At 32.7% G+C, this 70622-nt stretch overlaps 9 protein-coding genes and 1 pseudogene across 13 annotated transcripts in view; 6 read left to right on the top strand and 4 right to left on the bottom strand.

The window, feature by feature from the left end:
* The window catches only part of LOC107614439 (inactive rhomboid protein), a 2576-nt gene extending 415 nt beyond the window's left edge, over nt 1-2161 (top strand). Inside the window, exons 1-6 of one of the 2 annotated variants that reach the window (XM_021108556.2) lie at nt 1-154; nt 428-637; nt 712-855; nt 1149-1268; nt 1348-1434; nt 1561-2161. The exon at nt 1-154 is cut by the window's left edge and continues 415 nt beyond it. In XM_021108556.2, coding sequence (XP_020964215.1) covers nt 1-154; nt 428-637; nt 712-855; nt 1149-1268; nt 1348-1434; nt 1561-1950 — 1105 coding nt within the window. In that variant the 3' untranslated portion in view covers nt 1951-2161. The remainder of the gene's footprint in view (nt 155-427; nt 638-711; nt 856-1148; nt 1269-1347; nt 1435-1560) is intronic. The other variant, XM_016316648.3, reaches the window with a different exon arrangement.
* Nucleotides 2162-15521: 13360 nt separating this feature from the next.
* LOC107614080 (uncharacterized) lies at nt 15522-18093 on the top strand. The gene is made up of 4 exons (XM_016316310.3): nt 15522-16406; nt 16760-17043; nt 17137-17364; nt 17447-18093. The coding sequence occupies exons 1-4, from the start codon at nt 15974-15976 to the stop codon at nt 17903-17905; spliced, it is 1404 nt and encodes a 467-aa protein (XP_016171796.1). The 5' UTR covers nt 15522-15973; the 3' UTR covers nt 17906-18093.
* A 4270-nt stretch (nt 18094-22363) lies between these two features.
* LOC107613533 (histone H3.2) lies at nt 22364-23053 on the top strand. Its single transcript, XM_016315573.3, has one exon. It carries the CDS (start codon nt 22472-22474, stop codon nt 22880-22882), a length of 411 nt encoding a protein of 136 aa, XP_016171059.1. The 5' UTR covers nt 22364-22471; the 3' UTR covers nt 22883-23053.
* On the bottom strand, nt 23027-26330 carry LOC107610268 (G2/mitotic-specific cyclin S13-7-like). 2 transcript variants are annotated; one of them, XM_016312338.3, is made up of 10 exons: nt 26271-26330; nt 25716-25842; nt 25578-25620; nt 25431-25490; nt 25199-25351; nt 24261-24386; nt 23937-24185; nt 23693-23854; nt 23429-23607; nt 23027-23340 (listed from the first exon to the last, which is right to left on the bottom strand). In XM_016312338.3, exons 1-10 carry the CDS (start codon nt 26290-26292, stop codon nt 23190-23192), a joined length of 1272 nt encoding a protein of 423 aa, XP_016167824.1. In that variant the 5' UTR covers nt 26293-26330; the 3' UTR covers nt 23027-23189. The 2 variants fall into 2 exon arrangements, with proteins under 2 accessions (XP_016167824.1, XP_020964217.1); XM_021108558.2 differs by lacking the exon at nt 25199-25351.
* A 14589-nt stretch (nt 26331-40919) lies between these two features.
* LOC107613871 (DNA double-strand break repair RAD50 ATPase) lies at nt 40920-43065 on the top strand. The gene is made up of 2 exons (XM_016316047.3): nt 40920-41269; nt 41433-43065. The coding sequence occupies exons 1-2, from the start codon at nt 41021-41023 to the stop codon at nt 42948-42950; spliced, it is 1767 nt and encodes a 588-aa protein (XP_016171533.1). The 5' UTR covers nt 40920-41020; the 3' UTR covers nt 42951-43065.
* Nucleotides 43066-44283: 1218 nt separating this feature from the next.
* LOC107613814 (UDP-Glycosyltransferase superfamily protein) lies at nt 44284-46382 on the top strand. Its single transcript, XM_088497573.1, has 2 exons — nt 44284-46057; nt 46154-46382. The coding sequence occupies exon 1, from the start codon at nt 44577-44579 to the stop codon at nt 46026-46028; it is 1452 nt and encodes a 483-aa protein (XP_088353699.1). The 5' UTR covers nt 44284-44576; the 3' UTR covers nt 46029-46057; nt 46154-46382.
* A 1396-nt stretch (nt 46383-47778) lies between these two features.
* LOC107612824 (pre-mRNA-splicing factor ATP-dependent RNA helicase DEAH7) lies at nt 47779-55384 on the top strand. 2 transcript variants are annotated; one of them, XM_088497570.1, is made up of 17 exons: nt 47808-47966; nt 48054-48119; nt 48210-48339; nt 48438-48659; nt 49323-49393; nt 49785-50115; nt 50390-50694; nt 50867-50964; nt 51302-51413; nt 51701-51878; nt 51967-52196; nt 52282-52458; nt 52604-52675; nt 52768-52944; nt 53113-53174; nt 53266-53418; nt 53503-55384. In XM_088497570.1, exons 2-17 carry the CDS (start codon nt 48114-48116, stop codon nt 55100-55102), a joined length of 3924 nt encoding a protein of 1307 aa, XP_088353696.1. In that variant the 5' UTR covers nt 47808-47966; nt 48054-48113; the 3' UTR covers nt 55103-55384. The 2 variants fall into 2 exon arrangements, with proteins under 2 accessions (XP_088353695.1, XP_088353696.1); XM_088497569.1 differs by having other exon boundaries at nt 47779-48119.
* Nucleotides 55385-55986: 602 nt separating this feature from the next.
* On the bottom strand, nt 55987-59289 carry EIL3 (ETHYLENE-INSENSITIVE3-like 3). Of its 2 annotated transcripts, none has more exons than XM_088497571.1 (3): nt 58873-59289; nt 56519-58283; nt 55987-56430 (listed from the first exon to the last, which is right to left on the bottom strand). In XM_088497571.1, exons 1-2 carry the CDS (start codon nt 58905-58907, stop codon nt 56549-56551), a joined length of 1770 nt encoding a protein of 589 aa, XP_088353697.1. In that variant the 5' UTR covers nt 58908-59289; the 3' UTR covers nt 55987-56430; nt 56519-56548. The 2 variants fall into 2 exon arrangements, with proteins under 2 accessions (XP_088353697.1, XP_088353698.1); XM_088497572.1 differs by having other exon boundaries at nt 56519-58278; nt 58873-59232.
* Nucleotides 59290-61476: 2187 nt separating this feature from the next.
* LOC107610269 (beta-glucosidase 12-like) lies at nt 61477-65701 on the bottom strand (annotated as a pseudogene).
* A 3693-nt stretch (nt 65702-69394) lies between these two features.
* The window catches only part of LOC107613200 (beta-glucosidase 12), an 11683-nt gene continuing 10455 nt past the window's right edge, over nt 69395-70622 (bottom strand). The window contains exons 11-13 of the mRNA XM_088497568.1: nt 70447-70549; nt 70239-70347; nt 69395-69793 (exon numbers count right to left, since the gene is read on the bottom strand). Coding sequence (XP_088353694.1) covers nt 69622-69793; nt 70239-70347; nt 70447-70549 — 384 coding nt within the window. The 3' untranslated portion in view covers nt 69395-69621. The remainder of the gene's footprint in view (nt 69794-70238; nt 70348-70446; nt 70550-70622) is intronic.

Genomic DNA, 70622 nt, shown 5'->3' with positions numbered 1-70622 from the left:
TAGAACCGTTGGGCTAACCGGAGAGGAAGCGCTTGCGTGGGAGCTCTTCACACCTGTTCAGAGGTTTCTGTTAGTTGCGGTTATTGCCGTTGCGGTTTCTGAGTCCAAGAAGAATAAGCAGATATGGAACCTTAAGAAGTCCGTTGAGCTTAGGGTAGTAGATTGATTCCTTTTCCTTTCACTTTCACTCTTCTCAATTTGATTAGTTTAATGCATATCATGATCTGAATAAGATATTATTAGAATTTTGTGTTTCCTTTTCATGATTATGTCTCCTTTTTAAGATTCGATTCGAAATTTCACTTTCTATGGTAGTAGGGACGCTTGGTTTGCATTTGATTCGAAACTTAAATAAACTATTCGTATGCTTGTTTTCTTGTTTTGAAATCATGATTTTGTTTTGTTTTTGTGGCTTTTTACTTACCAGGACCAGGTGCTATCAAGCATGCAGCAGAAGCTTGACGATCTTTGTGAGCAGTTAAACGGCACTAAAGAGCTCTCAACTGCTGCCTTCAACAAATTATCAAACAAGGATGGAGAATTGCAATCGAGTGAGGCGTTTGGCGCTGAGAAAATCAAGTTTGTTGATTGTGGTTGTTGGCATTGTGAACAACATTATGACCTTTTCAATGAATTGGTGACTATGAAGCTCTTCTGTTTACTCAACATTTTATGACACTGTTTTAATCATTCACTAATTCACTTTGTTAGCAGGGTGCATCTGTTACAAGAGACTCCATTGGAAATGAGTTTATCCAATGCAAGAATTCTTTTTCTAATGAAGAACAAGAGGAACGAAGAATGTCTGATTTGTCAGATTGGGCTTCAAGTGTCACCTCTTCTGCAGAGATTCAGGTAATAATATTGTCTTCACTGTAATCATATAGATAGAGACTCATATGTCTTCGACTCTTCCTATAAAGTCGATAATTGAGAACTATTAAATGATTTGACATGTTTGATTAAATTGCCATTTAACGTTTTTTCAACTATCTTCACACAAAGATAACCGCACCTGGGTTTCAAACAATCATATAAACTTCATTACTTCATAGTTGTTCTTGTCGAGCAATATATGCAATGACTTTTGAAGAACCTTTATCTGACATTATTCCTGATTAGTGTTCTCGTGTGCTATTTATATATAGTTAAACAACTTGGTTGTAGAACAAGATATTTATAATCTTAAGAGGGATTGTGAAGAGAAAGATGCAACAATTAAGGATCTAACCACCCTGATGAAATCCTCTGAGGCTGCTAATTACAAGGTGATAATACTCATTCACATTGCATTCAAATTCTTCTTTTATCTGGTTTACTAATCACTTGTGATACTGTTTAAAACAGAGGGCTGCTGAACTAGAAGACATCATACGTAGGAAGAATTCGACGATCTCAAAATTAAAGAAGGATTTGGTGGTTCTAGAACAAAAGGTAAGAAGCTTATACAAGATATTGTCATTTTGAGATGATAATGAATAAGGACACACATAATTTTTCTAAGAAGTGGCAACACATAAGAATTAAGACATAACTGGTTTTTTCCACTATTGAGTGTAGGTTATGCAGCTTACCAGAGAACGTCGAGCCTCCTTCACTGCCGGTGAATCCAACGGTAGCAGTGTGCTGCCTCAAATGAGGGACAATCTCATCTATGATATGGATAGCACTAGCAGTCCTTCATCTTCCGATTCAGATAGTATTCCAATCAACAATGCAAGAGATACTCCACATTATTTGCCTTCAGCAAAGAATCAGAAATCTGCCCCTGCAAAAGTATCTAGATCTCGATCCGTGAGTCCTCTTAAAGAAGTTTCAAGTAACAGGAAATTCAATGCAGCTTCCTCTTCGAGCCAAAAGCAACTGTCAGTTCGTGGGGACTTGAAAAAGAGTAGAAGAAGGTCTCTTGGTGGGGCTAAGAATGCATCTGGACATAAGAGATGGATGTAAGATATTTGGTAAGTAATCATGTCCTTTTGTTCATTCCTGATACAACTTGGTGTTGATTCTCAAAGTTGATTTTTAAGGTAATGAGTAATGACCAAAGTGCAGGTGCCTTTTGTTTATTTCTTGTCGGTTGAATAATGTTCTGCAATTATCCAACCCAATGGAATGGTGTCTACAGAATGTAGTAAAGATATATATAGTAGGGTTATACTGATAATACTTGCATGTAAGTGTTGTACTTGCTTGCTGCACATCGGTAAATTACTCCCATAATTATATGGTTCCAAATAGTTTTAGATTCAACAATTCAGTCTCAAACAAATTTTTATTATTCTAAAAACTCTCAAGATGCATCGGCTTTTTGATAAGGAAAATTAATTTGTCTGATGATAATGATATTTTTTTAATTTAATTATCTTATAATAAAATTTGTTAAAAAATTTTATTTATTCAATATACATATTAAATTTTTTATTGAAAATAACAAATGACCAATTTATAATAATTATAAAGGATTTTAAAAATACGTTAAGGATGAATTTGAGTGTTTATTATTTACTGTTACTATATTATATACAACTAGGACAAGTTATACATTTATAAAAAATAAAAAATAAGATCTCTATGATGTGTATAAGTGTAAGATAATTCTCTTCTCTTAAGATAGCTTTTAGAGTTAAATGTTCAATTCTAATAGCATATCTAATTTAATATTTTTGGATTAGCTATGCACAAATATTCACACTCTGGGTCATCATTCCGGGAGTGTATTATAAGTTCAGAATCACGCACCTTTTTTTTTTTTTTCTTCTGGCTGGTTGTTTTGATAAAAATGAAATGATGTAGTGGAGGTCAAAGTTTATATGGTTATGGGGTGTTGGGGTAAGCTGCCATATTGGGCTACTGCCGTTATTCAGCGGGTAGAATTGGTTGGGTCATAACAGCAGTCAATGAGACTATGCTTTTCTCATTTTCTTAAAAGACTGCTGTTGTGGCAAGACTTTAGTCTTGCAATGAGTGTACTCGGATTTAAAATTTGATTGATACTAAGGTCCAGTTGAGTAAATAATTTAAATGATCTTTTTTAAAAAAAAGTTTAAAAGATAAGGACTTTTATTTAGAGTAACTTATAAATAAGTTATTTTATACTTGAATTTTTAGTTATAAAAGTACTTATTTTAAAATTGTAGCGTTTTGATAAATAACTAAAAAAATACAATTTTTTTTACATAATAAAATGGATATTAAAACAATGATGATAACAAATATTTTTTAATATTGAATATTAATTTTACATAACCTAATAAGATCGTTTAGGCAACTGATTTTTTATTTGCTTTCTTATTAGTTCCATTTTGTAGGCAATTGGTTCTTCCTATGTAATATCATTAGAAACTAGTTTTTCTACTTCACCTTCACCATAATGATATTTTTGTATGTAGTGAATAGTAATAAAATTTTAATTCACAAAAATTTTAATTTTAAAATCACACGTGAAATAAAATAAAATTAAAACTGAAGGAATATATATAAGAGGTGGTTCAAATGAAACATTGTTTTAAAATGGTGGTGGAGGGCCAATATTTTCCAACAGATGGAACATTGCTTAAAAATGATGGTGGAAGGCCAGTACTTATATCAGATGGAATCTTGCGTGAAAATGGTGATGGAGGGTCAGTATTAGCAAAAACAAGAAACATTTTTTCACAGAGCAAGAATAAAAGTAGATATTTTTTGTTTTGAAGTCAATTTTATTTTATGGAAGTGATAGAATGACTTGTCAAGAAGAAAAAATTATATATTTCTACTTCTTCAAAAAACTGTGAATTAACTTTTTGGAAAGTTAAAAGCTTTCTTTTAAAATGGTGCCAAACACGCATATAGAGACTTTTCATAATTTAAAAGTAAAAAAAAAAAAATTAGCTTCTGCTACTTCCCAGATGGGTTCTAAGTAGTGAATAAAACTCTTAATGTTATGTGTGTAGGTGTAGTATGGATGAATTTGTAATGATTGCTGAGGATAAGTTTTTCAGCGGCAATTAAACATTTGTAGCCTTTGTGTTGCACTCCATAATCATAATCAGGCTTGGAGTTGAACAATCTTTCATAAGGTGTAATGTTTAGCACTGGAGTTGGTAGAAAATTTATCAACCTGAGGACAGTCATGAAAGCATCCCAGAACCTTTTTGGCATAGACGCAGCTGCTAATAATGTCAACCCAGTCTCTACAATGTGTATGTGTTTGCGCTCAACAGCACTATTTTGTTGGTGTTCATATGGGCAAAAAAATCTCTACATAATACCTGTATCATATACAGACTTAGCCAAACTAACATATTCTTTAACGTTATCACTTTGCACACATTTAATCTTAGTTTCAAGTTGCAATTCAGCCATAGATCGAAAATTTTTAAATGCAGATCTGATCTGACACTTAGAGGACAGCAGATAAATTCAAGTAAAATGTGAGAAAGTATCAAAAAATGAACATAATATTTACAATTATTGATTGAAACAATACAATAAGAATCCAGATAATCAGATTAAGGAAAAGCAATATGACATGACTTAACTTGACTAACTACCGAAACTGATGGATGCCCAAGACGAGCATGCCATAACAAGTAGTTGTTATTTCTTGATACAAGTACTAAAGATAGTAAGGCAGCAGCAACATCATCTCTTGATTTTGGACAGAATTCAGAGAATTTGTACAATCCTTTATCAACTGTTCCTTGGAGTATGACCTCCTTAAAAACCTTGCATTTGACAACACAATGATCATTATGAAATTCAAAAAATACTCTATTATCTTTTGCAAACTGATAGACACTTAACAATTCTTTGAAATTTTTGGAACTAGCAGTAAATTGCTAAGCAAGAATTGTTTTCTATTTAGATCTGAAATGAAAATTGAAATTTCAATATGATTAATTGGCAAACTTGAACCATTGCCGATGGTTACTCTTTCTGAACTAGCGTATTCAGTCTTTTTTCCAAAGTTGTGAGCATCGGCTGTCATGTGGTGCGTGGCTCCTGAATCTGGAAACCAATCTGGATCTTGCAGCGTTGTTGGAGTAGCGAATTCAGCATCATTCTGAACCAAGGCATTTGTGTATGACAAATTTACGCTAGGGTTGTGCGAATGTGACGGAGCTTCAGCTCTTCCATTACCATAGCCATTATACCTGTACCAACAATTGAGAGCCGTGTGCCCAAGTTTGTTGCAAACTTGGCATTGCGATGATCTAGGACCACCTCTTCCGTAATTTTGAAATTGAGACTGCGCCATTCTTGCTCCCCTCATAAATTTTGTACCACCTCTGCCACGAAGGACACCTTTGCTTCCACGGAAACCACCTCTTGAGTGATAGAAGTTTGATTGTGAGCCAGGTGTGCTTGCACAAGATTATCTGATTTCTTGTACTTTTCTAACAACTCCTCATGTGCCATCAGCAAAACTTCTAATTTTTCTATGGACACAGGCTTGGATCTTGCCGTGATTGTTGTGATAAAAGAGGTATACTCCTTGAGCAAACTATTCAACGCAGCTTCAACATGATTAGCATCACTAATTGCAGCTCCAACACATACTAATGAACCAACTATTTTCTTGATTTCAAGCAAATAATCTGAAACAGATCCTTCCTTCTTCGTATTGACTAACTTGTTCTTTAATTGCTTAATTTTTGCTGTAATTTGAGATGCGAAGAATGTTTCTAACTTGCACAAGATTTTATGCGAAAAGACACAACTGATCATTCTCGCCGTTAACCGCTTGCTCATCGACGCTAATAACTAAGTCTTCAATAACGCATCCTGCTTCTTCCACTTCGAATACGCTGGATTGATCACATCGGCAGCTTTATCTCCGAAGAGATACTTCACTGGAATCGATTGTTCTGTGATATGGTCAAGCATCTCATATTCTTCGATCATGGATTTTACTTGATCCTTCCATGGTAGATAGTTATTCTCATCCAATTTCATAGCTATTGGATTAGAGAAGACTCGCGCTACTTGCGCCAAAGACATTGTTGCGGAAGCTATGGGAGAGAGAAAGCTCTGATACCATATAGGTATAAGACTAGAGAGAGAGAATAGAAAAAGAATAAAATTCTAGAAATGTGTTAAGAATGAATGTATTAACAAACTCAATTAGAATAACAAATTCATTAACAAACTATTAGTAATCCTAACAATAAGCTAACTTTCTTTATCTCTTTTAGGGACAGTTCAATTCATATTAAAAAAACTTGTGTTGTGTATGAAGGTGAAGGTGAAGAGCCTCCTCTAGCCTCCAAAGTCCTATCTATCACCATCCCTGTCATGTTTTTCAATGGTCAACAAATTAATTAGTCATCCTCTTCCTTGACCTTCCTATTTCCAATAAAACGGTACAAAAACCATAAAAATGTTTTGTTTTGAGCAGTTTTTACTACGGTAAATATTTATTTCTCCTGTATTTTTCAACCACAATTGAAACCATACCATCCATAACATGATTAGTTTCACACTCTAGTGATTTTACTTTACAAGTCAAAACGTAATGCAATGTATAAATTTAGAAGAAGCACAAATGTGGAATATAGGAAATGAGGGCTGCGCATTAATTGCGATCAGCAGACAGCAAACTATTCTCGTACCTACCTTGATCTAAAATATTAAAATATTCGAGTCAAGTCAGGTATGTACACGTTTTTGTCCTTCTAGCTGGCTGAGAGTCTGAGACCAAGGCTGAAGCTTTGGCCGGAAAACACAAACACTCATGCAATTTTCTAAAGAAAACTGAAATAAAATTTGGAGCCAAAGACAAAGTGACAAACATCCCCCAAAGATAGGTAAACTAAGCTCAACGACCACAAGCAGCTATACAATTATTTTCCTTTCCCATTTAAAAATAAAATGTAGTTAACAACAAGCAGAGGAATGAATTTTCAAAAGCTAATGTTTATAGGGGCCCACCCAATTTTCAGAATTGCTTTTTAAATTTTAAGGTCTTCGTCAAGTTCGTACATTTGGTTCTAGAATTGCAGCTCCAACTTTGAAGTTAATTAATTTTATTGCCTTTAATTTCTTCATTATTGTCCACGCTTTTTCTTTGAAAAGCTATCAGTGGAAGACTAAAAATGCAACATGATCATCATCAAAATATCTTACATTCTTACCATACCCCACCCAAAACATGACAATATAGCATCGCATAATTCTATTTATTCAGTTCATTCTAAAAAACCTATATTTCACAATTTGTCTCATCTAAATTGTTGCATGCCTTTTTCCCGTTTTACTTGACCTGTTATTATCCCAAAGCTATTTGATATATAAAATAAAGGTCTAGGATCACCAATGAACTCACAACCGATTTTTCCAGATAATGGTAGTTAAACTTAAATCTATACAACTTTATTAATATCAATTTAACCACGTGCAAAGTCCTCATTATGATAAATCATCTGTCTATTAGGTTGCATTTGTTTACATAGACAAAACATCGAAACAAAAATATAAAGACACAAAATCGTATTTGACAAAAGAGACATGAACAGAGACAATGTGTTTAGAGATATTGAATTAGTGTATTTTGTGTCCATCATAACAGGAATGACACAAAGACACTAATAAGAGACACAACTTATTTTTTATTTTTTTTTATTATTCTTGTTAATTTTTTATAATTATATTTTTGTCTCAAATTTTTTGAATGAAAATAAATGAAAATAAATTAGATTTTTATAATTTATTCTAGTTTATCACCAAACATAATATAAGAACACAAAATTTTGTATGTCTGTCCTTTATGTCTTATTCTCAATGTCTTATTTGATGCTGTTCTCAGAAACAAACACATCCTTAACAAATTAGTAAATGTTAACGTGTTACATTAACTTTTTCATATAGTAATATCTATTAGAAAAATACTCTGATTTACATTGAGTGATACGAGCAAACCCACCCATAATGGGCCGAATACAGCAATTGCAGAACCGACAACTCATGATGGGCCAAATGTACCAATTGCAGATCCAACAAGAAAAAGAATAAGAAAACCACCTATGTGTTATGAAGGGTGATATGAGGGTGCGTCACAGGGAATTCTTATAGTATGCTGAGGTGGAGAGTTAGTTACAACAATAGAGAGAATGCATGTGTATGAGGAGAGAGGAGTGTAATGGGAGAGGATATGCATATTTCATATGGAAGGTTGTTATAGGAGTCTTCCCTGAGTCAGGGTTGCTACTGTTGTTGATTAACTACAATTACATTCTCACTGTTTCATTGATTACTTGATATTTTTTCTGTATTGTTATATATCTTCACTTGCTGAATTTGTTCTGGTGTATATTGTCTTTTGGTTACCTATTAATTGGTGCTCTCGTTGAGAGAATCGGAGCCATAACGGAAGGAACACGTCTGAACCGATTAGAGGAGCTCACTTTGTCGAACAAGCAAGAGGTCACCACCCTTAGCCGCGGTCTCGTGGAAGCTAACGAGAGGATCGCCGATACGCAAGCTCAGCTCACGAACATGGACTCTTCCTTACGATCCATTGAAAAACTGCTTCGTGAGAATTTGAAATTGAAGCTTAAGGTGAATGATTATGGCTTCAATGGTGACGACACCATGGAAGGTGGTTCAGGGGCAGGGTCTGTGAGTGTGGGGGCTGAGCAACCGTGGCCCCGACTCAGAGTGAAAGTCGCCGATCTACCAATGTTCGACGGTGAGGGGTGGAGGATTGGGTGTTTCGGGTCCGCCAATACTCAGAGACTTTTGAGATACCCATGGAACAACGAATCAGGGTATTGTCATTTCACTTGGTAGGGAATGCTTATGCTTGGTACTGGTGGGGGATCAACAACAACATGGCGTATACATGCGAAGCGTTTCTGGAGGCGATGGTCCTCAGATTTGGAAAGAACCTCTATTATGATCCCCGAACCGCAATTAAAGAGTTGAAGCAGAGTGAATCGGTGGAAGAATATCAATGCCAATTTGAAGAATTGACCAACCGAGTCAATGGATTGAGTGAAGAATGGATAATCTCACTCTTCGTAGCCGGACTCAAAAAGCCATTGAAGTGTGAATTGCTCTTGGCCCAACCTACCTCTTATGTACAAGCTGTCTCCATCGTCAAACTGCATGAACAAAAAAATGCGGTAACTGCGGGCCTAGCTAGAAGCACTAGTAGTAAGCCCATTACTCAACAAGCCCCAACCCGATTTGCACCCAACCGCACTCTCAATCCCATTTACACTAATAAGAAAATTCAAACTAACCCCACCTCTACCAACCCCGCAAACCCTACGATTCTCCATTCCACCAACACTCCCACCAAGGCACCCCAGCCACCATTCAAGAAATTAACAAGTGCTGAGATTCGGGCTAGACGAGAAAAAGGATTGTGTTACTATTGTGATGACAACTATGCACCGGGACATCGTTGCAAGGCCTCATATCAATTGCTCATTGGGGAAGAGGAACTTCGGGAGTTGTTGCAAGGAACGACAGAGGGTAATGGAGAGGTACACGAGTCAGACACCGAAGAAGAGGAGGAAGAGGGTGAACAACAGAATCTGCAGATTAGCCTCAAAAGCTTTTGAGGGCGAATTTCACCCTGAGACCCTGCGTGTGAAGGGTACCTACGCCAACAAGCAGCTGCTGATTTTAATCGATGGAGGTAGCACCCATAATTTTATCAAGGGGTCCATAGCTAAGAAGCTCAATTTCTCTCACTCCTACACCTGCATTAAAGGTAATGGTTGGTAATGGTGAATCCATAAACTGTGCTGCAAAATGTCGAAACCTATCACTATTGGTGCAGGGATATAGATTCTCCGCGAACATATACGTCTTGAACCTTAAAGGAGCAGATGTTGTGTTGGGTGTACATTAGATGATGAGATTAGGCACCATCCGAATTAACCACATGGAGCTGTTTATGAAATTTAAGGAAATGGGGACATGGATCACATTCAGGGGTGAACGATTGCTGCGAGAGATCGAGCTTAATTTCAGGGAGCTACGGAAACTCAGCGGAAGTAGTAACATTGCTTCATTGTTTCAATTGGCAGTGATTCCATCGGTGGAAGAGCCCGTTCCGGAGGTAGAGGAAGTGGCTATCCAAACAGTTATTGAGAAATTCACTGATGTTTTTGAAGAACCAAAACAACTTCTCCCTCATAGAGCTATTGACCACCCCATCTACCTTACACTGGGTGCATCGCCAGTAAGCATTCGACCATATAAATATCCCCATTTTTCAGAAGGAGGAGATGGAGCGGTTAGTGTCAGAAATGTTACAAGCGGGGCTGATTAAGGATAGCCAGAGTGCATTCTCAAGTCCAGTATTGCTAGTAAAAAAAAAGCATGGTGGTTGGCGATTCTGTGTCGATTATAGAGCTCTGAACATGATAACAATTAAAAATAAATTCCCAATCCCTACTATTGATGAGATTCTCGATGAGTTGCATGGAGCTAGGTTTTTCTCCAAATTTGACCTCAAGAGTGGGTACCATCAAATCAGAATGCGTGAAGAAGACATAAGCAAAACAGAATTTCGTACTCATATGGGTCACTATGAGTTTGTAGTGATGCCTTTTGGGCTTACTAATGCACCTTCCACCTTCCAAGCAACAATGAACAGGATTTTCCAACCATACTTGAGGCGATTTATTGTTGTATTTTTTGAGGACATCCTGGTTTACAGCCCGTCCCGAGAGGAGCATCTGGATCATTTAGTTCAAGCTTTACAAATCTTGAAAGAGAACCAATTCTTCGCCAAGCATTCTAAGTGCACCTTTCTGCAACAACAAATTGAGTATTTGGGGGCATGTGATTTCGGGCGAAGGGGTTAAGGTGGATCCAGCCAAAATCGAAGCAATTGTAGTGTGGCCTGTTCCTAAGTCTCTAAAACAATTAAGAGGATTCTTAGTGCTGAAGGGGTATTACAGGAAATTCGTGGCACAGTATGCGTAGCGAGTGTTTCCATTGACAGAACTTCTCAAGAAGAATGCATTCCAATGGAATATCGCTGCTGATCAGGCTTTCCATCAATTGAAGCAGCTGATGGTTCATACCCCAGTGTTGGCTCTCCCTGATTTCACACAGCCCTTTATAGTGGAGACTGATACTTCGAGTACTAGCGTCGGGACAGTTTTATCCCAAGGGGGACACCCCATAGCCTACTTCAGCAAGAAATTGGGAGCTTGGTTATCTCAAGCATCTGCATATGTCCGAGAGCTATATGCAGTAACTCAAGCTGTGGTGAAATGGCAGCATTACTTATTAGGGCGGAAATTCTTAATCAGAACTGATCACCAAGGTTTGCGGGAGCTAATGACGCAGGTGATCCTTACCCCGGAACAACAACACTACCTCTCTAAATTGCTTGGATATGAATTTGAGATTGAGTACCGCCTTGGGAAGTTTAACAAGGTTGCGGATGCGCTATCCAGGCTAGGGGATGATGAGCATCACACACAGCTCCAAGCATTCACAGCAATGCAGTCCAATCTTTTGCCAACCCTGCTCCAGGCTAATAACGAGAGTGAGGAGATGCTTCAGTTGCAAGAGAAGCTACAGAGGGGTACATTACCTTCTGAATATGTATTCAAGGATGGGTTGATGACATACCGAGGTAAAATTTGGGATTCGAATGTTGCTAATATACGTGAGACGTTGTTGCACCAGTTCCATTCAGCCTTGACTGCAGGGCATGGGGGTATTTTGAAAACGTATAAAGGGTTGGGTGAGCTATTTTTTTTGGCCAGAGATGCGCCAAGATGTGGTTCGATTTGTCAATCATTGTGTGGAGTGTCAGTGTACAAAGTATGTCACTGCCAAGCCACAGGGACTCTTGCAACCGCTTCCGGTTCCGGCAAAGCCTTGGGAAGACATTAGTTTAGACTTCATCACCGAACTACCAAATTCCAATGGTTTTACTGCAGTGTTAGTAGTGGTGGATCGGTTCAGTAAAACAGCTCGGGTTGCGCCATTAAAGACGGGGTTCACTGCCAAATTGGTCGCTCAGAAATTCATCAATTTCGTGGTGAGGTATCATGGCTTCCCAGCCACTATTGTCTCAGACAGGGACCCTCTTTTTCTTAGTCGTTTTTGGAAAGAATTGTTTCAGCATTGTGGTACTAAGTTGCTCTATAGCACGGCTTATCATCCTCAGATGGATGGGCAAACCGAGGTTGTTAATAGGACCCTGGAGCAATATCTGCGTGTGTTTACACATGCTCATCCAACCAAGTGGTCTGCCTACCTCAATTGGGCAGAGTTCTGTTATAATAATTTTTTTCACTCCACCATTGAAATGTCACCACATGAGGCCTTGTATGGGTTTGCTCTCAGAACTATACCCGACTATACTAGTCGCTCTTCTTTGGTCCAAGACGTGGATGATCTATTGCGAGTTAGGGAGATTCTTGACATGGAACTCCGATTTCGCCTCCAACAAGCCCAAGAACACATGAAACGCCAAGCTGATTCTTATAGACGTGAAAAATCATTCAATGTTAGTGATTTAGTTCTCTTAAAGCTTCAACCATATCGGCAGGGGTCCGTAGTGACGCGAAGACATTTGAAACTTGGTAAGAAATATTTTGGACCATTTAAGGTGCTCCAAAGAGTGGGAACTGTCGCTTACAAACTGGAGTTACCAGTTGGAAGTGCCATTCATCCCGTTTTTCATGTTTCACTACTGAAGGAGTTTAAGGGTGAGTCCGTTATGGCAGGGGGCATCAACGAGCTTCCTCTTTCTCTGCCTTTTGAACCAGTGCCGGTAGCCATTATTGATAGTAGAACATTGCAGCTTGATTATGGGTCTCAGGATGTTCAAGTGTTGGTGGAATAGCAAGGAGCACTAAGAGAGGAAGCAACATGGGTGAGTTGGGCTGAGTTGGTGAGAATGTATCCTGGGGAAGACCTTGAGGACAAGGTCATTGTAATGGGGAGAGTGATTGATACGAGCAAACTCACTCATAATGGGCCGACTACAGCAATTGCAGAACCGACAACTCATGATGGACAAATGTACCAATTGCAGATCCAACAAGCAAAAGAATAAAAAACCACCTGTGTGGATGAAGGATTATAAAGGGTGATATGAGGGTGCGTCACAGGGGATTCTTATAGTATACTGAGGCGGAAAGTTAGTTACAACAATAGAGAGAATGCATGTGTATAAGGAGAGAGGAGTGTAATGGGGGAGGATAGGCATATTTCATATGAAAGGTTGCTATAGGAGTCTTCTCTGAGTCAGGGTTGCTGCTGTTATTGATTAACTACAATTACATTCTCACTGTTTCATTAATTACTTGATATTTTTTCTGTATTGTTATATATCTTCACTTACTGAATTTGTTCTGGTGTGTATTGTCTTTTGGTTACCTATTATTGAGTTTCTATTAATATCACTATATCAGTATACATGTTAAATTGATAATTTGATATATTATTATCTCGTTTATTATGAAATTAACGGAGAAAATTAAGTTACTATATTTGTTGAATCCCTAGTTCACTCTCAATCTCGACGGTTACTGCTCCATTGTCGTTGATTTTGGCATAAAACACAGAGCAGAAGTAAAATTTTTCTTACGACATAATATGTCTACAAAAGGAACACACAAATTAATGTTAATTTTTGCCAATGAATTATAACTCAAATGACACAGTCTCTCCATACTCAATTAAAAAATTATGGGTTCGAGTCTCCTATCTTTAGTAAAAAATTAATGTTAATTTTTCCAATATTCTAATATCTAGTATCTAATCTGTACAAATTTATTTAAATAATATCACATCAATAATTGTAATTTTAAATAAATTCCTCAACTATCATATGAGATGTTACTTCTAACAAACGTTTCATCTAAAGCGTATAAAAAGATCTGAATGTCAAACTTCTTATAAGTTGAATACAATTTAATTATAAATATACAAATGAGAACTTATTAAATCATTTTATTTTTATGAAGGCACTTTGTAATAGTTAATCTAAAAATATTATTCGTATATTAAAATTAGTCGTTACGTGTGTAGTTTAATTTATTTTTAATGTATATTTATATACTAATATATATTATACTAATAATTAATTTTAATAGCTAATTTTAATATATACGTAGCATAATAGTAGCTAATCTCATGTCTAGGTGTACAAACGTGTAAAAGAAAGAAGATTTAGCATTTCACATACATTTACTAGTAAAGAATGCCAATAAGACTAACTACTACTTCATTAAAAAAATTCCGTCTTATATATATACACGCTATTATTAACTAAAACTAACACTTTATGCCTACAGTGTAAATAATAAACCAAAATTGGTTTGTTGAATTAGTAAAGCATGGAGCACATTACACACTTTAATTAAGAAGTTAAAAACAAATAACTAAAACTCATTTGACTAAGAAAACAAACGCAGAAAAGATTACAACGCGTTTAGGTAAAAAAAAAACACACTCGTATAGTTTCGTTGCGGTTTTTAAACCTTCAACCTTTCTCAGTGTTCGAGATACTCTCATAATAAGAACCTATATTACTAATAACTAATGTAAAAGACAATTAATTAATTAAAATACAAATAAAGCCTAGGAATTTCTCACTCAGGTGGGGTGATATTAGAATCGAACTGGTCAAATTATTAGGTTACTAATTCATTAGTTTAATGTGATTACAGATTAAATCGATTAATTTGATCATAATTAAATAATTATATAAAATTTAATTTAATTTTTTTATTTTTATAATAAAAAATTTTTAGTTTTATTTTGTATTATATTAATTATTATTTTTAAATTTTAATAACTCATCAATTAGTTTATATTTATTATATTTTTTAAATATTTATAAAAAATAAAATAATAATCATAAAAATAAAAAATATATTATAATTAATAAAATATTTTTTAATTTATAAATATAATTTAATTTTATTTATGCAATATATTTAATAAAAAAATATTATGTATAGAAAATAATATTTTTTAGTTTAACGGAATTTTATCGAACCGAGTTAATTTTAACCGATTTTAGTCGAATTTAATTTATTTTTATCAGATTTGATTAAAATTTAATTGGATTAATTACTTTATCAGTTTAAACAATGATCCAACACGAATTGATAATTAAACAATGATCCAACACGAATTGATAATTAGATGACTGAATTTTTTATCTGACGGACCAGGTTAGGCCAAATTGATAACTATGTACAAAATCGTCGCTAATAACATAGCAATGTTTGCCAATGAGTAATAGCTCAAATGACATAAATTTTCCATACTCATCTAAGAGGTTGCGGGTTCGAGTCTTCATATCTTTGGTAAAAAAAAAAAAAAACATAGCAATGCTTCACTTAACATAAGTCTGTAATCGTCACAAATGATTGTAGGAATCTTATATTTAAAATGAAGTGTGAAGCAAAAAACAACTACTTTAACAACTTGCATTGATATTAATATTATACATGCACGAAAATACAAGGAATCTTTTCTCTTGCATTATTTCATTATTACACAAAATCTAAAACATATATAAAAATAACAATGCATAGAATATACGAACTTAAGAAGAAGCTGGTCTAAGTCTACATATAAAATTTTCATCATGGTCTCTTAGACTTGGATCTTATACTTTTCCACAAATTAGAAGGTTTATTTATATGTATTGCTTGTGGATAGTGGATACGTGTTGGACTAATTTATTTTTCTTCTTTTTATTTTTTCCAATCATTTTAATTAATATAAAACGAAAATAATCCAGAAACTAGTTTCCCATTTAACTCGATAGATTCTTTGACTTTCGCATTAAATGCTCCTCCTTCATGAATCTCCTTTTATAGTTGAACCGAAGCGGTTCCATACCTAAGCTTCTACTACTTATCTTTCTCCATTCCTCTGATCTTCACCAAAACTTGGTTATTACTTATTAGTGAAGTGATTAACCAACGAAATTAACAGTTTAATTAACACAAACGCAATTCAATTTCTGTTTGAGTGGTTAGTTAAAACTAACATGACCATGGACAAGGCATCAACAGCACAGAGCAGCTCCGATTCACCGACACGAGACCCGAAAGTATTGTCCATAGAGTGCATCAAGGGAAGCTCCAAAGCCGACGAGTGGACCGGCGACATGCTTCAAACCGGCGATATCGTCGAGGAGATCCGAATCGGAGGATCCGTGAATTCCTTGGTCCGGTTCAAGTCACCGTTCAAGAACGGAAAGAGTGGCGTCAATAAGATCCTTCAGGACTCGTACAAGAAGAAGGACACCTCCATAGTGGTTCGGGTCAGGCGAGGACCCGACGAATTCTCCGAGCTTCAGGCTTGCATCGTTCCAAGTGACTCTGCTTCTAAGAAGAACTTCGTCCTTCGCTCCATCGCCGATCCAAATTACGTCGTCGGGTTCGTGGATCGAACCGAAGCTGAATGCTTCGACCTTCAAGGTACCTTCTCTTTTCTTTTGACTTTTAGGTTAAGTTACGTAATTATGTTTTAATTTTGGTTCACTTTATTCAAGCAAGTAAATTACGCACTACCTTCCCCGCCATCGCCAATGTACTTCTACTTCTATATTTAATTAGGTCATTATTTAGTCAAGTTATTTTCATTGGAAAATAATATATTAGATTATAATTTAATCAAATTTTACCTAAAAAGTGATGCACCAAATTTTGTTGAATTCATCATTCATGCATTGCACGTGTTGCGCAGACCCCGTGACTTTGCTTTTGTTAAGTCAAAAGATGATTCAACATGTTTAACTATTTTGTATTGTTTTCAATTTGAACATTTAAAGCTTCAAGATCGACTAGGATGGTAAATGCACTTACGAGAACAAAGCTACAGGATGGGTTTGTTTCATTTCCATGGGAAAGGAGGATGCAAGAAATGCTATCAGTCCCAAATTCCAGCAACTTTCTTTCCATGTTACTCCTTCCAAAAGCTTCAGATAGAGTATCTTCTCGTTACAATGATGTCGATGACACCCTGGCCAGAGCAAATGCCTGGCTTAATGCAGCTCAAGCTTCTGGAGTCCCCATTGTCTTCATGAACATTCAAACTGAGTCCCTTCTTACTAAGGTAGCGGTTAATCGGTTACCATTCCCTCCAAAATTATGTTATACAATAATGTTACTTAGAATTCACTTTTTTTTTTCCTTTCTTGTGTGACAGATATCTGGAGAGACAGCTTCTTCCACTGTGAATGCAGGATCATTATCTGACTTATCTAACTTAGCAAATGCAAGCCTCTATGGCTTTGAGGATTACCACGGAATAGACATCGGCGTCGTTCGTGCCGTTCGCCTCTGGTATGCTCCAATCGGAGGAGAGTTCTCTATTGAGATAAAACTAAAAGAGGATGATTCAAAGCTTGGTTTTGCAATTAGTCGTACAGAAGAGGTTTCTATCTTAGCTTATTCTATAAATAATCTATAAGTATGGTTAAGGATTTAGCTAATAGTTTTTGTTTATAATGTTACAGGGATTTATATTTGTTTCATCGGTTACTAATCAAGAAAACGTGCCTGCAACAAGGTCAGTGCTAAGCAATCTCTATAAACTAGCAACAGATACTTGTAGATTGTTGATTATCTCAAGAGTTTCAAATCAAAAAGTGCTTCCGTGGATGGTCTCTTCAACCGGTGCCATTCGATGTTTCGACACAGTTTCGCTAAGCCAGAAGCTGTCCTTACACCGACACACCAGAGTTCCAATCCTCCTTCATGTCTTCCTTTGGGACCGAGCGTTGGCTTCTTCAAGCGGAGGGAGCAATCGATTCAGGGTCTTGTCTCCTCCAACACACCATCCTCTTCCATTGCCTCCAAATGAATCTGATTCAAGTGATATCACCCCTGTTGGTTCGCCCCGCCTCGCCAGAGACACAGCCGGGGAACTTTCTTTTAGATTTCATGACTTCTCCTTATCCAGTAACTGGGTATGAATATGATTAATGATGTACTACACACACACCCTTGAATTTTTGTTTGCTTTTGTATCCCTTTTAACCTTGCAAGACGAGTTTCTAACAAGGGCTTTAATTGTTGTTTGTTATTGCATAATGTACATACACATAAGATACATTGCTTTAGAATTCAGAGATTCAAGGACGTACTGGTTTCTTTTGTTTCATTTGCTTGTGTTATGTTGTTCACAAAATTTCAAGAAACGGTCAAACAAAATAATAACAACAAAGTCTTGTTCCATTAGGTATTAGGTAGGTGTTTTGTCGGTCTTTTTTTCATATGTCCAAATGACCTGAGACGTAATTCTACTATCTATTTTATAATAGGTACTATTTCAACTTCTTTTCTTATATATTCGTTCCTTATTTTATCCAATCCTGTATGACCACTTATCTATCTTGATATCTTCATCTATGCCACACTAATGATCGTGCTCTCTTTTGGATGACCAACATTCTGCACTATAAAACATAATCGATATGATAACAATGTGATATAATTTAGGGCAATTTACGTTTTTAAATTGTTTGACCTTCAATATTACGTAAATACATTGTTTTCAATTTCAATACGCAAATGTATTGTTTCACTATTTTATGTAAACCGCTACTGGCAGTAGCGGTTTACAGGTGTGCATAAACCGCTACAACCAGCCGCGGTTTACGTGTATGCGTGTGTGAGTGTAAACCGCTATAGGCAGCAGCGGTTTACGTGTAGTGTGCTGCCTATATAGTCAAATTATACAAAATTAAATAAAAATTAACTAAGTTCTATACAAAAGAACATGTATTAATAGAAATAATTAAAAATTTTATATGAATAATGAGTACTAAAAATTCCGTTACAAAAATATAACAATATGCATTAGAGAATATAAAAAAAATTCTAAAAAAACATATTACTATGAATAAACAAAATAAATGAAAAATTGATTAAAAAATCAAAACTTATAAAAACTGATAATTATTCTTGATTTTTTTATTACAAATAAAATTGAATGGCAAAATTAGCAAAAAAATAATATTTTTTTAAATTATTTTTCAATTTAATAATTGAACAGAACGTAAAAACTACACTTAGTTATTTCCAGTGAACAAGAGTTAAAACATAGAAGTCATGTTTGTCTTTAAAGAAAAAAAAAAACAGACAAACAAAAAATTCTGATATTTAACAAGAAAAGTCTAATTAAAAAGATGTTGCAGCGAGTACATAAAATCGACCATGATACATAAGCCTATATTAAAATCCACGATTATAAAACATAAGTTAAAATATAAATATAAAATATATATTAAAAATAAATTAAATAATATATATTTATATATAAATATATAATAATTAATTTTAGTAATTTATTTTAGTATATAAATAATATTTTTAATCAAACATATACAAAATAAAAAGATACGTGAGTACATAAAAATAGGGAGATATATAGGTGTATTATACACATAATATATTAAAACAATATTTTTTGTTCTTGTTTTTTGTGTAATTTACTCTCTAACTGAACTATATATGACCTCCATTAATTCTTAGAAGATAGTACAATTTACATTATTTTTTAAAAAATATATACATGTGACTTTTGTTTATTTAATTTTCAATGAAATTATTTGGTATAACATTTATATTTTAATTACAATATAAGGAGACGAAACTATATATATGTATTGAAAATTAATTTTAACTTTTTCAGTTAACATTTTTTGTTAAATTTTTTTTGTTTTATTTTGATTTCTTTTTCATCTATTTGGAAGTAGAATCTCAGACTGAGAAAGGGGACAATAATTCCTTTAAATTTTAATTTTTTTCATATAAATTATATATAAATTTTAATTTTATTTTTTAAATTTTTATTTTTATTTTATTTTATTATAAAATTAATTTTTGGTTATTCTTTAATATTTTGCCTAGTTTCGTCATTGTATCTATATATTATTTTATCATTTAATTGTTGACTGAAAAACTTTGGATTTTATCATCTAATTGTCTATTTTTTGTTTGAAATAGACACACTACATGTAAACCGCTATAGCCTATAGCGGTTTACACTCACACACGCACACACGTAAACCGTTGCTACCTGCAGCAGTTTATACTCACACACGCACACACGTAAACCGCTGCTGCCAGCAGCGGTTTACACTCACACACGCATACACGTAAACCACGGTTGGTTGTAGCGGTTTATGCACACTTGTAAACTGCTGCTGCCAGTAGCGGTTTACATAAAATAGTGAAACAATGCATTTGCGTATTGGAATTGGAAACAATGCATTTGCGTAATATTAGGGGTCAAACAATTTAAAAACGTAAATTGTCCTATAATTTATCTTTAAGTTTAAAAAATATTTTTTTGTCACGTACAAAATTTCAAAAAATGGTCACAATAGCTAATTTGCTTTATGCAAAGTATATTATACATACTTATTACATCCAAAGAATAATGACATTTCAGAACTTGATATGGAAAATCCATTCACTATTAAGATGAAACGGGTAAAGTTCTAAAAAGTATATAAGTGTTTTCTATATTTTAATCATATTAAGATGAAACGGGTAAAGTTCTTAAAAGTATATAAGTGTTTTCTATATTTTAATTATTTTATTTGTTTGCTTTAAGTTCTTCATAAATCAATGTTTTAATATTATTTTTTATTTAAAAAAAGGAGTAAATCTCAAAGTGGTTCCTGAACTTGCAATTGAGTTTTGAATTCGTCTCTAAACTTAAAATTATCCAAAATATGTCCCTGAACTTAACACTGATCGTCCCTGAAACACTTTCAGTCGATCGTTTACCACGCTTGCATTGAAACGACGTCATTTTGTATTTGTTAAAAAAAAAAAACTAATGGATCAAGTCAACAATGACACGACCTTAGAAATTCACCCAACCAGATGGGATCTTAGTTGCAATTCGGTATCACATCCCTCCGCTTCAGATGAACTTAGGCGCTGTTCCTTAGTTGATGGTGAGATGTTGTGATGACGTTTAAAGCTTGTCGGCCGCCGTTGCTGTCTCCTCTTTCTCTCTGACCTCACAATTTTACCGTTGTCCTGGGTCTCGTCATGTTTCTTTTGCATTGCCTTCCTCCCCTCTACTACATCAATCTCCGCCTGAAAGTTCTGCTGTGTTCTGTTTCTGTGACCTCCACAGCTCCTACCAAAGAGAGACGATGTTGTTCCGAGGAGCTTTTTTGCTGAATTTCGTCCATGGTGTCACTCGATCTGTTCGCCGTCTACGCTTTTCTCTTGTCTTCTCTGTGTCTCTTTCAGCCTCACTCTCTTTTGTGATTATTGCTGTTTGAGTTGATAATGTTTGCTATTTAGGAGGAAAAAAAAAAGCATAATGGTGAAAACGAGAGATGGTGATGACAGAAAAAAGTTCAAAAGTTGCAAAGACAGAGAAAGAGAGAGAAAGAGAGAAATGTAAGAGAAAAAAGAGGAGAGTCGATAGTAGAGTGAAGTGTGATTTCTTAATGTGGTGGTGATGACGATGTTGGGAGTGTTGCCTGTTGGAAAGAGGTGAAGGTGGTATGTGGTGGTGCTGTTGGTGAATGATGGTGTGAGTGATAAAGAAAGAAAGGAAACGACGACAGCGTAGTCCCCATTTAATCACGTCATCAATCTGTTGTCAGAAGTTATTTTAGGCTGCGTTTGTTTATTGTCTTTCAAATACATGGACACAGACACAAATACACAAAGAGACATATACATAAAGATATACAAATTTTTTATTGTGTTTGGTAATATTGGACAAGACACACCGTATAAACTAAATATCAATTTTACCCCTATATTATCACCAATGGAATAAGGACAAGAGTAAATTACTAAGTATAAAAGAGTAAATATTTGTGTCTCATCAATGTGTCTCTGTGTCTCATCTTTTTTGAAGGATACCAAATATATGTATTTTATGTATGTTTATGTGTCACCGTATCCTTCAAAAATCCGTATCTTAATAAACAATCGATAGACGTGTACCACTGTGTTTATGTATTAGTGTCTGTGTCCATCAAACAAACGCAGCATCAAGGACGACCACGTTAAATTCAGGAACAAAATTAAAGCAATTTTAATGAAGAGTGAAATTGAAACTCGATTAAAAATTCAGGACCATTTTGATATTTAAACTAAAAAAAAGTTAATAACTTTTCCGCCTAAAACATGGATTTAGTTGAGTCGCTCCGCCAAAAAAAAAGCTTGAGTACGAATCCTAATTTGGCTATTTTTTTTGGCTCCACGCCGATTAGAAAAAAAAACCCCTTAAAAGCACAAGGATTGTAATCCGAGGCTTTTGATTTAAAATGCACCGAGACCGTTGATTAAGATTTAATCTACGATCCAAAACGCTCCATTTGCAATCTTCGCTCCCCTTGGGGAAAAGTTCCCGCTAATTCACTGCTATATATTCTTTCAAGTTCTAAGGGATCGCTCGCATCAATTCAAATACCATCTAGTGTTGCTAGTTGCTACCTCTTCTTGTAAATCACTCTTCGCAAATTTCAACTTTCTTTGAGATCTCATTTGGAGGGGAAATGGCTCGTACGAAGCAGACAGCGCGCAAATCCACCGGTGGAAAGGCTCCGAGGAAGCAGCTGGCCACGAAAGCCGCCAGGAAGTCAGCTCCGGCCACTGGCGGAGTGAAGAAACCTCACCGTTTCAGGCCCGGGACGGTGGCTCTGAGGGAGATCAGGAAGTACCAGAAGAGCACGGAGCTCCTCATAAGGAAGCTCCCATTCCAGAGACTTGTACGGGAGATCGCACAGGATTTCAAGACCGACCTTCGTTTCCAGAGCAGCGCCGTCTCTGCTCTCCAAGAAGCGGCTGAGGCATATCTTGTTGGTCTCTTTGAAGACACTAACCTCTGCGCCATTCATGCCAAGAGAGTCACCATTATGCCCAAAGATATTCAACTTGCACGTAGAATCAGAGGCGAGAGGGCATAAACAACTTTACATTCTTAATTAACGTCTAATTAGTAAGTAATTTAGTATTTGCGTTTTATCCTTACCTATGCTGTGCTTGTCATTATGACTCCGGAAAAACTAATGTACTTGATATTTTAAAAAATATGCTCCCACTGTTCTCAGTTAGGATCTAAATTTAATATGATATCATGATTTGTTATTAAAAAAATCTAATTACAGTATTAATTTCTTAAGAAATCAAGTCTTTGAATCTGTCCTTCGGTACTCTTATCAAAATTCGAGGACTGAAATCCAAAATAATAAAAGCAACAACTTATTAAAAAATTCAAGTGAGATTATTGACTTGATGTTTGGGATCTAGCGGAGGTAAAAGTGCAACAGCTCCTCTCTCTGGACTTGAGAATTTTTGGATCACGGTATCCAATTTAGAATCCGCAGCACTTGACTGAAATCTGATTAACATCTTTGAACATTCCCTGTTAAAAGAGATGTCAAGTGTTTAATCATTCTTTCATTTAGATTAAGTTAAAGAGGTGTCTTTGAATTAACAAAACAGAGATTTACATGATCTGTTCTGCAACATAGCCAGTCCTGAGCTTTAGAATTTCAGTCCAGAATGGATTCCGATTGAGTGTGTAACGTGCAGCAAAGACTGTTGCTGCAGCTATCAATGAGGGGCAGTGCAGAACAATTTGATAGTGCATAAGACCAAGTTCAGCCAGGAAGAAAACCATGTTCTTCAGCTGCATTTTGTGTTTAAATATATCAAATTAAAGAAACCATGGAACTAAATTTGCATTGCAATAGTGCAATCTCAACATATGTTACCTCAACATCTGGCTGCTCAGGAACTCTGATGAATCGATCTAAAAACATGTAGGGTGTGGGAACTGTTAGATACCATTCTAACTTTTCAAGGATTGCATTTTCCATGTCCAATATCTGTTGGTTGGTGTAAGCATCATCTGTTAGTTTAGCAAAGACCTTAACCTGCAGCCGAAACAAACAAATTGAAACTTAAAAGTAATAGTAGAAAGGTTCAAAGTGTGTTGCTTGGTGGAAGCAATGTGACCTTAGGAGTTACTATCTCTTCATATTTGCAAGCTAGGAGCAATGAGCAAATGCCCACCAACTGTAATTCTGCTTTTGGTATAACTGTCAACGAGAGGTATCGATCGATTATGTTTATGGTAAGATAGATTGTCTCAGGCATTAGGTTAAATCTCCAGTGCACATCAATGAGCCAGTCCACGGTAATGGACCTCATCTTCTCATTGATTTCATTCTGTGAGTTCATGTAATCTGAAATTCGGCTCTCATCCTACATCATAAATTCTAGTAAGAAAAGGATATAGATACAGCAGTGCAAGGCTTAAGAGTTGAGAATGCTACATACTTCTGTTAGCTTATAGAATATGTATAAATCATCAAGGTACTCAGCCACTGCCAAGTCAATATTACCATTGTCTGCATCGATGTCAACATGCTGTCCATCAGGCTTAGACAAGACTTCTCTAGCAGCCTGGGAAAAATATAATTGAAATCTATGAAAAGCAGTAAGATTAAATGATCCTTGTGTACCGAAGATTTTATACAAATGATTAAATTGGTCTTTATAAGTTATGCAACATGTTAAATTGTTCTTTTATTACATAAATTGAATCTTTCATAGTATAAAATAAACAACAATTTAGTTTCCAAGTGTATATTTTGGACTAGGGGTGTTAATGCATTGGGTTTGGCTTAGCCTTGAGCTGACTTGATAATTTCAACTGGTCTTGTTTTTGGACCCTTACGTGATACTAAATCTGCAAATTCGTAAGATTTTTAGTCCAAGCTAAACTCTGGTCCAAATTGGATTCAGAGCAGGTCTAAAATACATAATAGATCATTAGTCCAGACTTAATAGAAAGGTCAGTATAGGAAAATGAAAAAAAAATGATCAGGCAGAGATGAGAGGCGAGATTTGCTAGTTAAGAGAAGCAGAGGCAAGATCTGCCACGTTGGACCAGTGGTGGTGAGAGAGTACTGCACGGTGTGGTAGCATGGTGAGAGGCGAGCAAGGGGTGGGTAGCCAGCAGTTAAGCAAGCAAGATTGGCAATGGTGGCGTGGGTGAGCAGCAAGATTTTTTTTAGAAAGTTGTTACAAGTCGACCCAAACGGGGAGAGTCTAGATTTGTGGAACATCCTCTTCAACAATGTCATCATGGATGTCTCCAAATCCAAAGAGTACAAACCACAAAACAACCAACTCCCAACTCCTTAGATATCATGCATATCCTTAGAGGACTAGTATTTCCTATTACATGCAGGGTGTAAACAACAGTGAAGTACCTTGCTCTGTGCAGTAATTTCTGCAGTTAGAGTCATGACTTTCCTACAAGATCTTTTCTTAAACTTTCTTTCATTATCATGCTCACCCCTTTCCTCTAAACCATGCTTCTTGTGAACACTTGCTGTACTGTCTAATTCAAGTTGAACAAAGTTCTGAAAATAAACATAATTAGGTTGAAGTTGCATTAATTATTAGGTATCATAAGAATGTGTCTTCAGAATGCTACTGCACCTTATTCCCTTGTGCAGCTCCTCCTTCGTTAGATTGGGCTTTTGGATCCAGCAGCAAGTTCTACAGAACATAATGAAAACCAAATGCATAGGTAGACGTTCAATTCAAGATCATTAACAAAGTTAGCAAAGAGCAATTTGTTCTTACTGCAGTAGATTGTGAATTTGCCAAAAGTTTTGCATAAAGTTTCCTACAAGAAACAAGCAAGTTAGCTTAGGAAATAAATTGTATGTTTTGGTAGATCAATCAAACTGAATTATGAAAAATAAAAATAAAAAAGAGAACCTTGTGATAGGCCGTGAAATGTGGTTGCCATCAGTAGTTTTAAGCACTTCAAGGTTACTAATATCTCCAAGAACTTGACGATTTCCTAGTCCTCTCTCCTCTGTTTTTGCTTTGCCTTTCCCTTTTCCTTAAAGAAATACGAAAAGAAAAAGCTATAAATGTTTCTTGCGAGGTAAAAAATTAAAAAAATATATTAGAAAGAAATTGTTACAGACAATTTCTGCTACGCCGTAATTGTGTATGTGTTACTTTGATGGTAATCACCATTACTAAATCATATAAAAAATGAAAAACGACAGATAAATGCAGGAATGTCAATCATCCAATATCCTAAAAACCATTGAAAAGGAGAACGAGTAACATTAGCAACAAAATCGTGCGATCGGACTTAGGAACTTTGCTTTGTTATAAACACGAGAGGGTTTAGTTAGACCATCAAAAATCTTAAATCCACATGCAAACAAGTAAAACATTTATATCGGAAAAAAACACTGAGAATAACAAGATATCTGATTAACATTTGTTTTGAGTTATCAAAAGCAATCAAAAGAAAACCTGTTGTCCGGTTGTTCTCCATTGTCCACCTGTATTTTATGATTCGAGATTCTAAGCACGAGTGTTCTCATTATTTATATTGGCCTACAATAATAAACATAATCATTTTTTAAAATTTTGAATTAATTCTATTTTATTTTTATTTCTTTCCACATAAAATAAGGTAGTTTGTTTGAGAATATACCAATCCGGTTCGGGGCAAGGCCCATCGTGGCTTTTGGAAATTCAACTAAAATGCGATACTATGAAGCTTCAATTTTCTATACAAACAGAATCGGGAATGGGAGTGCTTAACTATAAACGAAAAGGAAACTCCAGTCTCATCGTAATCATAATTTGCTTTTAAAATGGATGCGAATTTAAGTAGAGAATCCATTTCTTTCTCATATAGGCTGAATCGGAATCATTCCTTAGAATTAAGGAGGCTTCTTAGGTGAGGAAAGAATATTTGGATCTTTAGTGGTCCAAAATTTTTTATAAATCTTATCGGTTGAAAATTTAAATCTATTAAAATATTTTTATTATATAAAAGATAATTCTATAAAATATATTTATATTAAAATATTTAAAAAAAATTACTTGAAAATATCTATTTTATCTTTTTTTTTTGTTATCACCTCATTTTTTTTAACATTTATATGTGACTAATTTTTTTTATAGAAGTAAAAATAGTGATAAAATAGAGGAAGTGGAAGATAATTATTTGTCAATTGTTAGGAGATATTAATAGAAATAAATAAAATAGATGAAGAGTAAGAGATAACTGTTTGCTAATTGTTAGGAGAGATTGATAGAGATAAATAAAACAGATGAAGAGTAGGAGATAACTATTTGCCAATTGTTAGGAGAGGTTGATAAAAATAAATAAAACAGATGAATAATAAGAGATAACTATTTGCCAATTGTTAGGAGAAGTTTGCCAATTATTAGGAGAGAAAGAAAGAGTGGGAGATAACTATTTTAATTCTCTCGTCATTTTTTTTTTATTTTTATTTACTGTGCATCAACTTCATGCCATCTTTTAATTTGTATGAGTTAGCATCTTATAAATAATTAAATATAGTTTTTAAAAATTATAAAAAATATTAATAATTTAAATTCGACCAAACTCTTGAAAATGGAACGTTTCAAATAATAGGGAAGATAGACAATTTTAAATAATAAAAAAGATAAATAATCTATTTTAAATAATAAGAAAGATGTACTGTTCATTTAAAATAAATACATTAACATGTTTAAATTATTTAAAATGTTTTAAAATGGACAATCCATCTTAAACACGTGCTTATTTTAAAACATTTTAAATAATTTAAACATGTTAATGTATTTATTTTAAATGGACAATCGATCTTCCTTATCATTTAAAATGGACTGTTTATCTTTTTTATTATTTAAAATAGTCAATCTTTTCTATTATTTGAAATATTCTATTTTTAAGAGTTTTGGTCCAATTTAAATTATTAATATTTTTTTATTATTTTCAAAAATTATATTTAATTATTTATAAATACATGTATCTCGTTTATATTGTAAACGAGATATATACAAAATTATCTCGTTTACAGTGTAAACGAAATAAGAGAATGATATTTATTTTGGTAAATATTTTTAAATTATTTATTTCAATAATTATTATAATTATTTTATTTATCAAAATAAAAAATCCACCAAAAAAGATAAAAATAAATAGAAAAAAGTAAGTATAAAATAATCATTTTACATTATATTTTATATTTTATTTTTAAGACCATCAAAATCCTTATTTTAAGTTCCCCACCTAAGTCAATTCCTAAAATTAAAGTTTGAATCACATATCAATAGAATCAATTGTTAAGATTACATGATGATCAGAATATATATATTCTCAATGAATACAACACTCAAAATCGTAACATAAGAACTATTATTATTTAGAAAGAGAGAAAATTATTTATTACATGACGTGCAATGTCACTACGGAATGGTTTGGAGAAAGATATTTTTCTTCCATATAATAAAATGATAATAATAAGTATGGAAAAAAAATTGACATCAAATTTCACATTGTATTTCTTCTTATTAATTTCCATCACTAAATAACCTTATTCCTTTTCTATTTTGCATTAGGCATAAAATCTGTTACTTTTAACAAAAGCTAAGTCCGTTTATGAAGGAGCAGAAGCTACTTTATTTAATTTTTGAATTATAAAAAATTATAATATACATATTATGATATAATTTTAAAAAAAAAATTTAATTTTTTAAAAAGCTAATTAGCAGTTTTTTAAAAAAATAAAAATATATGACCTTTCCTTTTCGATAAATCATTCTATCATTTTCATAAAAAAAAAATTGACTTCAACAAAAAAAATCTACTTTTATTAAAAAAATATTTTCTATTTATAATGGAATTATTGATCCTCCACCATCATTTTCACATAAGGTTCCATCTATTAGAAGCACCAGCATTCCACTATTATTTTTATGCAATATTCCATTTACGGGAAGTATTGGCCCTCCACCATTATTTTAAAACAATGTTCTATCTGAATCACCTATTACATGTATTCCTTCTAGTTATTGTTTTAATCATTTTACCACTCTATTTTTATTATTAAATTTGTATTTAACATTGTGTGGTATGAAATCTTAGTTTTAATTTTATTTTTATATAGCTTGCTAAATATTTTTATAGTTATAGGATATAGCAAGTTCTTGACTACTAAAAGAAAAGGGGGGGTTCTAATAGGAGTAAAAAAAAAAAAAAAGCAACAAAATATACATTGACACACATTTCACATTTATTTTTTATTTTTACCTACCATATCATACACAATAAAATAACAAACACTAACTATACAATAATTTTTTGGCATTTTCATCAAGATTATTGTGAATTAAAATTTTATTACTATTCACCACATACAAGAACCAATTGCCTATAAAATGGAACTAATTGTATTTTTTAAGTTATTTATCTAAACGCTACAACTTACTTCTATAACTAAAAATTCAAACACAAAACAACTTATTTATAAACTACTCTTAATAATAGTTTTTATCCTTTAAGCTCTTTTTCTAAAAAAAAAAAATATTTAAATTGTTTATCCAAATTGGGCCTTAGTATTGTCTAAACGATATGAAAAGGAGAAAAAAACAAATACATCATTGATATTTTAATTCGCGAACATTTAAGTATTTGAGGATTTAAAAATATATTTAATCTTCTAATTTTTTTAAAAATTTAGACATATCAATATCTTATATCGATACAGATACATACGTGAAAGAATTTTTTAAATGATATAAATTAAACTCAAAAGATCGATCTGTTGGTAGCACCGTTAGCAACTTAGCATGAACAGCACAAGCACCATGAACTGAAGTAAAGTTGAGGCAACCACTCATGATGAGTGAGTGTCTACCTGAGCAAGTGTGGAGTGAAGGGGAAGTGTCACACGCAGCTTGAGCTGCAGAAGGTGTCAGTGCATTGGCTTAAGTTGAGAGTACTAAGTCACTCTTCATCATTCCCACTTCCAAAGCTCTAAAGAAGAAGAAGAATATTTTGTTTGTGTAATAATTTAGTCTTGTACTATTTAGTGAGTGCCTTTGCTGTCTTTTTCTTTGAGATGTTTGACAATACAAAATCAGCTATTGCTAAGTATAAGTTGGCAATAATATTATTGTCCATCTCCTTTTTCTCCATAGTTTCAAGTTCATTGAAAACCAAATGCATAGATAGACGTTCAATTCAAGATCATTAACAAAGTTAGCAAAGAGCAATTTGTTCTTACTGCAGTAGATCGTGAATTTGCCAAAAGTTTTGCATAAAGGTTCCTACAAGAAACAAGCAAGTTAGCTTAGGAAATAAATTATATGTTTTGGTAGAACAATCAAACTGAATTATGAAAAAAAAAAAAAAAAAAAAAACTTGTGATAGGCCGTGAAATGTGCATGCCATTAGTAGTTTTAAGCACTTTAAGGTTACCAATATCTCCAAGAACTTGAGAATTTCCTAGTCCTCTCTCCTCTGTTTTTGCTTTGCCTTTTCTTTTTCTTTAAAGAAATACGAAAAGAAAAAGCTATAAATGTTTCTTGCAAGGTAAAAGATTAAAAAATTATATTAGAAAAAAATAATGATCCAATTGACATTCAAAACATTGACACAGTAGATTTTTGGATAATGGCAGAGGAGGATGATCTTGAATTTACTAATGGAGATATTGAAGGCATTAAAAGTTTAATATATACTGATAATACTATGCCTTCGTATCCTAATGGTGAGTGACATAGCAAACTTTGTTTCCTTACATAAAGATACATGTCATTAATATTGATTTTTTATTGAGTTTTCTTTCTATTTTATTAGATGGTGGAGACATGGAAGTTGAAGTGGATATGCCTGAAGTTGTAATTGAATCCTCAAATACTTCTTTTGATGGTATTTGTGAAGATGATGGCTTTGAATTACCTGTTTATGATAGAGACATCGAAACACTTAATGATGATTATGACTTCTGATGAGTAGTGTCTTTGTTTAGTTGAAGTATTGTTTGTTGAATATTGTTTCTTTTGGTTGCAAAACATTGTGTTTGTCATTTATCTGCGTTTTGATTTCTTTAGTTATAAACTTTGATATTTGAAGTTGTTTATAACCTTTTAATGATAAATTATATATTGTTCATTTTGTGAAATTGTTAAATTTTGAATCTTATTAGTTTAAAAATTATTGAATTTAACTTTTTAAAATTATGTATTGAATTTTTTATAATTTTACTCTATATTTAATTAAATCGGTTCAACCACAGTTCAATCCAGATTGAACCATTGAACTATTAAATCAGTCACTTGACTGGTTCGATAATCGATTCGGTTCTCATAACCTTGGTTAATATGTTGGGCTGATGAAGATTGGTTTAATAACTTCTAAGTCAATCTTCATCATTCCCTCCTCCTAAGCTCTAAAAAAGAAGAAGCTCGTCATGTTCATCTTTTCCAATCTGATGTTTCATGGTTGTCACCTGCGAAAATAATATATTCAGATTATTGATATGCTCCATAATTGACGTAAATTCACTTATGCAAAGAGTATAGAGTCTCTTTTTGAGAAATATTCTGTTTGTGTAATGATTTAATCTCGTATAATTTAATGAGCATGTCTCAAATCATTTTTGCTGTCTTTTTCTTTAAAGTGCTTCACAATACAAAATTAGTCATTGCTAAGTATAAGTTGGCAACAATATTATTATCCATCTCTTTTCCTTTTCTATAGTCATTGGCAATACTTTGCATGTCTATCTTTAATTGTATCCAAGTAATTTTTCTTCTTTAAAATTGTCTTGATCTTCAATATTAAAAAAGGAGAAATTTTTCTTGTTGAATTTTTTTATCTTAGATTTTATTGTTATGGTATTGACACTAATATGCTCTTTCAGAGCAAAAACATTACAAACTTAAAATTCTAACCACACTAACAAAAAAAAAAGAATACATAAAAAAAGATTGTTAACTCAATAAGAAGAGTATAGAAAATTTTTTTGATTCAAAAACCTCACAAGGTGGTATTGCAAGTGTAGGATTACCATGTTCATAACACATAACACGTATCGAAAGTAATAAAGTAATTCTAAAGATATATTTTGTGCTTAAACTTTATTTCAATAATAAACAATATATAGATCAGATTTAAATATCTGTGTGTACGCTAGTAAAAATCACTTTCTCCTTCGATGGTACGAATGTCCTATGCGTATCCACACCGAGACAAACATTTGCTGTCAACTCCTTGACTAATGGACATCTGATCTAAATTGAGAAATCTCTTGCAACTCTTTGCATGCTATAAAATTCTTCTCCAAGAATTAAGGCTTACATACGTTTATGTGTGTAGAGGTAAAGGAATAAAATCCTTGTGTTTTATTCTCGTCTTCGTCACATTCCTCTACTCTTGGCATACATATATATAGTATGAGATTTGTTATTAATTTATCATATATTGAAATTCCAAATCTGAATCCTTCAAATTTATGAATCATATCATAACTCAATTTGAAAACAGAATCAGTTAGGATCTCATCCAAATTTAGAAATAGAATAAGTAATTATTCTCAAATCTCATTTAATATTCTCAATTATCATACTATTATTATATTCTTAGTGCTAGCAAAGAATATAATAATATTCCATTTGAATTAATATAATTATTTATTTGATCAAATCAAAATAATAATTAAATAATTCTATAACAAAGATTAGAACACTCGTTAGTGTGTGACCCCATAGGTTCAATACTAAGTGCGGGTAGTAAATTAGTCATACTAAATTTACTAATCAAGGTTGGCGTCTAGCAACACTCCTCAAGAAATATATTTTTACTAAGAACCTTAGAAGAACAAAGTATAATTCCTTCCATCTTTCCAACTATTGGTTAACCCTTAGAGTATGATTTAATTGTCAAGCTCTAACTTGTTACAAACTCATTTCTTCATTCATTCAATCCCCTTGGCCAATATTTTATTCATCTCAGTCATTATAATCATAGAACTCAAACTCTTTACCGAGAGTTGACGGATTCCTTATTGACTAATCATTAATTCTACAAGTATTTAAATTATACCCAATATCCATTCAACTAGCACCCTAGGGTATTAGGTGCCCGAAATCAAAGTATAATAAATACATTATTAATTACTATGACAGTCGCAGGTCAAAAGAAACTCTATTACTATGTTCATCTTGAGAATATCCTATTGACAAATATGCGGTAATTATAACCATTAGGAATTCTCAAAGTGAGTCAGTTCAATGGTCATATCTCTATACACATCATCTATATATATAATTTAATAAATGAGATCTATTAATCTTCATCCAATAAAGACCATTATATATATATTGATCTTTTCGGATTATTAATGTCCTTTTTAATAATCGATCAAGAACAATTTAGATTAAATTATAAAAGACTTATCTCTCAATATTATGATCACTATTACAATGATAAATCTCTAAATTTAATCAAGAACCTTATTATATTAACATTTTAATATAATAATAATAATAAATTATTTAACACGTGATTGATTGAATTGTGATCATATTACTTATTCCCAACAGCAAGTAACTTCTAACAATGGAGATATCTTATGCCTTGGAGCAGCAATAGATTATGAAGGTGGTGGACGACTAGTTGATATTTGGTTGATGGATTGTGCTGCAATTTATAGCATGACTTCGCATCGAAATTAGTTTAATACCTATGAATTGGTTTCATCAGGATCTGTGTTCATGGAAGATGATTATGCTTTGAAAATTGTGGATATTGATTTATCAAATCAAAACGTTTGATAATTCTATACGCACAATTCAAAGTATGAGACATGTAAAGACTAAGAAAGAATTTATTGTCTGTTAGATTCTTGAATACTCAAAGATACAAGATTAATATTAAAGGTGGAATCTTAAAAATATGAAGTGGTGCTCATGTCATCATAAAAGCCCAAAAGACTAATAATCAATATTTAATTTACTTACTCTTTTTGCCAATCTAAGAATATAATTAACATAATTGGAATCTCAATAATTAGTTTAATGTAAATAGCCAAATTTAGAAATCACTTTAAATTTAATTTAAAAAACATATTTGTCAAAATTATTCAAAATTTGATCAAATGGATAAAGAGTTTGTACATGTATGGTGACTTTGGTTGTAAATGTAAAAAAATTAAAATTTGTGTTAATTGTTAACATACATGTATGGTTAGTAGTTTAGTTGCATTATTCAAACTATAAGTTTATTGTGAATACAACTTCTGTATTTATATACATGTATGTTTGGTGACTTAATTGTATTCAAACTAAAAAATTTGCTGTGAATGCAAAACTTATTTTTCTAAAGGTTATTTCCTTTAATTTCCAATCCCAAGATTTTGAGTATATAAAAGTAAAACCAAGCAATTCAATGTTAAAGCACTATTTAAGCTAAGGAAATCAAGTCAAATTACATTCCATCTAAATCTTATTAAAAAAAAAAAGATAAAAATTCATGAAACTTTACATAAAGGTGAAGATTACATTATTTGCAATAAATGATCCAATATTGCAATGTTTAAAGACATGATGTAAAGGAAGCAGCACAATGATATCTGATTTTAGGCAGGGTATTGTAATAATGTTAAATTAAACAATTAAAAACAAATAGTATAATACTCGAGTACAGTGGAATGAGTGGTAAAGCAGCATGGGGAATCTGGTTTTGATGGAATGTAACAACCAAAACAAGACAAAATACCAAAACATTATACGAGGAGGGCCACACCACTAAGCCATAAAATAGCTTCTATTAAACCTAACTTGGTAATACCAGCTTCATCTTGCATCATTTTATGTCATGGTAATTATAGGGATATACGATATATAAAGGGATATGTGCACGTTATTAATGTTGTCATTTTAGAGAAACTTTTGGAGACAGTAAATTTTAGTTTTTTTTGCTATTTATCTAAGTATGGATATTTCATTGAGTTGTCGTGTTTGCATGTCGGATACATTTTGGATATGACACTTATCGACACTTGTATAATATACGTGTCTGTTGAGTCCAACCGTATCTTAATAAAAAATAAAAAATTCTTTTTCGAACATGCCTGGACACACCTAAATACCATCATATGTCAGTGTGTCCAATTTATTCTTAACATATATTTTTAAAATAATTTTAGATATAGTATATATTATTATTTATTAAAACAAAAAATATTTTAAATACTTGATATAATTAAAATAAGATATTAAAAATAATTAAAAAATTTAATTTATACTTTAATATCCATAAAATATCAAAATATCATTACGATTTATCTAAAAAATACTTTGTTTTATATGTATGCGTGTCTTCGTGTCATGTAAGATTTTAAAATTCGCGTGTCGGCGTGTCCCGTGTCGTGTCGTGTCCGTGCATGTGCATCATAGGCTATTATTTGATCAGTATAAATATTAAATTATTTTTATTGAATAATTTTTTTTAATTTATATATACAAATTCTAAAAAATATAAATATAAATTATATATTATTTGTGTACAATATGTCTGTAAATATAACTATATATGTGCAAATTATTACTGACTAAATGTTAACAAAAAAATAATATTTATTAGTCACGTAGTAGTTTTATGCTGGACAAAAAGAACTGCGCTTCTATTTTTAAATTCTAAACACTATATATATATTACTTGATTGTACTTTGATTTTGGTTATTTTGATATTTTGTTCTTCACAATTGCCTCGTTTTTTTTTTTTTTTACACTATGCTTCGTACGTAGCCAGAAAGAGTCAAGAAATTTGCATCAATAGTTTCTTTCAAGCTAGGCTGTGAGTGTGAAAATATGAATGAAAACGAAAGAGAAGTATTCTCCACGCACCCCCATAGCTGGAATCGAGGTACATTCATTCCATTCCCATGTTCCTCTTTCCAAGTAAATGCTAAGAAACAAAAACTAGTTCTATATAGTTTTACAATGTGGCTCTTTTTTTATTCATAGCGTGGGATGCTGAATTACTGGAACAATTATTTAGTTAATTATGCACATTTTCATGCAATTGTAATTTGTAAGTAACCGTTTTGAGTGCAATAATATAATATAATGCGACAAAAGGTGTTATTGGTCTGTGACTTTGTGACAAAAACAATACGACCCTTCATGCGGCCCCATTTCATTTGTTCATGCATATATGTTTTTATTTTATTTATGGATTATGGGGGCTTTCCTTTTGCATAATTAACTCACAAGCTTCTAAGAGCTATGTTGAAATTTGCAAACGTAATGTTAAATGCATAGATTAAATTATGGAAAAGTATATGAACTAATTCCAAATCAATCAAAAATGGAACAACTTAATTAATTATAAATATAGTAATTAATTTTATTTATTTATGATTTAAAATATTGGTTATTAAATATTTCACCACATTCAAATTAGGAGGAGATACGTTCAGTATCATTACAACGTGAATCACGGAAACTAATTCAATTAGCTTTCGTCTCTTCACCTTCCTTCCCTCTCCAAATGTTTAAAAACATGATAAATCAGAAAACAAATTCAAAACCGTCCAATTTACAAAGAAAAGAAACATTTAATACATAGTATAAGCACCATCTACATAGAGGTTTTGGATTTACCCAAAGATATTTGGCTAGTTTTTGTCTGGAACCATCTTGGTTCTCTAGCATTATTGTTAAATTATTAAGAGAAGGAAGCTAGCTAGGGAGTGAAGTAGTTTGGATTTTTGTTGAATTACTAAGGACTAATAACTGTTAAAAAAATGCTATTAGTACACTAAAACTAGCCACTAAAATCAGTCATCAATGTATTTATGTATAAATATATGTGTGGTTTAATTTATTTTCAATGTGTATTTATATTCCAACATGTATTTTATACTAGTGGCTGACTTTGATGATGAATTTTAGTGTACACATAGTATAATCCTAAGTGTTAATATTGCAAATATGGAGGAGTGTATGTAATTAGTCTTATATTAAAAAAATAAAAAATTTATAAGATAAGAAATTCTAATTTAAAATTTTAAGATTTTGAGTTGAATATAATATTTTTTTATTTTGTGTTCTTTTATTTAGTCCTTTTTCAAAATCTTTCTAGTAGTCAATAGTTAATAAGAAAGTAGAGTAAATTATTTTTATTTATAAAAATTCATAACGTTGATGATTTTAAATAATTTATGCTACAAAAATATAGAAATATGAATTTCATTTATAGATATTTTATAAATAAAAATAATAATTTATTCATTTTGTGAAATTGTAATTTATTTTCCAATTGCAAGCCACTAATGAAGGTGTTCATCAGTTAAATTTCCTTTGCTCATAGATAATCAAATAATTGAAGAAGGAACATAAGGAAGCACACGCACCTGCTTGAGTGAAGTTTACACCAACATTAATCCATATATGGCATTATATTTCTTATGTGGTCCCATTTGATGCCTTCTTATTTTAAGGAAAAGACTAAAGAGTGTCCAAATTAATCACAATTTGTTGTTAATCTATCAAACTTCAATTGATTTTAATTAAAAGATAAAGCTTAATGCAGACAGATCAGAGAATGCCTCAATAATGAGTGCAAGGGATATATCCACATAAGATTTACATACCCTTCATGGTGCATGCATGATACTTATTAAGTCCAAATTCTAATTAATTCGATTTATTACTTTTGTAGTATATATGTAATAAATTGAATTTAGCTGATTCGATTTTCATAGAAATATTATAAGACAGAAATGTAACGAAAATTAATTTAAAATTTTTACATAATTTTGAATCTTATTTAATTTATGAGTGTAAATTATCCTATTTTATATCTTTTTAATAAAAAATTATGAAGATGAAATCATGTAAAGTGTGTTTTTTTCTGGTTTGGTAGGAACACAAATAAAATTTAGTTGGTTAGGGGAAGACTAAACCTCTCGTTAGTCCCAAGTCCCAACTACTTCATATATAGTCAAAACCAAATACACCCATGTTCTAAAAGATTGCTAAACTACCTACTATGAGCTGCTAAAGTGGTTGTCACATATTCTAAGTGACATTATGTCTTTTATTATATATACTAATAAAAAATATATTTTTTAATTTTATTTTTAATACCTGAAGACAAAATATCCAAAATTTCTTAGTTTGAGTATAAAATATTAATCATCTTAGTTAATATTACATTTATTATTATTATAATATCTAGATTTAATTTTAATATAATAATAGTGTAAAATATTTATATAATTGTCTAATCAAATTTATTTTAAAGTGATAGTTATTTTTATTGGTATAGTATTACGTAATTAAATATACATAAAAATCTGATTTATATGGATAATATATTAAAATTAAATTTAATATATTTATAAATAAAAGAATAAATTAATTGATAAATGAGTGCCATAAGTTTTTTTTTTTTTTATCAAAGATAGAAGACTCGAACCCACAACCTCTTAATTAAGTATGAGAGACTATGCCATTTCAACTATTACTCATTGAGAATGAGTGCCATAAGTTAATTCCACGCATCTGTGCCAACGCTATCAAATAAACAAGAAAGACATTTTTTGCATGTGGTGGTTTGACAAATCCTACTAACTGCTGGTCTAGCAGCTTTGGCTTGGGGAGATATTAATTTCTATATATAAAATATCAACTATATTTATAAATATTAAAATTAATAATTAAAATTAATTATTAATATAAAATATATATTAAAAATAAATTAAATTATATATATAAATATATAATAACTAATTTTATGATTAATTTTAATAATTAATTTTAATATAAAAATAATATTTTTATAAAATATAAAACTTTGTACAGGAAAAAGAAAAATGGTCATAGTCACAGCAAAACGCCTCATCATTAAACAATTCCATTGTCCTACATGGAATTCCAATTTATATTAAAAGGGGCCATAAGAATCCAAGAAAAATAAATACTGCAATTTCAAAAATACCCTATTGGCACTAGTATTTATACATAGCTCATGATGGGCTTTTTGTAATTTTATATTGGTCCCCCATATGACCTCACGTACTGCAAGATTCATAGTCTGTAAAGTTTTTGGAAGGCTTTGGCTCTTTTAGGTTAATTTTCTTCCCCTTTCGGCCGAAAAATCTGCATGCTTGCGTGGCTCAATATTATTAATCCTCGGTTTTACACATGGACGATATTACCCCTCTGCCACACTTGCTTAAAATCAAGGATCTGAAAGAATAAAACAGAAGTCGTTTAAGTCTATACCAATGTTAACCTAGGGTTACTATTCCGATTAGAAAAATGTGTTAGATGCATCCAGATAAAATTCGTGTCTTATGCACTAAACTAATTTAATAATATAATTTGGAATCATAATTCAAAATTATCTTAATGGATAACATATATATATATATATATATATATATATATATATATATATATATGATGGCATTTTCTTTTTTTTTTTTACGTCAATTTCACAAATATGATTAGTGTTTTATTTACTTTTTTACCCCGCTCTCGAAAATGTTCAGTGACCTTTCGTTCAAGGGACAAGTTTATGATCTTAAACTTCATGAAGAGTCATCAGCACGTAGGTTTTGCATGGGAGGAAAAAATGACGAGGCTCGTGTTTTTTTTTGTCGCTAGCTAATGAATTGCTGCATGCACAAAGCGAAATTCAAACTTTCGATACTTATTTAAGCTAATAAACTAACTACTAAATCACAAGGCTCGTGTTTGTTACTACATGCTACATATATGATAGGAGAATGATGAGATTAAAAAAGTGTTTTAAGAATTAATTACAGCAGGGAGGCTGAATTAGGCAAATTCACCAACCCCGTGTAAAAGGGGAAGAAGTACTTGATAACTTTTTGAACAATGTTTCAGAAGAGCAACATAGACATGTCATGATTACACACACAAAGTGTTAAGTGAATGAGTATTAAAGCAACATCTTGTTGACATTTGACGTTGTCCACAAACTGAAAGCTGTGTCACTTGACCTTAGGATTGTGGGATAATAGTGGTTGGAATGCAATGGAATCAAATGAAACTTCTCAATTTTGGTTCAAAAGCAAATACCAAATTCTGGTTTAAGGTAACTTTTCGCATGTGGGCATATTGGTAAACTAGTCACACATTGCTGGGGGCGCCGGGGGGATATATATGTGAAAATTTGGGGACCAATAATTTTTAATAGGTGAATGTTATGGTGCCTTTGAGATTATGCCTAACTTACTAAAACAAGGAAATAGATAATATTTAATAAATTTTAAATATTTTATTTTTTGTTTTAAATATTTTATTTTTTACTTTTAAAAACAAGTTAAGCAATTTAGACACCATAATAAAAGGCACCATAAAATTCAACTTTTTAATAAGCACACTTGGTCTTTTTCTTTAACATCATAAAAATATAGTGATGGTTAAGTACTTACCAACAAAAGTAAAGAATAATATTAGATGATTGTTATAATTTATTATTTTTTATTAATAATTAATTAATAATATTTAAAAGTAGTAGCAAAAAATATATTGTTAAATTATTAGACTAAAGATATTGAGTTAATAATTAAAAATGCTCACTAATATAAAATAAAAGTACTAGTCCTTAATCTTTTTTCAAAAGTAAATTGTGTTTGCACACCAAAATTTATAATTTTTTGTACTGTCTAACTTATTTTTAGTATATATTTTATATTTTAATGTATATTAGTATATACTTAGTATTTAAAATTCATCATTTTATTATTATATGACAAAGTGTGACACTTTACTCTATAATAGTAAAATGAGAAATACCAAAAAAATTAAAATAAATCATGTTATCACTGCCATAAATTAGCTTATTCTCTCAGTCTCTGTTGTTCTCATTCACATGCCCTCATTCCCATGCCACTAGTTTTTTTTTTTTTTTTTCTTCATTTGAGAACAGAGACAAAAAAACACTCATTGGATTTGAGATGACCCTTTCTACCTCTTATTCTATATTTTTTCTGGTTCTCCAAGATCCTATTCCAACCATAGATACACACAACCTTAGAACCAAATCCAACCGTTGGATACCACATGTTACTCATCTTTTTTTCCTTCAATTCTCAACAAAAAATTTCTTACCATATTATTATTATAATAATAATATAAAAACATATTCCAGTGCATAACTGCACATATTATCTTCTCAGCATTTACATGCTTCATTTTGTTGTTTCCTCTGTTTTTCATGATGGATGCAACTGCTACCACCACCACCACCATGAGCACTGCACAGATTTTTGAAGATCATAAGAGCAACAACAATGGCAAGCCTGAAATAAGCAGAGAAGAAATCCAAACAGCCATAGCCAAAGCAGTGGAGCTAAGAGCACTACATGCTGCTTTGACACAAGGAAGTAGCCCTGCCAATGCTAGATTCCCATCACCTTCCCCTGCTTCTCACTACTCTGCTCATGATTACCCTGTTTTCACACCAGTATGACCAATTCTCCTTCACTTTCTTGCTTCTCATCATGCCATTTTCACCCTCACCATTGTTTAATTTCTAGAAACAAACCAAGAAAGGAGTTGACTTTTGTTTTTGTTTTAAGCTTTTGCTTTGTCTTGCTTTTGTGATGAATATTATGTATCATTGACAGAGCTATGAAGATGACCCTTTGGCAGGAGGGTATCATCATCAGAACCCAACAAGATCGGAAAGTTGGGATGAGAGCCCCTTAGAAGGAGGAAACACCACCATGGAAAACATTGCTCCAGATTACAAAGAGAAATCATGTTCAAGAAAGGGATTACCTTTTGGTTTCTCCAACTTAGATTCTCACACATGTTCTGCTGAAGATAGCAAATCCGTGACCGGTTCTTGTGCAAACAACATCACAGTTCTTCAATCCTCACCTGCCAATGACTACTTTAAATCAAGAAGAAGGAACAGCTTGGAAGATTTGAGGCCGGTTTCGTCGTGCAATCGGTGCAAGCCTGCTATCATTACTAGTGAATTTGAGAGCACAAGGAACAGCAGAAGCTCCAACATTGTTGTTCCACTCACTGATTCTCATGCTTCTTTCCAAACACAGCCTAAAAGTAAAGGTGTTATGTCATGGCTATTTCCTCGGTTCAAGAAGAAGCATAGCAAGAATGTGATGATGAGTTCCCCAAACAGAACTGAATCTGAGGAAGTTTCTCAAGTTCTTAAGGACATGGGAATAGTTTCAATTGAGACACTCAAGAGGGAGTTAATGGAAGCAAATGAGAGTAGGGATGCAGCATTAATGGAAGTTTCTGAGATGAGAACTTCATTGGGGGAACTCAAGCAGAAGCTGGAATACTTGGAGAACTATTGTGAGGAGCTGAAGAATGCATTGAAGCATGGTGTGGCAAGAAAAGAGTCAACACAGAGAGGAGCTTTACATGAGGGGAGCAATGGAGAAGAGAATTTGATGCCTGTGAATGAAGAAGTCATGGTTGAGGGATTCCTGCAGATGGTATCCGAATCGAGGCTATCAGTGAAGCAATTCTGCAAGACACTTATCTGCCAAGTTGAAGAAACTGATCAATGTTTGATTCACAATTTGAACTTGCTTCTTCAACCATACAGGCTTTCACTCAATTCAAAGTACTCAAAAGCAGTATTGTATCATTTTGAATCCTTCATAAACCAATCTCTCTACCAAGACTTTGAGAATTGCGTGTTCCAGAAGAATGGCTGTGCCAAGTTCTTGGATCCTAGGCAGGACAGGCAGGCGCAATTCTCGTCTTTCGTGGCGCTGCGAAACTTGAGCTGGAATGAAGTGTTGAAGAAGGGTACAAAGTATTACAGTGAAGAATTTAGCAAGTTCTGTGATCAGAAAATGAGTGGTATAATCACATTACTGAATTGGACTAGGCCTTGGCCAGAGCAACTTCTTCAAGCTTTCTTTGTGGCAGCAAAATGCATATGGTTGCTGCATTTGTTGGCATTTTCTTTCAACCCTCCATTGGGAATCTTAAGGGTAGAAGAGAATAGGAGCTTTGATCCTCAATACATGGAAGATATGGTTAATGATAAGCAGAGATCACAGGGTCCAAATAGGGTTAAGATCATGGTGAATCCAGGATTTTATGTTCAGGATAGGATCTTAAGGTGTAAAGTTCTTTGCAGGCACAAGTCTGCACCTTAATTATTAAGTCGTATCTGTGTTAGTGTGCATTTTTTATTTTGCTTTTGTACTTTAGACTATCTCTTCAAGTTTGTAACTATCCTAAATTGAATGTCATAATTAATAATGGCTCAAATTTGTTGTATCCATTCCCAACTACATTTTATGAGGCTGAGTGAAATTCTATTTCCTTGTAACTTGATTTGCTTCAGGAAGAAAATAAAAGAAACCTCTCAATTAGTTGACGTTCATGGATTGATGGATAACAAACTCAACAGTTTCTAACTAACGCTGAATCTTTGTTTTTTCTTTTGGGTGATGGAACTTTTATTAGGATTTAAGCCTCTATAAGTTCAACTCCTATTGGGCCTTGGAATAAGGGTATTAACCAATTCCTATTAGATAGGTCCTAATAAACTAACTAAAATTGTCTAGGATTGGGCTGTCCAATTCGCTTACCAAAAAAAAAAATTAACTAAAAGATAAGATAGCTTAATTTAAATCTTCTAAATATGAGATAATTAATTTAAATCAGATTTGATCTTATTAGATTTTATCAGATTTGATTTAAATTAGAATCTTTAAAAACATAATAACTAATTTAAATCAGATTTGATCTTATTAGATTAGATTAGATCAGATTTGATATAAATTTAAAATCTCTAAAAATACTATTAAGCAAATTAAAAATAAATCAAATTTTTTAACAAATTCTAAAAAAAAAAAAAATTAAAATAAAAACTTAATAAATTCAAAAATTAATAGCTAATTTGTATCTTTCATTAGACTTAAAAATATTGTTAGATCTCCTACCATTCTAATATAGCCCAATAAACCTCATAAATTTAGGCCCACCAAAAATGGCCTACGAATTACATTCATTACTCATTAGCATTAGCATTAACTTCTGTTAATTATAACACCCAAAATGACAAACTCATCGTGCTTTTGTCTTTTTTTTGGTAAGTTCATCGTGCTTTTGTCTTAAATTCAGTAATTGTCCCCAATTTCTCTCAGCATATAAGCCACGATATTGAAGCAGTTTCAGCCAAGCACTTTCATCATGTATTTAAAAAAAAGGGGCCTTCACCACCATAGTATTGGACAATTTGGAATGCCTTTCTTTTTATCACGTTAGATCGGGATCTTTTCGGAGATTTTCACAAATGACTAAATTTGGGCCCAACTTGATAAAGTTGAACATTAACCCAGTTTATAGACTTGGGCCAAGTATAGAACAACTATATACTTAAGCCAAAAATTCAACAATAGTACCCAAAATCCACCGGTTATCCAGCTAAGATTTTAGTTGAATGGCAAAATATAATGTCTTTTAATACGTTGTCAATAAATAGATAAAATGATTAAAATCCTTCAATATGTGAACGAGTGCAAAGTGTATAATGCTAATGATTGGGAGATGGGAGGTGTCTAATTCATCTCAAAACAAACAAACAAAAATTGTTATAAAATAATATAATAATAAAAAAAGAAGAATTCAGTTAATGAATGGTTAGAAAAGAGGATTGGCATGTGTTCCACGAACCACGATAATTGAGGGAGATTCAACTACTACTTTGAACTTTGACCACGGTCCCCGCTTTTTCATAAGATCAACTTTCCATCCATAATCACTCTGAAACGGCAATGGCGGATCAAAAACAAACGATAGTGATGTTCCCATTCATGGCGCAAGGCCACATCATCCCTTTCCTCGCCTTAGCTCTCCAACTCGAAAAGCGATCAAATCACTACCGCATCATAATCGTCAACACTGCCCTCAACATCAACAAGCTCCGATCCTCTCTCCCACCGGACTCCGCCGTCACCCTCCACGAACTCCCTTTCTCCAGCACCGAACACGGCCTCCCTCCGAACACTGAGAACACCGACACTGTCCCCTACAACCTCGTCATCAAGCTCATCCAAGCTTCCACCTCCCTCAAAAAACCCTTCAAGAACCTCATCCAAAACCTCCGATCCCAAAGACTCTGCATCGTTGCTGATATTTTCTTCGGTTGGACCGCCACTGTGGCTAAGGAGCTTGGCGTCTTCCACGTCGTCTTCAGCGGTTGCGGCGGTTACGGCCTCGCGTGTTATTATTCCCTCTGGATGAACCTCCCTCACAAGCGCGTGGACTCACGCGAATTCACGCTTCCGGACTTTCCAGAAGCGCGTTCTCTTCACGTGACGCAGCTACCAACTAACATAGCGGAAGCGGATGGGACTGACCCGTGGTCAGTTTACTTAAGGGAGGATAATTTCTACCACTGGGTTAACTCGGACGGGTTACTCCTCAACTCGGTCCGCGAACTCGACGCGTTCGGATTCAGCTACTTCACAAGAATCTTAAACCGGCCGGTATGGTCGATCGGACCGGTTCTCCTCTCGACCGGAAACGGTTCGCGTGGGAAAGGGGGCGGCATCAACCCGGAGCTGTGCAGAGAGTGGCTCAACAAGAAACCCTCGAATTCCGTTCTGTTTGTTTGCTTCGGATCCATGAACACGATCTCTGCATCGCAGATGATGCAACTTGGAACGGCATTGGAGCGTTGCGGGAAGAGTTTCGTGTGGGTGGTGAGGCCTCCGATTGGCTTCGACATAAACTCGGAGTTCAGGGCGGAGGAGTGGTTGCCGGAAGGGTTCACGGAGAAGGTTCTAGAAAGTGGAAGAGGGCTGATCGTTCACGATTGGGCGCCGCAGGTGGAGATTCTGTCGCACTCGGCAGTGTCGGCATTTTTGAGCCACTGCGGATGGAACTCGGTGATGGAATCGCTGAGTGAGGGGGTTCCGATTTTAGGGTGGCCAATGGCGGCGGAGCAGTTTTTTAACTGCAAGCTTTTAGAGGAAGAGGTTGGGGTTTGCGTTGAGGTTGCGAGAGGGAAGAAGTGTGAGGTTAAGTGGGAGGATTTGATGGCGAAGATTCAGTTGGTTATGGATGAGAGTGAGAAAGGCATTGGGATGAGGAAGAAAGCTCTTGAGATCAGAGATTTGATTAGGGATGCAAAGAAAGATGATGGTTCTTCTCTTAGGGCCATGGATGAGTTCTTAGCAGCTGCTGCACTCTCCACCCAGCACATCACTAATGGAACTTTATGAATAGTGTACTGATTTTTACTTGATAATAAGTTTTATAATTTTTTTTTTTTACTAAAGATAGGAAGTTCGAACCCGCAACTTCTTAATAGAGAATGCAGATACTATGTCATTTGAGCTATAATAAGTTTTATAATTGCTTTTGCGGTTATGTTATGTATGTATATTGGATGAGGATCTACATGGTACTTTAACTAACCAGAGCAAATGCTTGTGTGTTTAAATTGCCGCAAGCACGGCAATATGTAGTTCAGATTTACATACTAGAGTACTAGACTCAGATTGGCTGTAGTGGATAATATGAGAATATATCTTGTGTATTTTAGTGTATACTATATAATACTTCGTTTATGGTTATATATTTGAGTTAATAGTCAAATTTTGATAGTTGTAATGAAGAATGAAGTTCTAAATATGATATTCTTAACTTTATTAGATAATTAAATTGAGTGTGAACAGTTGAAAATACATTCAATTATTTTGAGGCTGATAAAAATATTTTAAATTTTGTTATTGATAAAAATATTTTTAAATAATTTAAAATTATACCGAAAATGTTTAACTGTAATTAAAAATATGATTTGTTAATAAAAAAAGTGTAATGTAACTCACTTATCGCATAAAAAACTTAATTTGTTATATCTTTATTTTTTATTAATGTAAAATGTCTCAATTTAGATGTACAATTTTTCATATTTTTAAATAATTTAATAATATTTTTATTAATAATAAAATTTAAAAATTATCAGTAAACAAACAATTTGGGTAAATTTTTTGAGTTTATCCTTAAATTGATATTTTGATTTTTATATGACGATTAAACTAGTCTTTTAGTTTTTAAATTGAGCAACTTGTCTAATTATATTTCAAGGAGCAGAGTTAATATTCTGCTTAAATTAATTATTATGATAAATAATAATGGATAATTAATTAATTAGGTTTAAATTATTTTATAGTGTTATGAAGGATAAAAGTGCCATAAAGAAACTCGGTTCATCAAAATAATAATTTCAATCAATAAAATTGAATTCAATTCTATCATTTTAAATTTTGCTAAGTAATTTTTAATAGTTGTTTGGACACTATTATTTTAATAAAAAATATTTTTTAATATTTTTTTTTATTTTTAGTGTGTTTAAAAATTTTTAGTAATAAAAATAAAAATATTAAAAAGATAAAAGAATATTTTTAAAAAAAAATTGTAATTTATATTTTTTTTAAAAAAAATTTTCTTAAAAAAATATTTTTTTATATAATAAATAAATAAAAAAATAAATTTATATTAATAAATAAAAAAATATTTTTATATAAAATATTCAAACATAAAATTATTTTTATTTTTTCATAAAATCTTTTAAAAAAACATAACTCAAACAAAATTTTTTTTTAGAAATTTACCTAAACACATCTTAAGTGTTTGTTTAGGTGCTATTAATTTGATAAAAAAAGATTTTTTTTTATTTTTTAGTGTGTTTGACAAATTTCTATAGTAAAAGTAAAAGTACTAAAAAAATAAAAAAATATCTTTTTTGAGAAGTTGTAATTTATATCTTTTTTTAAAGATTTTTTTCTCTTAAAAAAAGATATTTTTCATGTAATAAATAAAAAAATACTTTTATATCGTTATACCTAAACATAATTAATAAATAAAAAGATAAAATTACTTTTACTTTCAATAAAATTTTTTAAAAAAAAATAACTCAAAAAAAGATTTTTTCTTTTAAGCTCAGCCAAAAGCTCTAAGCAACCCTTAAAATATTAGTAATATACTTTTTCTTATTTTGGGGAGTAAACCTGATATGAACCTTCTCCTCCATAAGTCGGTCGGAAAACAATCAGAAAGTTAGAAAGGGCTGCGTGCCGCCACCTTGGTCGCGAGGTCCAGTTGATCAGTTGAAGCAAAACGGCGTCGTCCTTCAAGTCTCTCTCTCCGATTCCAACGTACTGATCCCCAGCGTCCCCCTAATTTTTTAATATCGAAGCTCACTTTCGTATTTTCCCCTAAATTGCTCTGAACTTCACAATTAGGGATTTTTTTAATTCATAATTGAGCTTGGAGCTGCTCCTTATCCAAATCCAACTTGCATCATGGAGGTTAGTATCATATTCATGGTTATTTCCGTTTTTCAAGCTAAATGGATCGGGATTTTTGTTTCTAATTTATTCGTTATTGTTTATGAGTAGAAAAATGGAGTTGTTGACATTGATAAGACCACGGAGACCATGGAACCGGAGAAGTCCACTGGTGGTGGACTTTATGTTCCCGGCAAGGACAGAGTGGTGTACGTGCCTCAAGAAAGAAAATCTCGTTTAGGTATTGTAGTTTCTTATGCATTTTGAATTAGGTGTGTTTCTGATTTAGTTCCATTGAGCATAGATTAATTGTTTGGTATTAATGAATGGTTTCAATAGGACTAGATGCCCTTGCAATTGCAAAACGTGAAGGATCTCAAAATGATGGAGTGTTCAAGGTCCCGAAAGCAAGGACCATTTCCATTGCAGCATCTGCAGAGGATGAAGATAAATCTGAGTCTACTGTCATTGAGGATGAAAGCGGGCTAGGTGGAACTGCTAGTAAAGACAGACGAGCTAATACGAGATACCGGAAATCAACCAATGAATCATCACAAGCAGGTTATAATTTTTTTAAATCAATATCTCTTCGTCTTGCTATCGTTTGGATTTATTGGTAGGTTTTTTCAGTTGTGAAAGATCAATGTGTAGGAAAAAAGATATTGTTCAAAACTCATACTAATATTGGAATTTCATGTTATTGTGTTGTGTTAATGGTGCCGCGTTTGAAGTTGCAAACGCATGGCATGTGTTTGGAAGTTTTGTTCTTATATTCATATTTGATGCAAATGAATGCTTTTGGTAGCAGTAAGATGGACCTTTTATTTTAGTAATGGGTACTCATTGAGGGTTTATGAAGGTGTCACACTTGACACTCATTAAGATAGTTGCTACTATTTAGGGGATTTTGTGTCTTGCTTAATATTGAAAAAAAAAAAAGAAAAGGGGGGGGGGGGGGTCAGTATGGGAGTTATTGAAGGGGGAGATATAGATAAAATGGTCCTTATAAAGCTTTTTGGAAATGCAAAGGGAAAATGTGAAAAGCGTTGTTGTACTTACAAGGGCTAATTCAGTTATTATAAAGGAAAATTTTCAAACTCAACATGTTTAATCTATGCAAAATGATTATTTCAAGCTGTCTTTAGATAAAATATGAATGTGTATGGGTTGTTAGTATGCATAAAAACAATTATCTCAGATGGTTCTCTGGCTTTGCACATGCAGAAAGTTCTGTGACTGAAGATCATGATGCTGATTCACATGGGACTCGTTCAAAGGAGCATCGGGGTTCAGATGTAAGATTATTCTCTCTTTCTCTGGGTTTTTGCTTTCATATTTCATGGCCGTATTCCTTTTGCTCTTTTAGGAGAAATATTTAGTTTGTCATGATGTTGTCCTAGTGCCTAGGATATTTTTTATGAAACTGACAGTGTATATTTGTTTTATGAAGGACATGAAGAATATTTTGAGTCATTATTGAATATGCCAATAATTGCTTTTGATAATCTCTGCAATAAATAATCAATACAATATTTTTCTGTCCAAAATAAGTGTTCCTACATTTTCACTGCTCAATATTATATCACTTCTTACTGTTGCTTTCATCAGTTTGCAATTCTTGTTCAATTAAAATTTAATATTTTGAAGTTTTGCTGCATGTCTCATTATGATATTTCAACTTTGAAGGTCCCTGCTTCACCTTCTGGATATGAAAGGGAGAATTATAGGAATGAGAGGAGGCATCACAGAGATGAGTCAAGAAGTGGTAGCAGAAGAGTGCAACATGTAGACAATTTTGAAAGTAAGGAGCCTTATTTTGAGAGGGATTCACGTAGTAGGTATGGCCATGAATACAACAGGAATAGGGAGCATTATTCTGAGAGGGATTCACGTAGTAGATATGACCATGAGCGCGGTAGAAGTAAGGAGCCTTATTCAGAAAGGGATTCCCGTAGTAGGTATGACCATGAATATGGTAGAAAGCGAAGCAGATATGAGGGTTCCAGGAGAACACCTGGTATGTTATTGCTATTATTCTGCTTCTTGTAATTTCCCGTATTAATCCAATTACTGGAGCCAGATATGCAGTAAATTAATCCAAATTTGAAATGCTAGAAAACTTTCTGCATTTTTAATTTTGTATCGTTATACCGAACAGAAATTTAAGAAAATATCATTTCCAGAGTATAATATGCAAGTAATCCCCAACACATTTGTAAAATCTGTGTCTTAGTATTATCATCATTATCATCATCATTATTACTTCTGAGTTACCAGTGTTTTATTTGCAGGCAGGTCTGACTGGGATGATGGGCAATGGGAATGGGAAGATACTCCTCGAAGGGACAGTGTCTCTAGTTCTAGACATCATCAACCTTCACCATCCCCTATGTTTCTTGGTGCCTCACCTGATACACGATTGGTTTCTCCATGGTCAGGAGGCAATACTCCTTATTCTTCTTCTCCATGGGACCATGTGTCTCCATCTCCTGTTCCAATACGTGCTTCTGGATCTTCAGTCAAATCTTCTACTTCTAGACATAGTGGAAGGTCCCATCAACTTACTTTTTCTTCGGGAGCTTCAAGTTCGTATGAGGTATATCTTGTGCTTAATAATATCTGTTTTGCCCTTGTTTAGTTGATAATTGATCTGAGATGCTTTAAATAGATGATTTTAAGCTGATCACTAACAAAATGTCTAGAAAGATTCCATGGTTTCATTATGGTCGTTTCTAATAATATGCATGTACATCTTGTCATGTGTCCAGGATGAAGTGACTGATAAGTCCGAGTTTGGCGAAGAACACAAGTATGAGATTACTGAAAGCATGCGCGCAGAGATGGAATATGATGCTGACCGGGCATGGTAATTATGCTAATTAAACTTCATTTTGAGAAGTATCCATTTTGATGATGTGTTAAATCCTTGTATTTGACATGTGTGGTGTTAAGTTCTTGGAAAATAATTTGGTTCCTTTTCTATGCTCATCTTCTATAATACGTGCTCGGTCAAATTTAGGTTAAAATTTTAGTTCTTTGAAGAGATCCAAAATTTGAGATTTTGACTCATCATACAAGTTTGACATGTGATAGGGTTGAAGTTATAGATGACCTTTTAAGCCGTAACATATATTGTGTAATTTTCAAACTTTCACTTTTTGATGTATAATACATCAATCTGATTAAGATTTATCTTTGTGTAGGTATGATAGAGAGGAAGGTAGCACAATGTTCGATGGAGGAGATAACTCATCACTTTTTCTTGGAGATGAGGCTACCTTTCAAAAAAAAGAGGCTGAGCTTGCCAAAAGACTGGTAAATAACTAAACATTAAGAATTCTAATTATATGTAAACTAATATTTGCTGCAAACTGTTATACATACAAAGCTTCTTGTTACTTGCAAATTTTTCTTGGATAAATTAAAGATAGTTCCTTGTCATAAGTAGAACTGATACATATTAAAACTGAAATGTCACATATGAAGATGTTCTATACACCGTGTTATATATCTTATATATGCAGCATGGATTGTGCATGGTTTTTAGCAACTTGCATTTAGTTATCTTGTTAAAGTAATCAGTTATTGTTAACAAATAACAGACTAGAAGAGATGGGACCAAGATGTCCCTTGCTCAGAGCAAGAAGTTGTCTCAGCTCACAGCTGATAATGCTCAATGGGAGGACAGACAACTGCTGAGATCAGGAGCCGTTAGAGGTACAGAGGTTCAGACTGAGTTTGATGATGAGGAAGAACGCAAAGTTATTCTTCTGGTGCATGGTAAATCTTCATCTGGCTAATTGATGTTTTATGCAGTTTGTATGGCATTCACCTCTTTAAACTGATTATTTTTTACCAACATTCGCAGATACAAAACCTCCATTCCTTGATGGCAGAGTTGTTTTTACTAAGCAGGCAGAGCCAATTATGCCAATAAAAGATCCAACATCTGACATGGCTATAATTTCTCGTAAAGGATCTACTCTGGTCAGAGAAATACGTGAGAAACAGAGTTCAAATAAGTCTCGCCAACGTTTTTGGGAGCTTGCAGGCTCAAAACTTGGCGATATCTTAGGTGTTGAAAAGACAGCAGAACAGGTATTCTTCTGGAACAGTTGTGATCTTTGCTTTCTCTTACTGGTGTATAAAGACTTATCCTTTTTAAAAATCCTTTCAAATGCAGATTGATGCAGACACTGCTACAGTGGGTGAACAGGGTGAAATAGATTTTAAGGAAGAAGCTAAGTTTTCACAGCATTTGAAAAAGGAAGAGGCTGTGAGTGATTTTGCCAAGTCAAAGAGTATTGCAGAGCAAAGGCAATATCTGCCCATTTTTTCAGTGCGAGATGACCTATTACAGGTTGGTTTTTTCTTTATTGTATGTGTATCTCATAATCAGCTAAGAGAAAAAATGTTTTGCCCTCTCACTTGTGAAGAAAGTGAGAAGCAAATAGAGCCAGTGGTTCATATATGTTGCAATAATTTGTTGATATACACTTGTGTAGGTAATTCGAGAAAATCAGATCGTCGTAGTGGTTGGAGAAACTGGCTCAGGAAAGACAACCCAATTGACACAGGTGCATTGTCCTTTTTCTTTTCTTTTCAATTATTTACATGATCATGTTTGTCCAATCAAGACAGAAATTTGACATTTGAGTTTTTTGAACAGTATCTGCATGAGGATGGCTACACTATAAAAGGTATAGTAGGTTGCACCCAACCCAGGCGTGTGGCAGCTATGAGTGTGGCCAAGAGAGTCAGTGAGGAGATGGAGACAGAGCTGGGTGAGAAGGTTGGCTATGCTATACGGTTTGAGGATGTGACTGGGCCAAATACCATTATAAAGGTAAACACTTATTTTATAACACTGGAACTATTTTGCTATTGAGCGTGGTTTCTTTTCATTGTATTTATCCTTTGAGCATACACAAGTCTAACATATGCATTAGTTATGTGGACACATTATTAACTTTTGTTGCTATGTGCTCTAAACTTAAATGGTTGAATTTTTCAGTACATGACAGATGGGGTTCTTCTACGAGAAACACTCAAAGACTCTGATCTAGACAAGTATCGGTATGAAAATATTGAGAAAATTCACCCTCAACAATGACATTTATGATGTTTCTGCAAAAAAAAATAACGTTTGTATCTGAAACTATTGCAGGGTTATTGTCATGGATGAAGCCCATGAAAGATCATTAAACACGGATGTTCTTTTTGGAATATTGAAGAAAGTTGTAGCTCGACGTCGTGATTTTAAGTTGATTGTCACATCAGCAACTCTGAATGCACAGAAATTTTCACATTTCTTTGGAAGGTGAGTTTCAGCTCCTCAATCTTGTCGAATATCTCGTTTTCCACATTTTGGTTGGTTCACGATCTAATTAGGGCATTCTTGCAGTGTGCCAATTTATAATATTCCTGGGAGAACATTTCCTGTGACTACATTATGGAGTAAAACTCCAGTTGAAGATTATGTTGAAGGTGCAGTGAAGCAGGCCATGACGATTCACATTACTAGTCCTCCAGGTGACATTCTTATCTTCATGACTGGCCAAGATGAGATTGAGGCGGCTTGCTACGCCCTTGCAGAAAGAATGGAGCAGATGGTCTCTTCTTCAAAGAAAGCAGTCCCTAAACTCTTGATTCTACCTATATACTCTCAGCTTCCTGCTGATTTGCAGGCTAAGATATTCCAGAGAGCTGAAGATGGAGCCCGAAAATGCATCGTTGCCACTAACATCGCTGAGACATCATTGACTGTGGACGGTATCTTCTATGTCATAGACACAGGTTATGGTAAAATGAAGGTGTATAACCCAAGGATGGGTATGGACGCTCTCCAAGTCTTCCCCGTCAGCCGTGCTGCTGCTGATCAGCGTGCTGGTCGAGCTGGTAGAACTGGGCCTGGTACATGTTATCGACTGTACACAGAGAGTGCTTACCTAAATGAAATGTTGCCCAGTCCTGTCCCTGAGATTCAAAGGACTAACCTCGGCAATGTGGTCTTGTTGCTGAAATCTCTTAAAGTTGAGAATTTACTTGATTTTGATTTCATGGATCCACCTCCGCAAGATAATATTCTCAATTCTATGTACCAGTTGTGGGTATTGGGTGCCCTTAACAATGTGGGTGCCTTAACAGATCTTGGCTGGAAAATGGTTGAGTTTCCACTGGACCCTCCACTTGCTAAGATGCTTTTGATGGGTGAACAGCTGGGGTGCCTTGAGGAGGTTCTGACAATTGTTTCCATGCTTTCAGTACCGTCAGTTTTCTTTAGACCCAAGGACCGAGTAGAGGAGAGTGATGCTGCACGCGAAAGATTTTTTGTGCCAGAATCTGATCACTTAACCCTGTACAATGTCTATCAGCAATGGAAACAGCATGATTACAGAGGTGACTGGTGTAATGATCATTTTTTGCATGTTAAAGGTCTAAGAAAGGCCAGAGAGGTGAGATCCCAGCTGCTTGATATTCTCAAGACACTGAAGATCTCTCTAACCACCTGTTGGCCTGATACAGACATAGTCAGAAAAGCAATTTGCTCAGCATACTTCCACAATGCAGCAAGATTAAAGGGTGTTGGAGAGTATGTCAACTGCCGGACTGGGATGCCGTGTCATCTACACCCCAGTAGCGCACTCTATGGCATGGGTGCAACTCCGGAGTATGTGGTTTATCACGAGTTAATCCTAACCACGAAGGAGTATATGCAATGTGCTACAGCCGTGGAGCCCCAGTGGTTGGCTGAGCTTGGACCCATGTTTTTCTCTGTTAAGGAGTCTGATACATCATTGCTGGAGCATAAGAAGAAACAGAAACAAGAGAAGACGGCCATGGAGGAGGAGATGGAGAATTTGAAGAAGATGCAAGCAGAGATTGAGAGAAAACAGAAGCAGGAGGAGAAAGAAAAGTTGGCTAAGCAGCAACAGCAAGTCTCCATGCCAGGTTTGAAAAAGGGCTCTTCCACATACTTGAGACCAAAGAAACTTGGTTTGTAAATAAACTTGTATTCTCAAGTGAAGTATTTAGTTACAGACTCACCAGAGGTAGAAAAAGAAGTCTTGTGCCAATTGTAACAAGAAGTAAGAGAAAGCATGAATTCTCTATTTCATTATTGCGGTCTCTCGAGCAATACGAATTCTAGGTGAAGCACTTCACATTTGATTTTGATTTGCATCTTACTTTGATAGTGACATCTACTAGGTGAAACAATATGTCAATATCAGCCTCAAAATTACCTTCATGGAAGATTCAAATATCAATTGGACATTGTTTCTTTCCTTTCCTTTTAATTTATTTAAATGCTATCTTTGTCGGAGAGTACATTTCAAAGTGGGTTGGTGACGAAACTACCATGTGGCATCATAATTTTATTATGGTTTAGACTGTTCGTGTGCAAGTGGATGAGGCGAAACAAGTTGCTACCATCGGAAAGCCGACTTTATCGAATTTAATGATGATGTCAGACAGAGCAGAGGAAGTAACCTGATCAAACATAAACATCAATAATACTACGTATGTCACTGTTTCCACCTTGAATCAATCTAGTAATAGGGACTTCCATTGTTATGTACAACTTGTTTCATATTTGAACAAAAGGTAAACTCCTCAAATTTATTTTTATAAGATTAAAATGATAAAGATATCTTGAAAAGCTTAAAAATATCATAAAAATAAAATAAAATGCTCTCCTTTTCATTAATAGTAAATGATTTTTCTATTTAATAAATGATTTGTATATTTTATCTGAATTTTTGTAGAAACATTTGAACAAGTGGTAAACATTCCCATTGAAGTATGTCTTTGCCTGCAAACAAGCTTCACAGAAACGGAGCCTTTGCTTTTGAAAATATCCAAATTGATATGGCAGTAACATCCATGGTTCTACTTAAAATATCCAAATTGATATAAGAAATTAAGAATACAACAACGGTTCTAATTTCTCATGCATCAATCAGCCTCTGAAATATACACAGTTGCACATCTTCCCAACCTACAAAGAGCAGAGGAGGGAGCATGAAGACATTCATCATGAATTAAACTTAGAGGCAACCCTTTTCCAAAGAAATTCACCTAAATATCCGTGATACTTTAGCTATTCCAACAATTGTCACATTTGTACACAAAACCCCAAAATATATTTATTGTTGTGGAAAATGGGGCAATCAAGAGAACAAAATTATGTTATGATTCTCCCTGTATATGAATTGATGAGTTGTCAATTGTTAAGATTGTATTCCTCAACTTCCAACTTCATAAATACTACCACCAACAATCTGCGAACCCTCACGCAGCTGGGTAACAAGTTTTCGGATTTGAGTAATACCTGGAAAACGATGAAACAACCGCAGTACAGAAGTCAAGATACATAGGATAACCGAGAAAGCATAATTTAAGAGAGGAATAGCACTTACAATCATTGCCGAGTCACTAGTTCCATTAATCTATGCTCCAAAGTACTGGATCATTTCATCATCACCCAAGAAATCATCCAAATGGAATGGTGGACTGTTGAATCCTCCAAAATCTAACGACATGCTACTGATTGGCGATCCAAAGAAAGAATGATCTATAGGTCTGTCAAGCTCACTTTGGAATGGATCTTTACCAAAATATTGCAAATCTCCAGTAATTTCATCTCCTTTCATATTATGTTCTGGTTGCATAGAGACTGCATTATCTGGCTGCATTGGTTCATCATTGCCGGGCTGCAACTGCTGTCCATCATGACTAGGGTCATACCCTGCCACTGGATTATAAATATTGTAACTAGTTCCTTGATGCATGTCGGGGTTTTGCACCTCAGGATAGTGCAATTGCCTACCGCTCATATACATGCTTTCCGAGGGAACTAAGTTGTTCAGATGAAGATAAGAGAAATGATCAAATCCAGTTGCCGGTAGTTGAGCTGGCACCTCAGGTCCTTTATCCACTAGTCTCATAGAAGTATCTGTATCATTACCCCGTTCATTTCCATGAATCTGCCCAACCACCTGAGCTTCTGTCTGGTTCTCACTGGGCAAAGTGCTTACTGGCTCAACTTGTAAAGTTTCATTGTTAGGTTGTGGTGGTAATTTTTTAGTGGTATTTGACCTCAATCGAGGTCTTTTGGGTCGTTTCTCAGCTTGATCTTTCTCTTGAATAGAATTCCTTCGCGAGTTATCTGATGGTTCAGCATCTGTAACTTGATTTCTCCTATCTTCTTTAGAAGAAACAGAACCAGCACCATCATCAACGCCATCAACATCATAATTGCTATCACTACTAGCGGCTGGTTGCTTATTTTCAGCAGGAACAGTAGGTGGCACGTCTGTAATTCCAGACGTACCATTATCAGTACTATACTGCCTAATAAGAGCTTCTTCTCGACTTAATACCCCTAACCAAATTGCACTTTCCTTTGCTGTCATCTTATCCTGCAAGCATTTTGACTGGCGAACATGCCTCCTTATTTTTGCAATATCAGGTGACATGTGCTTTATAACGGAAGTTAGCACTCCCACTTTCCACATCTTTTTCAAATCATGCGGCTTCTTATAAGGAGGACTCTGATTATGGGGTAAATTTGATTGGATCCACCAATCTTCATTCCCGGTTGGCCACCAAGGTGGGGGAATACCCTTTTCCAATGGATACTTCCTCTGAGGAGGATCACAATGTTGCATCAAAGAAGATAAGAGTGACCCAAGTGTTGCATCTTGCAGGTCTTGGAGAGTGCTCTGAGAGTTCCCATTTCGATTGTTATCAGCCTCACTCATAGCAAGACACTCTGCTTCATACTTTGTTATGGCAGCAGGGCCATTCTTATCGAACTTTACCTTCTCTTTCCACCAAGCTCTAATGTTATCGGAGGAACCACTCACCGGTTTTCCCTTTTCAGGAATGATTCCATACACAAATCCACGAGCTTTACAGACTTCCATAAGCTTCAGCATATACTTAAGAATACCATCTTGTGCTCTGGACATCTTCTTCCTCCGAGCTTGATCAGTGGTATGCCTCGGCTTTTGCTTCTCTGCAGCTTGCTGTGCTGCAATCTTTTGTTTTTCCTTGAGTCTTTTGAGTTTAATTCGATCCTTCCACATCCTCCTCTCCAATTCTTCTGCTTCAATCTCTTCATCACTGACATCTTTCTCCGCTATATTATGGCATCTAATATCATCAACATCTATATCTGAGCTGTAGTTCAACATGTCATAATATCAGAAGATGCTCTATTCAATAAATTGGGGAAGAAAAAACAAGCACCAAAGAAAAAACAAAACAAAACAAAATCGCTCAGTCAGGTTTCTTCTAAAAGGATTCAATTAACTTGGTCCCTCCAAAACCACGAATCGACATCGCATGTGCCAAATTATTAGTTCCGGAATAAGTATAACTAATTAACAGTCAAAATTTCATTCCCTTCTCTATTCTGTAACATTTCCCCAAAAGTAATACACTGAAGCAGACATTGTTTTCAATCTATAAACTCCCCAACGAACACTCTATTCTGATGAGATATATTCCTCACTGAAATTCAACAAAGTAACTGATATTCAATATGGAATTTATAGTTCAGCAACTATTGGACATATCTATAGGATGAATCCCAACAACACCAACACAGTTAAAGCTAATAGTGATTCACAGAGCAAATATATGATTCACCAAATATTATAGTACTAAAAAAACCCCACAAAAAGAAAATATAAGCACGCATGAAAAATTGAAGTTGTGGGTGGGAATTAAAAAAAAAAAAAGGAAAAAAAGGAATTTGAAGACATACCAAACATCAATTGCAATTTCTTCGATTTCTCCCATCTACAAATACTTAGAGGCACGAGGTTGGCGATATTATCTGCTGGTTGCAATCACCCAAAAGGAGAGGGAGAAAGTAAATACCCAGGAAAAAAAAAACGATTTTTATTTAGGTTCCTTTTGCTTTTTGATTATGATTATTGATTATGATGGAGAGGATAGCGAATTCAGCAAAAACAATAAGAACCCAAGAAAAGGGTTTTGCTTTCGCTACCCAAAGTTGCCCAAAATTGAATGCTATGCTAAGCTACGATTCTGCGCAGAGAGAGAGAGAGAGAGAGAGAGAGAGAGAGGAAATGATGAGAGAGACAGAAACAAAGACACAGACACCGAGGAGAGAGATGACAAATTTAGCTCAAAGTGTTCCATTCAATGTTTCCGATCCTCTGTGTTGCGCCCATTCTATCTACTCTGCACCCTTCTCCTTTCAAACCTCAATCTTTTATTTTATTTTATTTATTTTTTGAACCTCAAACAATAAAACTTATATAATACTTATAAAATTAAAATTAAAAAAAAAAGTAAAAACTTGCAGTTATTTTGAATTAATAAATTTGATTAAATTATTATTTAATAACTTTTAATTATTAATTTTACATAAAAATAATTGTATGTAAGTTTCTATTAATAAAAAATAATAAAATACAAAGCCTTATACTTATTTGTTTTGATTTGATATTTCTCTGCATATGTAATTCGGTATATTAGTTTTTTTTATAATAAATAAATAATAAGAATAATTGATATGCTTTTTTGCATGTAAAGAAAGCCATCACTTTTTTTTTCATGAACCATGGTTTTCCACACGTGAATACACATACAAAGTTTTTTCCCAACTGCACTTTGAATTATTTCCATGTCCAAATTTGCAAACTAGTTTCTTAGATAAAGATTTTTGAATTCTATCAGGGAACAAAATTTTAAAATTGTGTTCCACAATATATATTTAATTTTAATAGATTCATAAGTTATTTTTTCTTTTATTTTCTTTTTTTTCCATATCAAAGAAAAGGGAAGAATAGTAGACTATATATATTATTATTCTAAATTTAAATGAGGTATCTAAAAGACTTAATTTCTAAATTATAGAGTCAATTGCAATAAATTAAATAAGTAGGTTATTTTAAAAATTAAGAACTTTATTTTATATATATTGACAATGTACATTTATAATGTTAGTGTTATTTATATATAGTTGAACTATATACTTTACTTTTCTTTATATATTTTACTTGTCTTTGGAATTAAACTGTTATTTAATTAGATATTGATATTGTCTTTCTGTATGTATATTCATATAACTATATTATATGTAAAAAAATTAGTTATCAAATTAATTATTAGTATAAACTATATATTAAAAAAAAAAATATATATATATATATATAATTTGATCATTAATTTTTTATATAAATATTTTTTATATTCATAGGACGTTTAAAATAATGAACTAAATTAATAAGTTTTATTAACGTGGTAATGCATAATTATTTATTTATTTATTTATTTTACTTTTCTGTCCTCACATATGTAGATAATTAATTAATTATGTTATCATTCATACCGATTAAATCTGATCTTACAGTATTATTTTGAAATAAAAATAGAAAATTATAATGTTATATAATGTAATAAATATATGGAGATGACCGAGATACAAGAAAATCTAAAAATAGTAAAATTCTAAAATACCGTAATAATGTATTTAGACAATTTAATGAAAAAACAATGTATTTGGACGGAATAAGGTGTAGGTGCATGGTCAATTCTTTACATTCTATATTTGTCAATTCATTTTCTCTTTTCTCGTCACATGTTTTTAAATATATCTAACAAATAGATTTCGGTTCGAAGAAGCCAATTACTTCGAAATTCGAATAATCTACGTGAAAATTTATGGTAGAAATTCTGAGTACAGTTAATGTATCAATGAATTATGAATTATGAGTTGAAAAAAAGTTTGAGAAACAATAAATAAAAACTAATACAAAGCATTCTAAAATTATCTTATTTTATATTTTTTAATTATTTATCTTATTTTATTAATTATTATTAAAATAATTGAATAATATTAAATATAATAAATTTATAATTATAGATATTATATATATAAAATTATATATATTAAATTATATATAATAATAAAAATTTATATGTAATTATTTTTATATAAAATTAATAAGTAAAAATTATTAAATAATAATTTAGTCAAATATTTTAAATTATTTAACAATTTTTAAATATCAACATGGTATAAAAATAACTGCATATAAATTTGTATTGTATATAATTTTGAATGTCATGTTTATCAATTTTTTCCGTCACTGTTTCCTAAGAAATTGTGAGAGACTTTTCAGTTTTCAGTCACTGTTTACATAAGATCTTGTGTATATCGAACATTCGAACTTAGAGTTATCTGAATCTTTCTCAAATTTATTTTTCAAATACTATAAATAAATGGTTTAACACATATTCAAGATATAATATCTATCCTAATCCTTATACTTTTTAAGCTATTACTGACTTGAGCATTACAGTCTCTCAACAGATACACCTTTAGAGATGCCGACCCAAAACAAAGAGATTTGCTGCAGCTTCATGTCCTGATCCTATAAATTTATGACTATGAAAGGTAATCCTAATTTTACCTTCGGAGTAAATTTAGAACTCATTCTGTTGATATTGAAGTGAACCTAAATAGCAAACTAGAAAATAGATAAACATAAATGGAGCAATGATCATATCATTAAAGTTTTACATTCCATCACATGATTTATTCAAGGTGAACACAAAAACAGTCTAATAATATCTTTTGAGGAAGCTTTTGAACCATTTTGCAGAAAGCTTATTATATCTCTTGTGACCATTTTTGTAATCCACATAATTTAGTCCAAATCTCACAGTATAATTAACATGCATTCCATTCAAAGTTGTCAAGCAATGACCATGCAAAGTATCCTTTCACATTTGCACCATCCCTTACAAATGAAAATGGTAAAGTTTAACAGATACTTCAAAAAGAAAGAAAGAAAGAAAAGATTGAATAGAGAAGCAATAACTTACTTAATAGCATGTTGAAGATAAAAAGAGATGATGATAATAAAAATCAACTCTCAAGGTATCTAAAAGGGCCACGTCAAGTGACAGTGTTGGATCATTGTACTCATCAATACCTACAAATTCATAGGACAAATTAAAACATGCAATGCAATAATGTAAGTTTATTTTTACCATTTTCTGTGAAATAAATCAAGGGGTTGTTGTACTTTTTCTTGGTGTGAAGCAATAGTTCTCGAATTCCTTTTGGATAAACATATAACCAAGTTGAAGCAGCCTGCACATAAATATGATAATGTCAATCTTATGTTATAGAAAACGAAACATATAATAAGTTACAAATTAAATTTGATTTTGCTACACATATACATACCCTTGGACCTATAGGAACACCATTGCGTTCGGCTGCCATTATTATAGAAACAATTTACACACCATTAGTAAAGTCTAACATATATATATATTAAGATTAATTGAAAGATAAAGTAAAGAAAAGTGTCTTTACTTGCAAAATTGACATGAGAATCAGTGGCATAATTTGGTTTTGCAGACAACAGCTTAAGTACAGTGGAAGCATAGTTGGTGGTATAATAGTTCAATTCAATGAAATCATATGAATGTATGAATTGCTTAGATTTTGCTCTTTAAAGAACTAGTTGAAGTGTTAGGCAATCTACTTCCAACTATAGATTTCATGCTTTCTGGATAATCTCCTGTTGTCAAAGGTTCCATAAGCCTATATAAAATAACAAATAACAGTTTTACTTAGATTCTAAGAACCAATCAACAATTTAAAAACAGAATAAATGGTCAAATTAGTCCCTTAAAAATTACGCATTTTTTCAAATTTGTCCCCAAATTTTTTTTAATCAAATTCGTCATTCAAAAATTTTAAATTAGTAATGTTAGTTTTTTCGCCACTTTCATTGCTAATAATGTTAGAATTTGTTGATGTGACACGTTAAGTGACATTATAATACACACCTATTAGTCCTAGTTGGCAGCTGACATAATAAGTTTATGAAATTAGATCAAATCAATTCTAAAATGAGGGATTCCAATGCCTTAGGTTCTCCCCTCAATTAGATTTTAATTTGATTTAATTTCATAAACTTATTATATTAGTAGTCAATTAAGACTTTTAGGAGTTTATTGTGATATCACTTAACGTGCCATATTAGCAAATTTTAATATCATCAACAAAGAAAATGACAAAAAAACTAATGTAATTAAATTAAATCTTTGAATGATGAATTTGATTAGAAAAAAATCTTTAAAATCATTGTTTCAAACTTGTAAGGCTAAAAATGAACCTGATACTTGGTCTTGCAGAGTTGCACAGCAGCTGCATGAGCAAGAAGTTCATGGTGTGCAACCACATAAGGTTCTGTTCCTGAATCGCCACCGGTGCACTTTTGGTTCAACCATTTGAAGCATCGACCTGGTGCCTTCGCACCAGTTGCATAGCCACCTTGGCTATAAGTATATGGTTAATTAAAAGTTTCACTTTATCTCCAAATGCTTTGAAGCAAACATCCACATAATCTTGATAATCATTTCTAAAATAATAATGATAATTAGTCATATGAAATGGTTAATCAATGCAAAAGAATAATTAATTACTAATTAATTAACTAACTAAATAAATATCAGCTATTTATTAATTGTTAGAAACTCAAGTGTAATTAACTTCATATGAAGTTAAAGTTAAATGATTTGACAAGTTTGACTGAATTATCTATCTAACAACTCTAAACTATCAATTTTACACGAAGTTAACGGCGATGACTCATTTGGGAGTATCCTAGGCCAAGAAATATATAATCTGTAAGCATGCATCTAGATTCAAAATCATTCATGATCCCAACATCTTCCTTATAGTGGTGATATTGGTCATTTGCAACATCTCCATTGCTTCTATCTTCTATCTTTTCTGCACGTTGTTTCCACAGTAAATTAATTATATGCTTAGTACAGTAATTAAATATGAAAAATTACAGAGTAAGAATATATATCTTCAAAATACACAAGAAGATTATTATACATATAACCTTGTCCTTTTTCATTCAATAGGAAAGAAGAAAATCTAGTAATGAATACAGAGAGAAACAGAGTTGTAACTATGTATGTGTGTGATTATTAAGCCTCTACCTTTATATAATCAAGGAAACATTTCAAGTGTATCGGGAGTACCGGTGCTCCAATTGTTTTAACTGTTAATTTTCTTTCTCGATTTTTGTGAACTAAAAATCAAATTTATTTTTACCGATTGAATGAAGAAGCACGAAGAGTGATCATCAATAACAGCTTAAATCAAAGAATTTTATATCTATGGCTATAGTTTCAATATAGTTTCAGTAACAGCTTATTGTTGGATGCCATAATTTCTTAGCTTCGAATATTGTATTGCGAATTTGTGACCATTTTTATAACAAAAAATACGTAACCTTTATTAGGCTTTTAGTTTTAGCTACCTAGGTTTTATTTGTCATTCTTGTTGATCCACCCGTTATAACTTAGTCGTAGCTGTTATATAACTAATAATTTGGATATCAAAACTACTCTATATATAATTTAATATCATATGCGATAAAAGAATTTTATATCTGTTATTACTAAATGGTTATAAGACATGTTTAACTTATAAAATAACACAAATAAAAAAAGATACCTTCTAAATCCATTTTTTAATCTTGTATCGACTGCTTCAAATACTAATTTGGATATTAGATTGAAATGCTTTTTATAGATATATACACTTTTTATTATGCTTTATCCGAATTATAACTCACCGCAACCTCTTAATTGAGTATGAGGAGTTTATGTCATTTGAGCTATTACTCATTGACTATATCCATAAAAGAAATTATTATAATTAACTTTTATTATATTCATTTATAATGTTATATTAAATTTTATTAAAAATAATACATAGTTATTTTAAAATATCATCTTTGACTTTTTAAATTTTTTTAGAAAAATAGTTTAAGCCAGACTAAATACTAATTATATTGTGGTTTATACATATTTTTCTCTTTTTTTTTTTTTTGGTGACTGTATTTTTCTCATTAACACAATCAAATATTTCCCTTTCAATTTATCTGAAAATAATTAATAAATGACAAACATAAATTAAAAAAATAACAAATATAAATTAAAACTACAAAAAAATACATATATATTTTAATAAATATCTTGCAATATTTTCTACTTTAATTGTATTTTATTGTCAGCATGTGCCTCTTCTCTTAATAGTATAATAAGATCAATACACTGAAAAAAGGAAGTTCAAAAAAGAAAAGAAAGAAAACGGGACCCGAAACGAAGAGGAAGCCATACCCAAGTCACAAAGTCCAAAAAACAAAAAAGAACAAGAAAGATGACAAAAGAAAGAAAAAAGAAGCCATACCCACGGGCCGGGCTTTTCTACCCGAAATTGATACCAAAACAAGAAGTAAAAAAACGAAAGAAATATGACCAAACAAAAAAAAGACTCATCTTCACATGGGTGAGGGGGAACACCCCTTTTGAGTTTTAGCCCTAGCCTTGGCCCACTTCTGGGTGGTGACTGCTGCTTGCCTGGGTCTTCCTAACGCGGGGAAAGAGACCGCAACAACAACGAGAACTCCAACCAATAGGCCAAAGAATAACTTTGCAAGATCTTGGTCTTCTATGAACGGCAACGGCCATGAGAAGGTTAAGTTGAAAAAGCCTAGAGAGAGTTCGATTTCCACTTCCATAGTTGATGATAGACTAGCAAGGGATTTGAAAAACGGTAACAATTTCTAAGGAATCGGAGTGAACAAACGGCGGAGGTGGAGGCGGTGTCAGCCGAAGGTAGCAGCAGTGTCAGTGTCGATATGATGAGATTAGAAATAACCTACATAGTGTGAGAGAGTTTAAATACTAATCCTAAATTTTTGGTGAAAAGTCATTAAATTTGTAGAAAACATAATTTTTGTTCTGATATTTTCCATTATAAAAATGACAATCTTCGCTCTTCTTTTAAAACTCTTTTTCGAAATTCGAAAAGTACAATACCCATACCATTACAAGTTTATAAGTGAGCAATATACTATAGCATGACTTTGGAAAATTTTAAATTTATTTTGATGATAAATAAATATTATTAATTTAATTAAATTACAAAATTATCAATTTATTTTTAATTCATATGTATTGATTGTTAATTTTGTTTATGTAGATTTTAATTGGGCCAAAAATAAAAGAAAATTATTGCAAGCCCGGCCCATATATGCATCTTACCTTTAGCCTTATGTTAAATATGATTGTGATGGCTGAACTGTTTTATTGGGCCAGTTTGATTTATTACTGCAAGTCCAATGTACTTTTAAATAGTTAGCTTTATTTAAAGTGTGTTATATTAAGTGAGTGAAATAATTTGTGATTAATTGGACCAGAACCATCTTAAACTCAGCCCAAAATTAAATTGCTTGGTAGAAGGCAAGCTTGCATGGTCCGAAACCATTAAGCAAAGAAAGCAAAACTTCATTACTTTCAACGGATCCCACCTTTCATCATGTGATGGATCTCAAATTCAATCAATTTGAATTTAACTTACATTGGAACCATGAGAGAGAAAGTGTAATTGATATGATTGATTGCATTAATGCTACACGCTACTCAGCATAGAGGAAAGTAAAAGCAACTCACTTTAATTAATTTGTTCTATTTCATTTAATTGCTTTTCTTTCAAACTCTCTCTTCTCTCTCATCTCTCTTCTCTATTCGGTCATATCACAGTAGCAACCATGGAAGCTAAAGCTAGCCACCGAAGAGAAGGAGAAGCACGCCACAAGACCATCACAATGATGGCAAGAAAAAGAAAACTAAAAGTATGTTGTGGCTAAGATTCTCATCACTTATGGTAAGATTTGGTGAAGAGATCTTGGCTTCTCCATACCCAAAAATGGAAGAAAAGATCTCGGTCAGAGAAAAAGATCCTTGGAGAGGATGGTTTGACTCTGATCTTGCTCAACCACCACAGGAGGTAGCTACAGTGGCTATGTGATGGAAGAGGCAGAGATTGGAGCAGATGAAGCCATCATCATCAAGCATGCATCAAGGGTTAGGAATCCATCTTGGAGAGCAAGGTAAGGATGGATGGCTCAGATTGATGAAGATTGGTGACCAAGGAAGGACTAAAGGTAATTGCATGTTGGGTTTTGCATGGGTTATCTCTTCTCTCTTTCTGGCCGAACCGGTTCTACTTTGAAGAAGAAGAAGATTAGCTTGGTTTGTTTGGTTTCAACCGTGGAGGCTTCTCCCTATAAGTAAGGGTGAACAGCCAGGGCTTGAAGCAAGGAGTGAGAGTGCAAGGCACAGAGTTCTCATAGCTACCTAAGCTAACAGAATTTCTTCTCCTTCAATGTTTTCATTTTGTAAATTTTCTGTTTAATTTTGTCTGTCTTGAGTCTCATGGAAAAAGGCAAACAGTGAGATTTGTAAGAAAAAGACATAGAGCGAAAAAAGGCAGAGAGTGCAAAATTAAAAGAAAAAGCCATAGATGTCCTTAGAGATCCTTTGTACATCTGTGTTGTGTTTCATGATTATGTGGGAATCTCCTTGCAAGTTGGGTTAGCACTTAGCAGTTGAAAGCTTGGCTGTGACCAAGTCAAGTTCAGGATTGGGGTTTAGATTCTAGACTTGTCTCAGATAGGAAGGGTAGTTCCTAGAAAAAATTGGTGATTGTAATCAAGAATGATTATAGTGAAATTCCATCATCTTTGTGATGGAGGCTGGATGTAGGCTGCACTGCACTTAGCAGCTGAACCAGGATATATCTGTGTGTAATTTTCTCTCTCTTCTATTCCATTTCTGTTTCTGCTGCACAGGAGATAAAACTGAAAAATATCTCGTGCTGATCGACGAGACAAAAAGAAAAGTCTTGTGGCTGGGTACGAGACAAAAGAAAAAGCCCGCCTAACCTGCACCGCCTAAACCGCGGGCTTTGGCGGCGTGGGGCGGGCTTCCCTGCCGGGCTTAGTATTTTTTTAGTAAAGGGTATTTTTATAATTTTTTTGCCAAAATCCAACTTCTCCCAACCCAACTTACAAGAGAATGAAGATGAAAATTAAGTGTTTTGGATTATGTTTATTTTGTTTTAGAGACAATATTTATAATTATGTTTTGGATTATGTTTATTTTGTTTTGGGAACAATATTTATAATTACAAAGACTTTAATGTTTGTGAATATAAAAATTATAATTTTTTTATACATTTAAAAATTATAATAGTTAAAAAAAATTTATGTCTTTTATATATATTATTTAATAGTTAAAAAAAAAAAAAGATATTTGACGAGTTTAGCCCGTCGACCCACTAATCCACAATTAGACAGGATGGGGTTAGATTTTGAACCGTCTTACTAGACGAAACGGAACGAAACAGAATAAAACAGACTTCTCCAATTGCCATCCCTATCTACAGATAGGGTATAGATTGTCATCCCTACCAGGGTGTGCCTCCTCTCCTTAATTAATAATAAGATATAAATATGTTCGTTGTTAGCTATAAACACAATTCTATTAGCCAATTTAACGTTGCAGATTTAATAACGTTGAAAAGTTTGCTTTCATGCTTTGTATGCTTTGAAGTTTTACTATGTGTATAGTTGGTTTAATTTGTACCCAATCGTATGTCTAATTAATTTTTTAAATGTGTATGTTTAGTTTAATCTTTTGTGCATTAAAAGTTTAATTCCGTCTATATATATATATTATATAATTAATATTTTTATCTCTAATAATATTAGGGAGATATAAATCTTTTAAAATTATGTCGATCATTATAAATTATAGTAAAAAAATTTATAGAATCAAATTACTTTTACAAAAAAAATCGTAGGAGACAAAAATTTCCATCGGTTGAGAAAACCTAAGTCTTCGTAGATAAAAAAATTAAATAATAAGATTTTTAGTTATTATTTTCATGTGAAAGAGTTTAATTCTTTACTAATCATTAATTTTAACATTTATTATCTAACATTTAAAAGAATTTGATGTATATACTTTTATATTTGATTAAATATTAAATCTATTACATAAATAGAAATAATTAATTTTTATATTTATTATTTAAAAATATTATTTTTTTCTTTATGTATATAAAAATATAATTAGATATTAATATAAAAAAATTTATATTAGTAATTATAAAATTAACTCAAATTTTTTTAAATAATTAAATCTTAATTCTAATTTTTAATCACAATATTAGTATTCTCTCCAAATCTTATATGTTTAAATGTGTATATTTAGTTTAATCTTTTGTGCATTAAAAGTTTAATTCCGTCTATACTCTATATACATTATATAATGTAAGTCAATATCCATTTGTATAGGGAGAATTTCCGGTATAAAAAATAACGTCATGGCACTATTTTATCTCTATAGCTATAGTCTCTAGACAGTAATAATAAGAGGATCTTAATCTTATTTGATTATCATACTAATTGTGTTACAACAACAAAAGTAATAATAAATTAATTGATTAATTGAAAAGATACATCTACATACTGTGACACGATCATATAAAACAATTTTAAAAAAAAAAATTACATGCAAGCAATTATGATATATAATCATTGAAGGTTTACTTAATATTGTTTGTTGGAATCACTAGAATTATAATACAAGTCTAATATTTTTTGAGAAAGTTCTTGAACCATTTTGCGGACAGTTTATAATGTCTTTTCAAACCATTATTATAATCCACAAAATTTATTCCAAATCTCACTGTATATCCTGAAGCCCATTCAAAGTTGTCCAATAATGACCATGCAAAGTATCCTTTCACATTTACGCCCTCCCTTATTATCATAATGCCAACAAATTGAACAAAATTAGAATTTTAAAAGGAAAATAATTGAACGTTGAATATATAAGATATAATTATTTTGTTAATTACTATAATTTTATTAAAATTATAATTAAATTATTATTTTAATTTTATAATTAGATCATTTTTAGTATAAAATATATTAAAATATAGTTAATTAAATATATATTTTTTTATAAATTAAAAATATTCATAATTAAAAATTTAATTAAATTTTTAATTGTATATATTTTAAAAAAATATTTTATTAATTTTAATATTTTTGACATAAAAATGATCTAATAATTATAAAACTAAAAGAAGTATAAAAATCTAATTATATATATATATAACGATCTAATTAAAAATTTAATAAAATTATATAGATTAACAGAATAATTAAATTATTATATAATAATATATAATAAACTACTAACCTTATTGCGGACTGAAGATAAAATAGATGGCGATAATAATAATCAATTCTAAAAGTATCTATAAGAGCTTCTTCAAGTGATAGTGTTGGATCATTGAACTCATCTATTCCTACAAATTAAGTCAAGTATATATAAAAATTAAGAACAAAAAAATGATAATTTAAAGGTAACAAAAAAAATTAATGGTTTTCTGACTTTTCTCTCTTACCATTTTCAGTGATATAAATCAAAGGGTTGTTATATTTTTGCTTGGTATAAAGTAATAGCTGTTGAATTCCTTTTGGATATACATATAACCAATTGGAAGCAGCCTACAAACGTGTAAAAAAAAAGAAAAATAATTACAAATATAATGCTAGGTAATAAATAAATTATAATAAATAA

This window comes from Arachis ipaensis, chromosome B8, assembly GCF_059453495.1.
Source record: "Arachis ipaensis isolate K30076 ecotype BB chromosome B8, ASM5945349v1, whole genome shotgun sequence".
Lineage (NCBI taxonomy): Eukaryota > Viridiplantae > Streptophyta > Magnoliopsida > Fabales > Fabaceae > Arachis > Arachis ipaensis.
The sequence above is the reverse complement of the archived record's forward strand: the minus strand, read 5'-3'. Positions and strand labels throughout refer to the sequence as shown.

Bases quoted from the DNA above. Each gene is read 5' to 3' on its own strand.
- LOC107614080 (XM_016316310.3), top strand. From the start codon at position 15,974: ATGACCATGGACAAGGCATCAACAGCACAGAGCAGCTCCGATTCACCG. The intron at 16,407-16,759 runs GTACCTTCTCTT...GAACATTTAAAG, and splicing joins TGAATGCTTCGACCTTCAAG to CTTCAAGATCGACTAGGATG. The intron at 17,365-17,446 runs GTTTCTATCTTA...ATAATGTTACAG, and splicing joins CAATTAGTCGTACAGAAGAG to GGATTTATATTTGTTTCATC.
- LOC107613533 (XM_016315573.3), top strand. From the start codon at position 22,472: ATGGCTCGTACGAAGCAGACAGCGCGCAAATCCACCGGTGGAAAGGCT.
- LOC107610268 (XM_016312338.3), bottom strand. From the start codon at position 26,292: ATGGAGAACAACCGGACAACAG. The intron at 25,843-26,270 runs GTTTTCTTTTGA...TATTTCTTTAAG, and splicing joins GGAGAACAACCGGACAACAG to GAAAAGGGAAAGGCAAAGCA. The intron at 25,491-25,577 runs GTAAGAACAAAT...TATGTTCTGTAG, and splicing joins CAAATTCACAATCTACTGCA to AACTTGCTGCTGGATCCAAA.
- LOC107613871 (XM_016316047.3), top strand. From the start codon at position 41,021: ATGATGGATGCAACTGCTACCACCACCACCACCATGAGCACTGCACAG. The intron at 41,270-41,432 runs GTATGACCAATT...TATCATTGACAG, and splicing joins ATTACCCTGTTTTCACACCA to AGCTATGAAGATGACCCTTT.
- LOC107613814 (XM_088497573.1), top strand. From the start codon at position 44,577: ATGGCGGATCAAAAACAAACGATAGTGATGTTCCCATTCATGGCGCAA.
- LOC107612824 (XM_088497569.1), top strand. The intron at 52,197-52,281 runs GTATTCTTCTGG...TTTCAAATGCAG, and splicing joins TTGAAAAGACAGCAGAACAG to ATTGATGCAGACACTGCTAC. The intron at 52,945-53,112 runs GTAAACACTTAT...TGAATTTTTCAG, and splicing joins GGCCAAATACCATTATAAAG to TACATGACAGATGGGGTTCT.
- EIL3 (XM_088497571.1), bottom strand. From the start codon at position 58,907: ATGGGAGAAATCGAAGAAATTGCAATTGATGTTTG. The intron at 58,284-58,872 runs GTATGTCTTCAA...GTTGAACTACAG, and splicing joins GAAATTGCAATTGATGTTTG to CTCAGATATAGATGTTGATG.